This window comes from Polyodon spathula, chromosome 5 (genome assembly GCF_017654505.1).
Source record: "Polyodon spathula isolate WHYD16114869_AA chromosome 5, ASM1765450v1, whole genome shotgun sequence".
NCBI lineage: Eukaryota > Metazoa > Chordata > Actinopteri > Acipenseriformes > Polyodontidae > Polyodon > Polyodon spathula.
This window is the reverse complement of record NC_054538.1, coordinates 20,439,023-20,511,111: the sequence shown is the minus strand read 5'-3', so window position 1 is coordinate 20,511,111 and position 72,089 is coordinate 20,439,023. Positions and strand designations below refer to the sequence as shown.

At 38.4% G+C, this 72,089-nt stretch overlaps 1 protein-coding gene and 1 long non-coding RNA gene across 8 annotated transcripts; both read right to left on the bottom strand.

Annotated features, from left to right (window-relative positions):
* Positions 1 to 21,747: 21,747 nt before the first annotated feature.
* LOC121315256 (transmembrane protein 121-like) lies at positions 21,748 to 23,841 on the bottom strand. Its single transcript, XM_041249301.1, has one exon. It carries the CDS (start codon positions 22,987 to 22,989, stop codon positions 22,039 to 22,041), a length of 951 nt encoding a protein of 316 aa, XP_041105235.1. The 5' UTR covers positions 22,990 to 23,841; the 3' UTR covers positions 21,748 to 22,038.
* A 24,945-nt stretch (positions 23,842 to 48,786) lies between these two features.
* On the bottom strand, positions 48,787 to 71,824 carry LOC121315701. Of its 7 annotated transcripts, none has more exons than XR_005950307.1 (6): positions 71,460 to 71,824; positions 70,540 to 71,305; positions 70,274 to 70,372; positions 50,424 to 51,588; positions 50,285 to 50,332; positions 48,787 to 50,130 (listed from the first exon to the last, which is right to left on the bottom strand). It is a non-coding gene; the product is annotated as an uncharacterized LOC121315701 (long non-coding RNA). The 7 variants fall into 7 exon arrangements; XR_005950309.1 differs by having other exon boundaries at positions 50,285 to 51,034; positions 51,152 to 51,588; XR_005950306.1 differs by having other exon boundaries at positions 50,285 to 51,020; positions 51,152 to 51,588.
* Between the last annotated feature and the right edge of the window lie 265 nt (positions 71,825 to 72,089).

The window sequence follows — 72,089 nt, the reverse complement described above, 5'->3', positions numbered from 1 at the left end:
TAATAGATTCCTTTGGCGGTATATTGCTGCACCTCATGCATAAAGGATCTTTACCATTGCTGGTGTGTTTCTATGGGAACCCTGGAAGGGTGGCTGCTTAGCTGAGTAGGTACAGTAGAGGTGGGAGGGGTCAGAGAATGTGAAAAGTGGCAGCTAGGAGAGGGAAGGCTTGTCTTAAACCATTGCTCCTCAGTAAGAGGAGAAAACAAAATTAAATAGGATTAGCTAGTTTGTTTATCCTCAGGTGAGTTATTACATTAAAGTGTTTTTTGGAGAAAATACATCGTCAATCTTCTCATACTTAATATTTTCAACTGATATTATAAGCTACATTGAACCACAAAATTATTTTTTATTGACATTTAAAAAACAGGGGGGGGGAGAAATCTCTGCCTCTAGCCATAGGTATAGTAGCCCCACTGAAATTGCAAGGCTGACAGACAGGGATTGTTACTGTTGTAGTGTGTTTTATGAACAGCCAATCATATTTAAGTTCCTTGTGTTTCATTCATGTTTATCCATGCTATTTACATGGTACTCAATGGCACTGTTCCTTATTTATGCTGGCTAGGGTCTCAGCTACAGGGCAGCTGTACACTGCTTTCCCACTGGCGTACTCAGCTTACATTAAGTGTCTCCAAATAATAATTGGAGACACTTAATGTAAAGTGTTACCATTTTTCAGACATATGGAGTGGATTAGTATTAATATTGCACTGTACACTGAAGCCCACACTAAAGAACTCCACACATCGGTCGCAGTGCGATTTGTCCTGGGATAAAATGGTACTTTCGCTGCGACACTACCTTTTACACCAATATCTCTCATCAGATTGTATCATCAGCTGGAAAAAAATCACATGTATGATAATCCTGTTATACAGCTAATTCCCAGAACAGGAGCAAGGGCTGCGAGGAATAAGCCATGAAAATAGGAATTAAGTGCTTGTGACTTTAGGGAGATGATATGCTTTTCCCTTGGCTCGTGGAGAGCTATCCTTATGGAGGTGAGACCAAACCGATTTGCCTCCAAGGTTGAGGATCAAGTGTTACATCCCTCAAGGGGAAAATGAAGAGAAGGATAGAGGATACATTTGAGAAGAACTAGAGACACACAGGGCGACAGGAATTCTAAAAGAGGAAATGAAATGAACACTGGCATAGGTGAAAGCAAGTTGTTACTAAAGAATACAGGGTCTCCACCTGGCTCAAAGAGAGCAAGGCCAGGGAGCATATATGCTGCCCCCAGTGGGAACCTGGAATGATAAAGAGATTGATAAGACAGATTTGTCCGGGGGTCCCCTTTGGCTCTCGGAGAACCTTCCTCTCAGAGGTGGAGGCCAGCTTGACTGGGCCTAAGGTTGGGAAGTGATCATCACTTGCTCCCAAAAGAAGACCCCTGGCTCCTTGCATCTGCGCAACCAATGCAAATATAAATACAATACGGGTTAGTAAAGAAACAGTCAGTTTCTTTTTTTTTGTGTTTTTTTTCTTTTTAATAAAGGACTATTCTCTCCCTCTCAGCGGGCAGGAAACCCCCCCCAGCTTTCATTGGGAGGAAACTTCTGGTGGTCCCGGCGGAGATGGTCCCCACTCCGGGCATACTAACAATAATCTGTTTAGCCAAATAAATATCAGGAAGTGAAGAATGAATGTAAGATTCAACAGCAGAGGAAGCTTATTTCATAAGGAACTGGTTAACTTAACTGAGGTTGCCGCACCTATACAAAAGGAATAGGGGAATAGAATTGAGGGGGCAGATCAGCTTTAGAAATGAGAGAGGAAAGATGAGTAGAGAACCAGTTTTTTGTTATGATACCACGGTTAGCATTGAAGGACGGAGGATTAAAAGGTTTGGAGGGGTTGCAGCAGAAAAGATAGCGGGATAGGGAGGAATAAGAACAAAAAGGATAGTTGAGTTTACAGAGGAACACAAATTGACCCTGGTGGAGCTTGTCTGTTTTGGAGATACAAAGAGGAGATAGTGTGAATTGAGGACTAGAGAGAGGTCAAAGGAATGGAGACCCAGGGATAGAAAACTGAAAGGGGAGGGGACAGCGAATTCAGACCAGTGGTGAAAACCAGAGGCAGAAAAATATTCCATGGCTATATCATCGAAAGGAGAAAAACAGCCTCGACGGAGGATTGAGATTAGATGCAAGAGAATATCAGTAGTGACGGGGAGACAGAAAGGAAGAGGAGGGGTACTCTTCACCATCCCCTTAAGAAGAAGGCAAACAGCAGGGATAGATGAGAGAGGAGGGGACAAGATATATGAGAGATGATAGTGACATTGAATGACAGCTAGATAAGCTTTGAGAGTTCCCAGGCAGAATTGCAGCTTGTCTTTTGTGTGAACAAGAAAAGATAGAATGACATCCTGGTTGAAGGGTGAAGTGGCTATTCGATTTTGCTTGCAGAAGGTCATGAAGGTGGACCAACCAGTTGCCTAGATAGATCGGCTGGAAGGGGTGTGGGCGGCGGCCATATAGTTTTGTGCAGAAGCAAGGAGATTACAAAGAGAAGACTTTAATTCAGTATAATATTGCTGAACGGAGGAACAGTCAGAGGGAAAGGATGAGCCGAGGGAACCAGATGTCTGAACTGGGGAATCTTCAATAATATTTTGTGTCATTTGTGGAGAAAGTGTGTGTAGATGGACGACAGAAGCAGATGTAGAGGCAGTCTCAAGCATGAAGATTGGCAGCTAACAATAGTGGCGAGGTGCTGCTAACATAGCAGACATTGCAGTGGCTGAAGCAAGGGAGGGACGGGCTGCAGGCTCCAGACTTGTAATCCTACTCTCGAGCATTTCCAGGCAGTCAGAGGCTGAGGAAACAGAAGCATTGAGAGGTTGAATTAAATATTTAATGTCATTAAATATTTGTAAACTTAAGTCGGAGAAAGAATCTGACTTGGCGGGGTCATAAAGTACAGCTGGCTGTAGGAATGAATGCAAGGCAGCAGAACAAAAAGCTGGCACTGAGAGGGAGGGGGAGTCCACTGACAAGCCTGGTTCACTGTACTGAAGCCAGTGCAGGATAGACAGGCTTGGCTGAGACAGATTTATGGTATAAAGAAAATAAAGAAATTCGTGTTGGAATTGGGATTCCTTGTTTAAAAAATAACTTTCAAAAGCTTGTTGGTGGACCAGTCTTTATTATTATTCGGGAGAACCCCAGGCGAGCAGTGGAGGCAAGGACAGAGGGGGAGAGAGCAGAGGTTACGGTGGGAGGTGACACTGTGGGTAGGTGGAGTAAGGAGAGAGGGGAGAGACAGAGAAAAAGAGATGAAATAGTGATCGGAGAGGTCCAGAGGGGTGATAGAGAGGGTTTAAGGGCAGCAGGTCCTGGAGAAGGTGAGGTCCAGTTGTCGGCCAGCTTTGTGGGTAGGAGGGGATGGGGAGAGGGAGCAGTCGAAGGAGCGAAGGAGAGGAAGAAATCTGGCAGAGTGGGTGGGGTTGGACAGATGGATATTGAAATCACCCAACAGGAGAGTTGGGGTAGACAGAGAGGGGAGGGAGGAGAAGAGATAGTCAAGTTCATCGAGAAAGTGAGTGAGAGGTCCAGGGAGACGGTACATTACAATTAGAAGGAGTTGATAGGGACAGGTTAATTGGACAGTGTGAAATTAAAAGGTGTTAACAGACAGGGGGGACAGAAAAGAGTAAGGAGGGAGAGAGGAAAGACCAGTCCCACCTTCCCTTCCAGTGAGACACGGAGTATGGAACAGAGAGAAAAGAGCAGCAGGAGTTACAGTGTTATCAGGAGAGAGCCAGGTTTCAGTGAGAGCAAGAAAGGTAGAGGGCACCAGAGAGAGTGCAGGAGGGGAGAGGGGGGGGGGCAGAGGTATAAGGTTAGGGGAGCAGCGGTGAAGGGAGGACAAAGTTCAGGAGCTATAGTACAGAATAAAAGTAATGTAAGAGACAGTCATAGCAGGACAGGTGAGACAGATAGGTACAGTAGTAGTGGGAGCAGGAGCGGTGGGTGGAGGGTACAGATCAGTTTAGTAGTTGGCATCTTCCAGAGTGCTGCTAGGTTTGGATTTTCTCCAAAAGCCTCTCCTCGCACCTTCACTTTGCAAGGGAACTGGTTAACAGCTGCTTAACTGCACTAAATAAAATACTTAAGCAATACAATAGTTGCAGTGAACTTCAGTGGGATCACACAACTACAAAAAGCTGTGTGGAAACCAATTAAATTGCAAATCAACCTCTATTGATTTTAACCACACTCACAACAGTAGAGCACCTAATTAAAACACCACCTTAATAAATGTTACTTAAATATAGCTAATGTCAACAGTTGGAACGAGGCCTCTAGTAGTCAATGGGAAAGAGTTGGAAAAGAAAAAGGTCCTCACACTACCTATCCTCGCTCTGACTGCCATAGCTCAGACTGCCCTTTGTCGTGTGGCCCTTAGACTGCTGGCACTTAGAACGGCTGGCATTTTAAGACACTGTTTGTTAAAAATAATTGGAAAAAGCTTGCAAACTATTATTACAGCAGCCAGCGTACAATTTATAATCCATCATTTTAACATTGCTGAACGCAATGTAGATTCACATCCTGCTAGCTTTAACTTCCTTTGAATACAGTTATTTATTAATAGTTGATAATGAAATCTGAGGTAAAAAAATCAATTTAAAAAATATTACTTGTGTGAGGAGTTTCTGTACAAAACTCTGATATACAAGAATACCATTTATTTATAGTTCTTGCTTGCTTAACTCTTTCAAGATTACGTTACAATTGCAGTACTATAACAAATTCAGGACAGGTAGTTTGTCTTATATACAGTATATGTAGTATTAGCATGTATTCTGCTGTAAATGGGCATACCTGAAATCTGCTGATTTCAGTGGCGTTATCATTCCTGAATGTAGATCAAAGTTGTAAAATATAAAGTAATTCATTCATAATGTCAAGTAAAAAAAAAAAAAAAAAAAAAAATGGCCAATGGAAAGTTGATTTGTATCGAGTTTGTTGAAAGAGGAAAAACTGCTTAAGGCACAAGTAATAATACTAGACACTAGAGCTCAAGCAGACAACTTTTATTTTTGGGTAATTTAAAATAATATGCTAACATATTATCACCCATGCCCTAAAAATAATGAAAAAGGTGTGTGGATTCAAATCAAAACTCTGACAGCAAGCACTGCCATTTTTTTCATAATCCAATGCAAAAACCTTATTGCAGTTATCTCCTTTGTTTTACCCAATCTGAGTCTCCCTCTGCATCTCTAGGCTAGAAAGCTGGCACAAAGGCTGCTATCTTTAAATGTGCAAACTAATAAACATTTGGAAAATCCACAAACTATACACTAAGCCACTGAAAAGGTTGTATAATTTGGAATTGCATACTGTCTCAATGACATTCCGGGTTCTGTATTAAACTATGTATTTAAGCAACAGAATTGTGTATACTTGGAACAAGAAACAGACTCAACTTCCAGCCAAATGAATACTCCAAGGCTTGCCTTGTGTGTTTGTAATTATGATGCAGATGCAGTGTCAACATTATTGGAACAGGGGACAGTATAACATTTACAATTCAGTACCAATCATTGGCAACTTTAAATATAATTGATTAATTTTAATACTTAAATAGTTCTTAAAGACAATTATGGTCAATAGTCAGCACACCTCAAATAAGAGCTGTTGCTTCAAAAGATGATACATAATCAACCTCCATGATACGATCACTAAAAATATATATGTAAAAAAAACAAAACAAAAAAAATTGGTTCCCTTGGTTTTGGATTCTTCCCTAAAAAGCTTGCTAATAAATAGTGCAATGTCACAGGCTAAGCGTTAGAACATGTCACTTGAGTTTTGTTGTTACATCGAGCATCCATATTCTTTATCCTGATTGTGGCATCAGGTTCTTCTCAAAATGGGGCAATTTCTCTTTTATCAGCTGGTACTTAGCCCTGCTCCACTGTCCCTAAGGTAGTTGATCAAGTTTTTAAATCCAGAACAAAGCCCCCAGTTCTCTCTCTGACTTCCACTATCTGTCTCTGACTTCAGCCGCTCTCTTATTCCTCCCCAGTGCATTTGTCTGCTGGAGGCCAACAGCACAGTACAGTGTATCACCCACTATACAATGCAGTAATAAACCATTGTCCATTTCATGTCATATTAATACAGTGCTGCAACCTGTACTGTAATCTCAGAGTTATTTGCAGGGGGTCATGGAATTTAACACAGTAATCCCATCATGTTAACCCCTGTGTGACAAAGTACCCGCCCCTGTGTGTGTTTTCTGTTATATGTTACGTGTGGTGTGTTAAATGTTGGTGTATAGGCATTGGTACACAGGATATAAATGGGTCTGTCTTTCACGTGTGTTTAAAAATGTATATTTATATTTAGGCATGAGGATTGCACAGCACTTCACGTGCAGGTAAAATGTAGTAATATGTGAGCACGGGGAATTGCACTATTAATTCACGTGCAGTTGTACCGAGACTGCAGTTGAATGATTGATTAGAAATTGAGTCTCGGTACAGCTGCATAAAAGCAGCATGTTTTCACTCACTCGGGGTTGTGTGTTCGGTGAGTGGAGAACGGGTGTGGACAGGAGAGAATTAAGAACAAGAAAACTTAACAAAGTAATTTATATGACCGTTGTTTTCACTCACCTTGTTTGTCTGTTAGTCCACTGTTTGTGAAAGTGTTAGTCCGTTTTGTTTGTCTGTTTATTTTGGCTTCACGTGCCGTGTGCTGTTTTTGTTACAACCTTTTTATTTACTGTTCTGTTTATTTATTAAATGCTGAGCGAAAAGCATTCGCTCAGCTCCACCAAACTCCACCTCTCTGTCGATTATTTCCTGCTTCTGGTTGGACGTCCCCCACTCCGGCCTGGTGTAGTCTTCTTTTGATAAAAGTTGCAAAGGGTGGTTATGGTGATTAGTGTGTCAGTACCGTCGATGCTTGTTGAGAAGATGATAAGTGTTGAGTAACTGTATACTTCAACGATTTCAGCTGTTGTAGGAGAAAAAACAAAATGTTTACCAAAGCAACTCTAACCAAATCTTATTGTTAAATAATGTATAATGTAGCAATAAAAGCATTGCAGGCATGAAAATGAGATTCCCATTGCACAGCAGTTCGATCCATTCCTGGTTTTACTATGGGTTCACCTGAGCTTGTAACCTATACACTGTGACTAATCAAGCATGTATTAAAACCTGGAATGGGTGAAACTGCTATGCAATGGTAGACTTACTTTCATCCCTGCATTGAACATGCCTCAGTGAACAATATTGACATTGAGCAACGTGATGTTGTTAAAATGTTGACTCTGGGAAGCTATACGAAGATATATATTATGGTATCAAGAATAAATATATAATGCAAGGACAGTAGTACCTGTTCTCTCAGAAGGGCACAGTAAATTGAGAGTTGAAAGGAGGCATAGGCGGAAGATTCCCATTTTGGTCATATCAATAAGTTGTCAAGGGCCAGTTAATATATCAAATCAACAAGGAGGTTTGTCATGAAGATAAAATATGTGAGGGTGATGAAATCCAAACCAGAACATGGCTCTTTTGGCACAGACAGAAACCAAGTTTGTTCTCAAAATAAGAGCTTATATGATTGAGAGGTTATGTGTTCAACTTGTTTTTGTTGAGAAACACTCTACTTCATCACCTTGTTGAAAAAGCAAAACATATTCATGTTTGATAAAGCGATTATGACATACAGAACCATACAAATCATACTTATGGCACTTCAAGAAACTGTAGCTTACAAAATAGCTCTCCATTGTGTAGTTTTGAAAAAATCACATGTTACAACAAACATGTATTTTTATTTCAAAACATGCATGTTTAGGTTACAGAAGTTCTCCGTTTGCTTGCCTTGCCTTGCAGGAAGTCTGTTAATGCTGTACTTCCTTAGCCATTTTACCCCAGCAGTGTCTTTAGGGGGTCAAAGCATGTTACTGGCAGAAAGCATGTCAGTCCCCATAGAGCAAGCAACCATTTGTTTTTGACAGGATAGATGCCACTGAGTGGGTGGGGACAGTTAACCTATCGTATTACTAGATTTTATGTTTTCAAAAGAAAATATATGTTTGCTCAAACATGTTTCTTTCAAAACTGAAAATTTGGGACCTATATAATGAATAGATGCTATCATGTTAGCTGCAATTACTTAACAGTGCCTTACTGTGGAAATGGAAAAGAAATGGTTATGAAGAGATTAATTATCCTGTGATGTCGACATGACAGTCTGAAACATCAAGATACTGAATTAATCAAGAATTAGTCCTGTAATTTTGTTTTCCACCTTAATCGGACAGCCGTATAAATATGCAAATTAGAATTTTCAAAGCAATTAAGAAAACATGCCTCAGGACTTAACAAAATTTCAACCATTACTGAAAATAATCTGTAACCGAACTTGCAAGAATTTGGTAAAGGGCATTTCACAACAGAAATGTGTCCCAAGGCCTGAAAGAGAAACTGGGTCAGTCGAGCAGATTCTTCTTTCGGTGGTCCCTTATCAGCCTCAAGTGCACAACAAGATTGCCATCAATATGCAATACACTCTAGACCCCTTAACAGGACAAAGAAAGATTAAGGTAATGACATGAAAACCAATACAATATTTGAGGTTGCAGCAACAGAGCTGTTCCCTCAACACAATTGCTTCTGAAAGTTATTGATGTTTTTAGAACGGCAACTTACTTTGGCAGGTTTGATTTATGATACAGCAAAACAGACTTACAGTGGGCTTACAGTATTAGAGTGCCTGACACTACGACTGCTAACTACACAAGTCAGTGATGTCATTTTATATTTGGTTTGCAATCATTCTGAGGGGTTCTCCAATATTGAGTTTGTATATTTTTTCTCTACATCTGCCTTTACTTGGCTTTCAGTTGCTTTGAGCTTGAATAAAGAATCCTAAGTATCTGGACTGGACAATCTTCTTTATTCCATTCAAATCATGTGACCATATGGCTCCACCCATTAGCACACGCAGCTGTACATATGTTACACACTGTGCGTGCTTTGATTTGCAACAGTCCAGATGACCTGCATACCGGCTGTTTTTATACACTAAAAGATCCCAAATACGCAATCAATTTTTATAAATGTGTAAAAATGTGTATAGAAATTTTGCTGGACAGCTTGTCTGCCTCCCATAAAACCTCAACTAACTACATATCCCAGAATACAATGTTTTCAGTTACTAGGAAACTGTGCACAATAAAAACCTGCCCGACAAAACATTATCCAATCTCTGGCTAACCCTGTTGTCTTTGCAGCCAATCATAGTAAGAATAAGAAAAATTTGAAGCTAATCAGTTTGAAGAGTGAACATCTACAAATCCAGCTGGAACCATTGTCAGAGGCAACCACTACAAAAGGTGCCTATAATATTAAACAAACTGTTTTATAACTTATTAATGCATTTCCTTATTTTATATGTTAACTTAAAAAGTGTGGTTCGGGGAGGTGGAACTAGACCCCCTGTGCCCTATCATCTTCTTCCACCAATTAAATCTACTGTATTTAACCCTTAGTCACCTACACCTAGCTGTCTTGTGTTTTTTCTTTTGGTGTAAATCAAAGCAGATTGCAAGACCCATTGATTTCTCTTAAAACCAGCAAAAAGGAATTAAAATGGAATACCTACAGCAACGCTTTTCGGACTCAGAGGATTCCCAGGATTTGGTATCTGTAGCAGAGCATTCTCCTGCAGCTTCAAACCAGGGTCAAATCAGCCCTCCATTTCCTTTTCCGTTCAGTGGCTCTGTAAGCTCCAAACAACTGCCTCCCAACCAGGATTCTCTTGGTACACTTGCCACCCAAGGAGCTAATCTTCGCCGTTCTAAACAATGCTGCACTCAGAAAGCACCTCCAGAGCGACTATACTAGAAGGGCTGGACTTTCAGTAAACTTATAAAGACACTTCTAAAAAACACAAACACGATTCCAGCAGGTAGCAATCGAGAATCACTATTTATTCTCTATTGCATCTCCATCTCGGCAGAACCAGTCTTTCCTCCTAAAAAAAGCTACCCAGTTACGGCTGTTCAGCAGCCCCAACCAGACAGAAGGCAGTCTGGATCAGAACAATTCATCCCAAGAGCCAGCACTTCAAAACAGCCAGATCAATGCAACAAGAGCATGCCTTGATTTTTCAATAGTGTAACAGGGACAGATCTATGTTGACTCTGCTGGTGTCTTCACAGTACTGCAGGAAGAGGGCGGCAGTCGTCCAACAACCGTCTGTGAGTCATGGCAGTGACACGGGGAGGTGGGAAAGTGGGTGTGTGGACTTTCCCCCTCTCTGAATGGCTGAGAGGAGCGTCTTGGGAGATATTCAAATCCTGACTGAGCCACTGACTCATTGTGTGACCCACAGCAAGTCACTTAACCTCCTTGTGCTCTGTCTTTTGGGTGAGACGTTGTTATAAGTGACGCTGCAACTGATGCATAGTTCACACACCCTAGTCTCGTATCTTGTAAAGTGCTTTGTGATGGTGGTCCACTATGAAAGGTGCTATATAAAAGTAAAGATTATTATTATTACTATCAGTTCAGCTCTAACTTTAAACCACTTCAGCATTTGGTTCCTCCTCCTCAACCACAGCTAGGCATCATTCAATATCCCCCCAAATTAGGCGCAATATAATTGAAGGTAAAGACATTAATCTCGTTTCATTATTATTGGCGACATCAGAATTCCTGGATCACAGAGTGGTGGATTGTGGAGATCTGTCAGTTACATTAAAATCCAGAGAACCCAGATTACTCAAAATCTAACTTTGGAGGAATTCGTCCTTGCTTTCTCCATATCTAGAGATGTGCTATGCTCAGTATATCCTAACCACAGAGCTGAATTAGACTCCTATGAATATTACATAGCGGAATTGTCTGTCAGATATGGAGGGACCATGTTATTCGAGTACCATAAAGCCTTCTTGGCAAAAGCAGCAGCTATATTTGCATCTGATAATCACATCATCAATTGGATACAACCCAATCCAGATTTGTTTAACAGGATTTTCGGCAGTCTCAGAGCTAACGCATGTGGGGTTTGCACTTCCACAGGTCACTCAACATCCTGCTGCCCTAAGGCTGTTATAGCATCAACCTCTAAAGCAGCACCTGGCACCAATGCTAATTATTCAAACAGATCCTCCTTTCCCAATCCAATACATTCCTCAGCTCGACCTGATCAATCCACAAGACAAGACAAATACCGGCGAAGAATCAATAACTTCAACACCGGTTTTTGTTGAAACAGACAATGTGCAGTACTTGTGGAGATGCTCACGCCAACACAAACTATCCTTTAACTTGCAAGTGACTTTCTCCAGTGCTCACAGTCTCCACTCCCACAAACATTCCGGCATTATGGAAAAATTACAGAATCATCCTGACATTAATTTCACCAATTACTTAACTGGTGGATTAAAAAATGCTTTTGTCTCAGTCAAATTCCTTCTTCCTCCTTTCAAACTAAAAATCTTCATTCTGCTAATCAAGAACCGGAGTCAGTTCAATCTCTAATCGAAAATGACATTAAAAAGGATTTATAATTGGCCCATTTTTAGCTCCTCCTGTTCCAGTCTATAGAATTAATTCCATTGGCATTGTAATTCAGAAAATGTCAAGACAAAAGCGTCTTATTCATTTATCAGCACCACAGAGTTCATGCATCAGCAGCATCAACTCACTTATTCCTCAGCATCCCACTGTCAGAGGTAAAAACAATCTGGAATTTCTCAGAATCATACTGCACACAGAAAAATTCGAAGCCAGCCTCCCCGAATCCAAACTCAGTCACATTGCTTTCATTGCTGGGTCAATTCAACTTTGCAATTCATATTATCCCCCAAGGGAGGATGTTTATATCTCGACTACTTGTTTTTGCATCAACAGCAAAAAACAAGGACTCCTACATAAATATTTCAACAGAAGCTAGAAAAGACATACAACATGTGGTCTGCTCTTATTGAGCACTAGACTAGCTTGTCCATGTTTTATGACGATTTCATCTCAGCACCGCACGACATGGCTTTGTTTACAGACTCATCATCTCTCGGATTCGGAGGTCTCTTAAACAATCAATGGTTTTCCAGTATATAGCCCCAGGAAAATGAAAATCTATCTCCACATCTAAAATTCACAGCTCTTCTCAAAATGTACCCAAAAATTGCAGCAGCCCAGTTATGGGGTCATCTCTGGTCTAAGAAATCGATATTATTCTACTGCGATACTATAGCTACAGTGCATATCGTAAATACTGCGGCAGCTAGTATGGATTTCAGTATCCAACAATTGTCTAATACAAGCTCGCCATCTACCGGGCATATTTAATAATGCAGCTGATGCTTTCCCTCTTGTTTACAGATAGCCAAATTCCACAGATTGATTCCTACAGCTCTGCCATCCCCAGCAGCAACTGTTCAGTTCAACCAGCTTATTTTCAACTGAATCCAACCATCAATAAGCTACTTAATTCAGCTCAAGATCACATGGCTTCAGCTCTTGCCCCTTCTACCAGATCCTCATACTCTTCAACTTGGGCTTGTTACGTAACCACCTGCTCCCAAAACAGGATCAATCCTACTCCTTTTAAGCAGAATTGGATCATGGCTTCTATAGTTCATGCAAAGGATTCTCTACATCTGGCACCAGTTATAATTAAATCCTGTTTGTCAGGAATTCAACACCAGTTTCGCTTGATGTCTATTTCTTCTCCAACCATACTATCAATCCCAGTCATTCGTCTCCTCCTGCAAGCAATTTCCAAGAGCTCACCAGCTGCTTCTACCACTCGCCTGCCTGTCTTTGTAGACTTTCTTGGCATTATGATTTTAATTCTCCGACAAGGCCGTTTTTTCTCCAACTGATGACCTAACAATGGAAGAATTATGTCTCTCTGTATTTTTTGGTTTTTGAGATGCTCTGAATATACAGTCCCTTCCATTTCCAGTTTTCCCACTCTGGGTATTTGCTGCAGTGACCTTACTCATATTTTAGATTCCATTTTATTCTATTTCTATGCATTTCAAAACAGATTAGCTTCGGCAAGGACAATGTATTCAACTTTCAAAAATTGACTCTCCTCTATGCCCATATACTTCTATGCTGAAATACATTACAGAACGTAAACCCAAATCTCCTTCCGATTCCCTGTTCATCAATGCAAGCGGGTCTGTTGTTTCAAGGCATTGGTTTTCTTGTCAGCTCTCCGCTTTGGTTTCCAGAGCAGGTCTTCCCCCGCAATTCTACACTCCACATTCATTCCGAATCGGGGCAGCCACTTCAGCAGAAAGAGCAAAAAGTAACCAGCATTTAATATAAAATATGGGGCGCTGGACCTCATCAGCAGTCAAAGCTTACATTCGTTCTTCACCAGCCGAAATAACGTCTGCCCATCAGTCCATTGCTAGTACGTCCGGAGTGGGGATGGCCTATCCGCCTGGGCTACCAAAGGTCCCCCCCCCCCCCCCCCCCAAAAAAAAAAGAAAAGGGTTATTTTCCTTTCCACTGTGTAGAGGGTCTTCACATAGACAGTGTGGTACAATTACTTTCTTTTTGTGTTAAATATTTTCTCTTTTTTTCTTCTTTTCTATATGCATTGGTGGTCCTCTTTTTCTTCCTATAAAAGTCTTCAGTGGGGAGCCGGGGGTCCATCCTTTGTGAGTTAGTGATTCCACTTTCTGTCGGCCCCATCTGCCCCACCACCCCCCCCCCACACCACCCCCCCCTCCCCCCCCAACGCCCGCCTCCCGCCCCTAAAATGTGAAACACTACAATCACTAAGGGTAAGATTTGCTTTAAATGGTGTATCTCCTCCATAGAGCACAGCCAATCCCCACCCCCCCCCCCCCCCCCCCCCCCACCCCCCTCACCCCCCCCCCCCCCCCCCCACCCCCCACCCCCCCCCCCCCCCCCACCCCCCCCCCCCCCCCCCCCCCCCCCCCCCCCCCCCCCCCCCATGCATGATTCCTTGTCTTCTTCTCTTTCAGGTTCTGATGCCTCTTTTTTATATGAGGGCCCCAAGCTTGCTTGTCGGGTCTCCTCAAAGATGATGTCCCCTCTTCTGTTTGTTAGGTCTCCTCAGCGATGGAACCCCCCTTTTATAATGTTGGGCTTTTGAAGAGGCAAAACACCCAGCTCAATATTTTCTAACAACTACTAACTTTTTGTTTTCTTTCCGGTTCACAAGCCTCTTCGTATATCGGGTAACCTCAAAGACGGTGGCCCCACTCCTGTACGTCAGGTATCCTCAGTGAAGGAACCCCCCCACTGGATATGTTGGGCCATTGAAGAGTCGAAACCTATTTTATGTGTTAATATTTCTAATCAATGTTTTTCTCTCTGGTTCACAAGCTTCTTCATATGTTGGGTAATCTCAGAGACGTCCCTCCTGTTTGTCAAATCCTCATTGATGGAACCTCCCTTTATATGCACAGGGCCTTCGAAGGACAGAGCCTCTCTCTTTACATGTTTTATAAGTTACTAACTTTATGTCCTAAACATCACAGCAGGTGGCCTTGCTCAGCCCCGTGAATTATTTGTATAGCTTTATATTGAAGTTTTAACATGTTCTCTGTTTCTGTGCTTATCTTCATATACATGATCTGTTTCTGTGATTATCCAAAGTTGTATTGGCTGTGGTCAATAAAATGAATAAAAATAGGTGTTGTGTCTGATTTTATTTTAATACTAAGTTTTTGTGCAGTAGTTCAAAGTAACATTGCAGTTAAAATGGAAGGTTCTTTTCTTAATGCCTACCCCATTACCATTAAAGATTGTACAATATTTATTGAGATTACTCATGACTTCAAGGTAATGTTGCATTTTAGCCTCTGAAAATACATTTTACTCTCTCATTGTTAAAATTAGAGGGTAAGTTACTCCCAGACCCAAACTAACTTTACCACTGCACACAAACTGTCAGTTAATGAAAATGAAGAACAGATTTCAAAATGTTACTGATGAAAACAAACGTGTTCGTTGAAAATCAGGAAAATGCTGCCACAAAAAAAAAGATGTTGAGTGATATACATTTACTAAAACTTTTAGTAAAAGCGTAACTCAAAGAAAATGGAGAAAACAGGAAAATTCATCAAATACCAGAACAGCAATTCAACAATGTTACGGTATACTAGGAATCAAAGACATGTTTAACACGACACAAACATGAGAGTTCAATTTACTACGGTAACCCAACAGACTTCACAAAAACAAAACAAAGCTCAGTGGCAAAACTAAAGTGTTACAAAAAACAAGCTTTTCAAGCTATTGTAAATGACTATAACTAATTATAAAAAAAAATGAAGTACACCAACGTGTGCAATAAAAAGCCTGTAATTGTATCTCAGGCTTCTGGTGACGTGGATAGTCCACCTTCGGTCTCATCATTTATCTTGCCACCAGAGTTTATTCCTTATTATTATTGTTATTGATGGTTTTTTTTTTTTTTTTTTTTACTGCTTACTTTGTCACGTGTAACAAAAAAAAATGTTGTTGTGAACTATTTGGGTGTCACTGTAGTTGCTGTTCTGTCTCGATGGCAGCACGCCGTGTTCATTAATCTTTAGAAAGGGAAACTGGAATGAACAGAAATGCAGCATTCTGATTGGCTGAAACAGTTTACAGCATGTTGATGCAGAGTCGTTATTGGCATGTTGGTGTAGCTAAGTTGTGCGTACCGTGTGAAAGATTTCTGGGGGCCCATTCAGAATGATAGCAGAGGGATATAAAATAGTAAGGGGGATATAAAAAAGCAACTGATACAATATTTGAAGCTATCCTTAAAGCCAATACATTTTAATACTTCAGGTAACACCTGTTCGCTCGGAGGGGCTACAAACAGAGGTGTTATATTTGATATGTAGTCCAACTACCCCAGTTCAGTGCGATAAGCACAGAACAATATTAGATAATAATTCATCAAGTTCTTTTTATTCGGATACAGAGCTAAGATATGGGGAACAGTGTCACCAAGAGAAAAACAGACAATAGACACATCAAATGAAATCAAATAGAATGTTTTATTTGACAGCACGGTTAAAAGAAGCAGCAACACATTGTTCACTATCTTTAGGTACTATTCAATTCACCAGAAAGTGATCAATTACAAATTTTCCATTAATAGGTCATCACAATTAATATTTGTTGAAAGTAATTTTAAATCAGTGCAAACTGCAATATTTCTCTTTAGAAAGTGCTTTTTTGCATATAGTACAAGATAATAATAATAATAAACACGAACACTGACCATTGTAAAAACAAAACATAACATGTTGTCCCTGCGGGGGAGGGAACATCACAGTGAAAGAAAATTCTGTATCTCAATCTCTTACTTTACTTTCCATAGCATATTCACACACGCTGATCATACTGGCATACTGTACATCAGCTGAACACTTAGCGTCAGGAAGTCCATACAGGCCTGTTTCACTCCTACACAAACAAACCCACAAAGAACAGACAGACACTACAAGGATCCAAGAGATGTGGCTATTTATATTAAGGTGAGTAAAACTATTAATAATTCAATTAGTCGGTACCCCATAAGGCATAACAAGTAAGTTGAGTGGAGAAGCTAATAGAAAGTGATAAATCAATTAGAAAGTGTCAATAATATATAACACGTTCACTAATCAAATCAAAGGTTAAAATTATAAAACTAAAACATACAGGTGACAAATAATTATGTGAAAGATAACAGGCATTATGAACCCTGTTACATCTACATTTCCCCCCATGTGGAAAGCACAGGTCAATTGCCCCCTCTAAAATGCATTATTTGGGCAATTAGCCAACAGGGAAAAATCTGGTCCAAAGAATTTCATTTTCCACTAGGGCAAATTGCCCATGTAATATATTTACTATATAAGGGGCAATTGGCCTGTAATACCTGTAGTGTTTTCGTCTTCGCTCTAGACCATAGCTATTAAGCAAATCGTCTTTGCTACCTCTGGTCAACATGCACACCAGGGGAAATGCCAGAGAAGTTGTTATCTTGTCTATTTTATTATTCTTGTCAGATACACAGGAGCTCAAGTCTATTGGTTTTATACTGTCACAGAGCCCTGAGTCAATTCACGCTGACACAGTGAAAATTTGCCTATTAAATAGGCTGCACAGGTTTTGACACGTTTTCTGTAAAACCTCCAATTAAAAAGCATTTAGAATTGCTTGAGGTGCTCTTTTTATAATGCAGTAGTTTAAAGTGCCATTCATTTATGACACTCTTACAGATCTCAATGCAGAAAAGCCTTTTGTTTTTAGCTTTAAATTAGATCTATGGCGCCCTTGTGCTCTATTGCTTATCTAATGGCAGAAACTCATCTCGCCAAGGTGACTGCAAAATGAACTGGAGGTCTGGGTACTGAAAATGTCCTGCATGGTTAGATCATCTCTGTAGATAGGGGGCTTGCAAACCAGTAAAACATAGCCCTTAGTTTTCCAGCAAATTACAGACACTGAAACCCTCAAGCAAATCTAATCACCCAGTGGCATGCACTTTTAAGCAGTATGGTCTGATTAGAGCCCACCCTCTGCAGTGTTTCAATTACGGCTGTCACAAGGTTGTCAATTTCCTAGCTCTTGATATACAAGTTTGGTTATATCTCATTTAGCACTGCTGTTGAAAGCTCTTCTTTTTATTAATGTTACAAATTAAAAGACCAGTGTGATCACAGTTTTAAACATAAGGCAGTAAAATAACTGCAACTCTAAGCATCATGTACAAAGTAGAGATTTTCCTAAATTATATGAATATCTGTAAGATTACATTTTCAAAAGAATAGAATAGATTAACATAGTAATAAATACAAAACTACTTATGGTTCATGCTCCAACATGGTAACTACTGGTTGAATAAGTGTGTAAATGGCCTGTGCCATGATGTTACCACGTAATTACATCAGGTAACAAGGTGTTGTTCACATTTCCATATAATTATACAGCACTTACCAGGTAAGAGCAGGCACCATTAGTAATTACTGTCTTATTACAATGTAATTACATTGCTATGCATGCCCTGTATTCTACATTTCCAAACAAAAAGGCTAATTAGGTGGACTATTTTACTGTTATTATTGTACATTGCTGATAATAGATAATAATTATATAAGTAAGATTTTAAATGAGATAATATTATATTTATATTTTCTTCATCGTAAAATACCACCTCTAATTTGAGACCCAAAATTGACCATTCATTATTATTATTATTATTATTATTATTATTATTATTATTATTATTATTATTATTATTATTATTTTATTTTATTGATTTTTTTCCTAACGTGGTCGATACTGATAGAAAATGCCACAAGGTCAGAATGCCAAACAAGCAAACAAAGAAAATCAATGGGAATTAAACAATTAGCACAGCACTTAGCAATAGCGATGTGTTAGCTGACTGTCTCTGTGCCAAGTCTCAGATGATCTATAGACTTATTTCCTCTCCCCTGCTTAATTTTGTAAGTCAGCAGGATTTGTTTCATTACAGCAGGGAGTGGAGTTCACAGCAGGATTTGTTTCATTGTAACGTGAGGGGAAAAGGTGCTGTGACAACGGTAGGCGCTACTCTCTAATGCATGGAGGTCCTGCTTTATACACCTCGCTCACTATACACTGGTGGGATCTACAATCCTTGAACTAATCTTCTCGCGATCACAGGATCATAGCAAGGTTTAAAGCTCTCTTTGTCGCGGTAGCGTGGACGGTGTTCAGCACATTCTCTTTGGCTTTGCAGCAGCCCTGAGGTGAAGAAACATGACCTCTTTATACCTGACGTCCGCTGGAACACACCTATTTGCTGATTATCACACACAGCAGGCAGGCTCCCCTAGGAGTGTCAGGTACTTCACTAATCATTTACAATAATTACAATAAACACACACTATTAACAATGCAGTCACACCAAAACCCCTCTTCATGTTCATGGCCTGACACACTGCCAACCATGCATTCTCACAGAGGTATTTTGGCAGAGGTGAGAAAGAAACATTGTCCCTGCCAAACTACATTTAACTATAAAAATAATACAAATACATTAAACAATAACAATAATACTAATAATACACAAATAATACCGGGTACCTTGTGACACACACACACACCCCCCTCCCCATCACCACCCTTGTGTGTAGCACACAAGGTCTTAACGGACACCTCCCCCCCTTAAAATCCCAAAAGTCAGAGCTCGCGAGTGGTGCATCCAGTAAAAGCGCTCCGCAGGGAGTGCAGGATGTGCCCTATAGCCTGGAGATTGCAAGTTTGAATACAGCCGACCATGACCCGGAGTTCCTAGGGGGTGGTGCAAAATTGGCCGAGCACTGCCCGAGTAGGGAGGGCTTAGATAGGCAGAGGAATCCATGGCTCACCGGGCATCAGCAACCCTTGTGGCTGATAGGGTGCCTGTGGTTCTGTAGTGGAGCCACCAGATCTGTGTTGTCCTCTGCCACTATAGGTCTGTTGGCATCGCTGTGGATCCGCAGTGCAAAAAATGATGGATTGGCAGGAGCACGTTTCGGAGGACGCCTGCTCCAGCCGCCGTTTCCAGAGTCGGCAGGGGGGTGGCGAACAAACAAGCATCTCCGGATGGTAACGAACAAGCGTTCCCAGGCGGTACAAAAAGCAAAAAACAAAAAGCAAACTAAACACTGTACAAAAACTTCTAATGCATGGAGGTCCCGCTTTATACACCTCGCTCACTACACATTAGTGGGATCTACATTCCCTGAACAGTCTTTTTCACTGCTACACAAACCCCAACTCTGGCTACTCGCCCAGCAGTCAGCGGTTTTGGTTTCTTTACATTCTGATCCTTGATCATTGAACATTCAGTTTCTATATATTATATATCATATATATATCATATATATTCTATATATATAAGTATAATATATAATATATATAATAATTAATATGAATTATTATACTTTTTAACATTTTTTAAAAAATGTTGTCTTTCCTTGTGAATTGAAGCAAAACATCATGCTGTCATAATATTTCAGTTTCTGATTTCTTAGCACCAAACACAAAAGGTTAAAAAAAAAAAAAAGATTAAAAACTCAACATTTTGAGTCTAAAGTTCAGCTTTTAAGACGATCAAGGTTTTAGTAACGAAGTCTTAATGATAGTAAAAACATAACTGGAAGTAGAACTTAGGATTTGACTTCAGGCACCCAGAATAATTATGCAAATGTACCTTCGTCTAATTACGTTTAATTCAATGAACTTATAACACATTTATCATGAAAAATTTACTTTTTTTAGTCAGAAGACACTTTTTATACCACACATATACACACACAAATGTATAGAAGATATATATATAATATATATAATATCTCTATAATCTCTATATATAGAGAGAGAGAGAGAGAGAGAGAGAGAGAGAGAGAGAGAGAGAGAGAGAGCGAGAATGTTTTTGTTTTCTAAAATAAAGCTTATTACAAAATGCCTTGAAAATACAGGGTGGATCACAGGATCAATTAATAAAACACAGTAGGTACTAAAAGGTATGAATCAAGGGAACTGCAGAGTATTTCAACATCAATGAAGGTAACATTATTTCATATGTTCTTATTATTTTGTTTGTGTTGCACAATTCTCATTTGGTTCAGGGTAGATTGTTTTTAATTCTATGATTATTCATGGGATTTTCCACTAACAGAAAGCATATTATGTAATGTAGCTAAAAGTCTGAAATAGTGTCATCAAAGAGAAAATGTAAGCCAGGTCCACTCATTTTTGTTGTTATAAAATAACTGTATAACATTAGGTATCTGATGTCTGTTTTTTAACAACAAAGGCTTGACCCATGGGTGTTTCTTTAGATTAATAAAAACATAACAATTACAATTTCCCCACAGCAAAAGCATAGGTAAGTATTGTACAGCTGAGAGTGGTATGGTAAGACATATTAAAAGACATGGCAAACCATGGTAAACTATAGTAAATGCTCAGTATAACAATGGGAAAAGCAGGGGAAAACTGTAAAATTACTGTGCAGAATTACCATGTTTAACTGTTATAAGGGGTGTCACAACTCTTTTTAAAATTACAACCAGCTTTATCACTCCTGCTAATTCATTCTCCACTTATTATGACAACATTAAAATCTCCCGGGCAAAATTTTATGGGAGTCAGTGAGAAGAAGCAGCTCATTAATCATATAATTACTCCATTTAATATGACTTGAGAATTACAATGTACAATTAGAAAGTTTACATGTACTAAGCAAGTAAGTAGTTAGTTTATGTACAGTGTTGAAATATTCTAGCCTCAAGAACCCTGTATTGTATATGTTATAGTCTCCTGTAGGTTTCCATGTTTTGAATTATGACAATGTGCAGTACATGTACAATATAGCAGACTGATTATTACAGATGCATTTCTTCCCCAACTGGCGTTTTTGTTCAGTCATTTTTGTGATATATTGAAAAGGTTGTCTGTAAATAAATGCTTGGAGAAGCTCTGTGAAAAATGTTTGCCTTCAATGGTGAAATTAGTTTTAGGTCATACAATATGGCACTGCACTACATTATACAATAGTTTATTTCAGTATTAATGCAAATTCTATAATTGTGTGTTTTACAGACATGAATTGACTCTTTCTTTATTAATATATGAAAGTGCAAGGACTCTCATCACATTAATACACAATAAGTTATGAATGAATGACATAAAAAAAAATCATTTTACACCATAAAACCTTTTATAGTTCAAAGAACGTAATTTCAAGGCATACAACACATCAGAGCCTACTTTTGCAACATCAATAATGATTTTTGACCTTCCGTTCACACATAACAGAAAATGCCATGAAAGAAACATTTTACACAACAACACCACCATTGTCACTTTGCTTGATGCCATAATGTACCACGTACCACATAAAAAATGTACTCTGCACTGCATGTTTGAAAAATACCTTGTGTCACCTACTCCCCCCCCCAATCAACGGTGTCTGTTTATTCCCAGAATCCAACAATGCATTCTCTGTATTTATTAACCTTATTTTTTTAAACCATGTGTCATGTGTTCTCACATCCAGTCACCTCTGGCAAGGCCCTCTGATTTTGTACAACCACCCTAGGCCGGGACGGTATTGCTTGGTTGTGGGGTACAGAGTTCTTCTGAAGTTCGATTGCCAGCCCAGGAGGGGCCCTTTGCAACTGTTTTCTATACTGTACAAAACTACAGGTCTTTAGTATGATAGCCAAGAAGTTCTTTCCCATGAGGATTCCTGACACTCTTGCATCCCGGAAAAAGATCAAGTTCCCCCCTCGGATGAAGATGGTGATGATGTTTATGGTGACCAGGCTCAGTATGGGGTACAACATCATCCTGTGCGGCACTATGTTGATCCCCTGCATGCTTATCTCACTCAGAGACAAGCAGGGAAGGATCAGTAACAAAATATAACAGTAAAAGAACATCAGTCCTTCGGCCCATAGGGGGAGTCCTTTTTTCTGTGGCTCCCACAAATTGGCTTGAATATCCAAAACATCCAACAAGTCCACCACCACCCAAAAGAGTCGGTTCCTCAGCTCCTCCTTCTTCTTGAAGGCTCTTACGTACTCCATGTGGTCAACTGCCGCCAGGAGTACATACAGGGCAGGGATGCAGATAGACAGCAGTAGCGTCAAGGCTTTCCGTGCAATAGTGTCAAGGCTCTTCCTGTCTGCCTTGTAGTTCTGGTAGATGAAGTAGACTTTGATCTCCAACACAAAGATGTAGAGGAACCACAAGATCATGGCGTAACCTCTTTTTGCTGTCCTGACCTCTGCTCCCACCCACACTGCCATGTAACGAAGGATAATTAGGAAGCAGAGATCCCCCACCATTACCATGATGCAGATGCCTATCTTCCGTGGCCCTTGGTTCTGCTCTACAAGATAAGCATCCACTAGCGCCATGCTGCTCATAATGAGGATAGTGGAGAGGCACACATGGGGCTTATTAGCTGGTGGGGGTGGTACCATTCTGAAAGGAAACGCCACTGAGAGGTGAACAGAAAGAATGGTCAACGGGCCACTGTGTTCAGTGGTTAAATTTTAGTTTTTGTGATTGTTGCAGTCATGTTTGGTTCCCACCTCCTGCTTGACTATACAGCACACAGTGCCTGTAGAAATGTGTAACAACAACAACAACAACAACAACAACAACAACAACAACAACAACAACAATAAAAGATTTGCTGGATGTTAGATTATGCACTTTTGGCTGGTTACATTTGTACAGTAGACACTCCAGCATAAACCATTGAAGACTACTATTTATCTATCAAGGTTAGTCTTCCGAATACATTTATTTTAAACATCAGAGCAAGGATTTTTTTTCTCTATTTTCAGAAATGTTGTTGATATTTTGCCATTAACATTATGGAATGTATAACAAGTGAGCCAAAATAGAAGCAGTAAAAATAAAAATCACCCCATTCAGTACTCACAATTTTCTAATTTAATAAGTGTTACCATAATAACTTTTTAGAAAAGGTTGAGCTGAGACAGCAAGCAGTTGTAATCCATTAACAGGCTACAAAATTGCAGGAAGAGAAATTCATTTAGGTTGGCTTTTTAATCCATCGGAATACAGCACATAAGCAGTAGTAACTAGAAAACTACAGTCGAAAAAAAAAAAAAACAGCTTCACTCAGATGTAATCCACTTTAAATGCAGGCTGCAGCTCCGGGAAAATCTTTTGAAGAAGCCTTTAAATTATAATTTAGAAGTTTTTCGTATCGCACTGTCGAATAACAACCAAACTCACTCAACTGCTCTGGTACATTGCAGAACAGTGTAAATAAAATTTTAAAAAAGTTGTTAGATGTCAAATCTTACATAAAGAATCAATCTGCACTTTTCTTATTTCAAAGTCTACACAGCTATGACAGCATGGGGCAGCTACCCATGGCAGTAGAGGGATTTGATCCTTTCAATGCTGATAACGCTGCAGGCATAGTTTTCCTTGGTACAGCTTTGTGGTTATTTTGTAAATGCAAATCTCTCAGCAGCTCGCAGAGGAGAAGCCCCTCTTGGCAATCATCACCAAAGTAATTTCTATTCACCTACAGCTGTTACCAGCATGACCATGCAATTTAAATAAAAGCTAGAATTTCTGAGCCCTGCACAGCATTTCAGAAGGAAAAAGAGCAGTGAATTGAAACTGGAAGTCCGACGCTGCACTTTCTTGCTTAGCTGTTCTGTCCCCCTTTCAGTCCTGTGGCTGGAGTGTCTGTAGCTTCTTCAGCTGCTTCCTCCCCATGTGAAGATATCCTCAGTCTACTTACCCAGCTGCTGAGAGTTATAATCTAGCTACAGCATTTTAAACTTTTTCCTTCTCTCTCATTCTTGTTATCCAATTTTATAGCTGCTGTTTGTGTTGTTCTTCTTCTTTCTTCTTCTTTGGAATAATTTGATTTTTTTTCACCTCCTTTGGAGAAAACAGTCAGTTTTTTAATCTAGCTAAGCAGCAAAAAAAAAAAAAAAAAGAAAAAAGAAAAGAAAAAGAAACCCCACTGTGAGCACTGAGGCTGGTAAAGCTGGGTTCAGTATTGCACAGCAGTCCAGCTGTAAGGCAGTCAGGGTGAGGCACTTTGAATCTGTTGGAGCTTTAGCATTGATTGTGTGACAGAAAGCAGTGAATCAGATGAGTGAGTGGGCCACGGAGAGAGGGAGAGAGAGAGAAAGAGGGGAGGATAGAGGCGGGGGAGACACACAATCTGCTCTGACTGGCTAGCACTGTGAAAAGAAATCTAATTAGCACATATTTGTTCAAGAAATCAGAAAAAAAAACATTGCACACAAAAATGTCCCAGTTTAGATTCTAATCCCACTCTTTGGTGACTACATTCTTATGATAAATCTAGCAGCACCTGTGAACTTAAAATAATATTTTTACTTTTTATTTACTGTTATTTAGCACCACATACAGTTAAATCAACATTTAATTATGAGATTCTTAAAAATGTTACACTATGAAGAAAATCACAATTACATTGTAAAGAATTTGTAGTATGCCGTAGCGACCCTCTGTCATTTGGAATAAAATATGACTTAATGTATCATTCCCCAGAATTCCCATATTCTAAATATTATTTATTGAGCCTATATTGTGGCAGACATAAGTGATCGAAAGATTACTGGCTCTGGCACTGCAGTCATGGTATGCTTTCTATTTTCTGTTTATTAAAATGGTATTCATGGATACAGCTCTCAAAGAGATACATAGATATTTAATCAACATTAGTCATTTTTATTTTATATATTTATGTTTAAAAAATTAACATTAAAAACACAATTCTGCAAATACTTAATCATATCAATAGGAGGATTTCAATTTGTCTCATCTCATCCTGCCCTCTAGTGTATGTAAAGAAAGCCAATTAACACATTTGGAACTTCTGATTGGGTTACTTTGGTAAGGAGATAAATCAACCCAGGAAGAAGAAAGCTTTAGCCTCAATTCTCTTTTCTTTCTTTCCAGAGGGGCTGGATGAAACTCTGACCAGCTTAAGGACAGGAAAGTGAAACCGTTACAGCTTTCCCCCTGAGAACTACTGTGGGTAAATTAATTAGATGACAAGGAGCTTAAATAATCAATGAGTGAGGGAGGACAAACAAAGTGGGACAATAGTCCTTATTGTTTCTGTCTTTACTCACAAATTGATTATTTGAGTTGCCCGCGAAGACCCATGTTTTCTGTTAACACCACACAGAAGTAACTATTTTACCAGTTAATTAATTTAACTATTTACTTACGGAATTATGTAATTTATTTTTGTTTTAGAGATTAAACATTGCCGTTGCCTTGTAATAGCAGTTGATTCAAGCTTGCAGGTGAAATATTAACAACAAATGTATGTACAGCTTATCAATTTTTATTTAATGACTCAGCTTGTTTTATGACCCACCGTTCCCAAGCGGACAGAGATCAGTTGTTAATCTACTCCAACCTCGGAGAAAGCCACTCACCTCGGAGCTCTCCTGCCACAGGTAAGTGGGGATCACAGAACAAATGGCACTGCTAGATGAGTGTAAATCGCAGACGGAGATACAATCACACTTCTCTCTGGGCTGCCAGCTCACCAGCTGCAGTCTTAGCTAGGAGCGTTCAAGGCAATTCCTTTTCAAGCTAGGATTTGGATCAAGTACATCAGGTCCCAGTTGGGACTTGAAGTTGCTTTGATCCAAAACCATGCCCAGCACTGTTCTTTTCTGTTCCAGTAGCAGGCTTTGGGGACTGGCTACAACAAAAAAGTCTATAGTCCCTCTTCCTTTTGCTTCTTGGAAGATAATTATGTCATTCTACATACTGTACTTATCGGAAAAGAATAGACACTAAAAACGATGAGTTATACCAGGTATGGAAAGAGTGGTGGTTGTTGTGGGTTCAGGAGCCAAGAAGAATGTTTATGACCAGCCAAGAAAGTTGCATGTTGATTCAAGGTCTTCCTTTGGTATGGAAGGGCTGGAGGGCTTGGTCAATTCCTACCACCTCCCTCAGGAAAGCAATGTTCTCAGTAATTTCATTGCTTTTGTATCTTCTAAAATGGATTATTGTAATGCCCCATTCTGTGGTACTCATAGTCATGTTATATCTCAACTGCAAGCATTAACCTGTCGGTTGCAGGTGTGCCCCTAGCAGATGTAAGAAATACAGCAGAAATACTGTTTTTGTCTACATTCACCAGGGACTTGGTGAATGTAGGTTAATTGATGTACTCAGGTGTACCAGCTGTACTTGTTTGAGAGCTGTGTTGACACCACAGGGGCACTTCAAACATCTGTGTTTTAAAAACACCAGTACAAATCTAAACAACAAGAAGAATACATTCGTTTAGATAACTGGAATATTTCAAGATGCTCTTTAAGAACTGGCACTGTTTGATCATTAACGCAGGCCTCATTATAATTTGTTAATTGATTTTAATCTACTTGCACAGAAAAAAAAAAACACAAGCAGAAGAGAACACTGTAGAATACTCATTAAGATACTTTAATCCTGTCTGTTTTCATTGAATTGTATAAGACAGATATTTAATGCAACAATATGCAATGATAGTCATACCAAACTCTTTCATCCAGCCTTAACATTTATTACATTTGCCACATCCAATCCCAATACTTAATTACATTTTCCCAATCCAGTATTATAAGGAAACAGTACAGGGCAAGAATAAGAGGTTTCATATTTGATTATCACTATGTCAGCCATCCAGAGTGGTTCAGGTCTGAACAATTCAAGAATGGGTTCTCAATACATACATACAAACAAATATTAGTGAGGTATTAGTGTCTAGACTGTTGCTTTTGAAAATAAAGCATTAGGTTCGTACTGTGAAAAGAAAGTTGCAAGTTGTGGTTGAGACAAGGATAATTTAGGTCAGATGGACCCTCGTGTATAAAGCAGATTCCTCTCCGTCTTAAGCAATTTGCAGAAGCACAAGACTTTTATTACAGCTGGCTCTCATTGTTCCACCTCCTCCATGTAAATGGATGTAATTAAAACTGGAAGTAATGAAACATTCTGAGGGCTGTCCAGGCAGCCTTGTCTGGAAAAATAAAAAAAAATTGATGTGTTGGCGTTCCAAATGTGTGATCTACGGACCCATGGAACGAAAAAGTCCCTGGATGTAAATGTAAATAGATTACATCAGTTTTGTATACAGCATACAAGTCAGCAATGTGCGAAAAGATGGGTGAATTTACATCACCAAAGACAATTTGTATATGAAGCATAACAGTGGAAATAGGATTCATAAATCACATTAGCTGTAACCCTGAGCCTTCATCGATTACCCACAGGAAAATGAATGGGAACATTAAAGCTACCTGTCTTTGCAAATCTACATGGGGAGCCAAACAGCTAGCGGGATGCATGAAGGGACGAGGCAGCGCTAACCCTCCAGGGAGCTGCTGTATCACAAAGAAATTGGGTTAGACAATGGCCTTTTACAAAGTGACACAAAGCACAGCAAACTGTGAAAGTGCTATCTTCAGGGGGAAAAAAATGAAAGATGTACTTATGGCTTTGTCTTCAAAGGAATGTCGTTTTTGACATTTGTTTTTAACTTTTTTAAAAAAAATTTCTTAAATTTTTTTTTTTATACTGTTCAAAAATATCACCCTGCCCAGTTTGAATATTGTTTTTCAAGGGTAATGATTTATTTGAATTATGCACTATGTAGCCTGTAGGAACATAACACAGGTTAATAAAATCCAGCATCTGTCTAGAGGCCAGCTGGCCTAGTCTCTATGACAACCAGAGAGATAAGCCCCTTTGTGTTTTAAACATATTTATAATTGTACTGATTTAGAAAAATTGTTATAAGAAAATGAGACAGGAGTTGAGACTGGCTCGGTAACCATAGCTACACTGATAAAGTTGAAGCCAGAGGTTGACTACCTTACATTCTCAGGTGCAGTGGAGCTGTTAATTCAATATCGTTATTATTGTAACGAGATATATTGTAGGTCTGAAGAAAAAAAACATGAATGGTAGGAGAGAGGCTGTCTTTATTTTCAGTGAGTTTTGTTTTAGTCAGTCAGACAAAAGAGAAGAGCTGGCTGTAATATCTTGAACTGGCTGCTGCTAAAATCAGCCAACAAATGTTCATATAAATGAATGTCAGGAACAGAAAGGGAGCTTGGAGTAACATCTTCAGCAAACAGCTTTAATAACATCCAGGACACACACAATAATTAATAACCTTAACAGTCAGAGAGAGAGAATGAGCTGCATTAACAACTGAACTATCAGCTTCAGGTACCATCGAGGCGGTGATTACATTACAATTGGAAAAACAACCTCAAAGATTCTTTAGAGGTCTTAAAATAAAAAGAACTTCACTACCTGGGATCATCACTGAAGAAGAAGACAAGTAATGATTAAAGACTTAATTAATGGACTGAATTGACCTACCGGGATTCGATCAAGTTTACTGGAAGAATTTCTGTTTTTTTTTTTTTTAAACAAAGCCTGACTCATATTTAGTCAAATATTGAGTCTGCTGGCGTATTCATATTATTATATTTATTCACCTTAGAAAATAATTAGTGCTAACAGAAAAGATCAATTCTAGACAACTAATGTATTGCTTTCATATGTAGTTAATATTTATGTCACAAAATGACTAACACAAGTATGTGGGGTAAATGGCATTTCGGTTGAATTTTATGTACTTAAATTGATCGTGTACTATGTAATTAATTTGTTATCACGGTTTAGTATTGCCGTTCAAATGCTTGGGAAACAGTCATTGGAATTAGCCCTATTTCATCAGAGCCAAAATCCCCAGTAGTGGATTGACTGTTTCCATTGACACTAATTGACCAGAATATAAAGATTCTTGGAACCAGAAGTAACAGAGTACGGAGATCGTGAGGAAGATCAGGAGCCAGGTACCAGGCACCAGGCACCAGGCACAAGACACAAGCTGCAACCTGGATAATACAGCACAAGAGCGAAAGAAAAAAACATGGTAGTACAAGGAAAGTAAAACTATTGTTTTAGTAGTTAACTACTTTTATAAAATATTGGTTCACCTATAGACTATGGAAGTGACAATAAGGATTTATATTAATGCTGGCATTGATTTTGTTGTTTTGGTTGGTGAGAGGCAGCATGAGCCCCATTTGCCCCCTCCTTCTGTTGACAACACAGTGCCTGGGGAAAGCAGATACCAGCTGGAGAGAGAGAGGGGGAACCCAGACAGAGGAGACCAGCGTCACACAGGCTGACCCTCATTAACCCCACTCCCACCCCGCAGGTAAATACAGTGTTGCTGGGCCTGGTCTAAGTAAGGCGATTACAGAGAAACCGCCCCACACCCTTGACCATCTAACATTGTATGCGAGCTGGGGGAAATTGGGTGTTGAGTGGGAAGTTGTTGAAGAGCTAGAGCCAAAGGATGGGGTGGAAGAGACTGGGTGACCAAGGGCTGTCCCTCTTCTATTTTTGTCCCTCCACTAGGTGGTATCGCTGCAACGTTGTTAATGGAGGGGAGTCGGCCTGCTGATGTTACATGAACTGGACTAAGTCTGAATCAGGGAGGAGGAAGGCAGAAGACAAAGTCTTGCGAAGAGGACGTTCGGCATGAGACTTTTTATAGTGGTGATTGCCACTTATGTGATTATAATAACTTTGTGTTTGTCCGTCACAACAAATACTACCCCTGCACCATTTTTCCATTCAAGAAATCGCACAATTTATCACCTAACACTACAACCGCCATGGTTATACTCATCCCTATTAACAAAATAAATGCCAAAAACAAAAGGGTTTACAAAAACAAATGCAGAATAGCACAACACAGAATGGAACACAAACGTGAACCTCCACCTCTATCACCAACATTCTTTCTACTAATCCTCTAACACCCGTGAACACCTATACCTGTGGCATTCAAATCACATTCTCACGTGTTTTGACAAGGAGAAATGTAACCCCCTCTCAGTCAACCCAATATTCCCCCTCCCCACATACCAACACACACCCGTACTTTCAGCCTGCCACACATGCACACTCAATAAAGGAGCTCCTTCCGCTTTGCAAAAATAATGCGGGACTAAAAGGGTTAAACCAACGTTTATAAAATATGTTGTTACCGATACAATTCTTTTTGACCTGATTAAATTTCATATTGCATTCAAATGGAACAGAAAGCAATAAACAATCCAATTGGCAATGAAACCAATAAAAAAATTCATTAATCACTGTCCACTCAAGCCTAAAATGTTCTCTGTCCCACTCTCTTATCTATGCCAGTCACCTTCTGTATGTGTACTTTCATTTAGACGAGTGACCAGAATAAGGAAACCACTGATTCCAAAGAATTATAACAGAGGTGGGTTTTTGTGTATGTTTTGGCTGGGAATTAGCGATAGTGGCAATAAAGCAGCACCTACTGTAACACCCATTAATATATATATATATATATATATATATATATATATATATATATATATATATATATATATATATATATATATATATTCAGTACACCAAGTTCCTATTTAGATTTAGTTTAGATGTCATAAATGATTCCACAGGATGTGCAGAAAGTTATCCAGAAATCAACAGGTGTGGATGCAGGCAGGCAGAGATAGGAGTGTAATCAGGTACCCTAAATACTGTCTAGAGACAGACAGAAATAAACAGACCAATGGACATGAGAGAGAGAGAGAGAGAGAGAGAGAGAGAAATATTCCCAAACAAAAAAATATTTTAGTGAGACCCTTTCAAACATTCTAATTTGCTCCTACACATTTGTTTGGCTTTTTTTCTTTCTTTTTAAAGCACTGTTTTAGTTTGAGTGGTGACATCAATGCACGTTCCTTTTAATTCACAACACTTAAAAAGTAACCGTCCCTGTGGCAGGCTGGTGAGTGGATAGAGGCACAGAGACAGACTGCAGTTCAAAAAAAATATACTTTTATTATAAATAAACACAAAATAAAAAGACACAAGGGCAAAATGGTGATGTTTAAACAAATAACCAAACAAAAAAAGCAAAACTTACAAAAATAAAGATTTCCAGGCTGGGCAATGCCTTCACTGGAGTTAGAAAAATTTAGACAGCCAGCCAGCCAGCCAGCCAGCCAGCCAGACAACCAACAACCAAACAAACAAACAAAAACAAACAAACAAAAACAAACAAACAAACAAACAAACAAACAAACAAACAAACAAACAAAGCCAACCTGCCTCCTCAGCTCCCTCCTCCCAGATGAGAAGCAGAGGCCTCCTTTTATGTCAGGTGGCTGGGCGTTGATTGACCGTTAATTAACCTAATCAACTAATCAACCCCAGCCACCTGAACATAATAAACCCAGGCAGGTAGGAGAAATTAACCCCATCCCTGCCAATTTAAAAAGGGCAGAGCTTTGCTCTGCCACAGTCCCCTAACCATACTCATAAGTGAAGGCATGCTTACTGTTGTGCTGGATTATCATTCACATCATGGAAATCCTCTTTTAAAAACAGTTGTGAAGATTGTAACGCAGCATTAGGAAATAGGACAATTTCCCAGAGTGAAAAAAGAAAAAAGAGAGGTAGAACTGGAGCTTGTATGTTTCATGGCAATGACAGACGCTCATGTCATTAGAGGATATTGATTGAATTTGGTAAAAGCAGCTGAACTTTGCGATGTAATGTTTGATGAACTGAAGATCCACTCTGTTCAACCCCAAACTAAAACTGACAGCTGCTTTCAGCTCTTTTCAATTATTTCCAGCAATTTCATTTCTAAAGCCCTTGCTGGCTCAAGTGGCGGTATAGGTCAGTTGCCAGTGTTTGTCACACATTGTCCAATATCATGATTTTATTTAAAGATAAGCAACCCTTATTTATTTATTTATTTTTTATTCCTTTTGAAATTCCTCATAGTTTCCAAATGTTCAATGTGTAAATAAAAAAAAAAAACAACTGGTTTCTTTTCCCCTGAACCATCTTCCTTTCAAAGCAATAAGAGGCTGGGTAACACTTTACAATAAGTGTCTTTAATTTAAATGTGGATTTACATAGTAGTTACTAAGTAAATACATGCATACTTATGAATAATTATAGTGTTACTATGCATAGTTACAATGTACTTAATAACCCTAACCCTTTTCTGATACAATAATGCGCTTACATATGTGGTGAAAAAGGATTTACACATTAAGTACATTGTAACTATGCCTAATAACATTGTAATTATGTGCAAGAACACATGCATATTCTTAGTAATTACTATGTAAATAAACAATAATAAGGTAAAGAGGTTTTGTTGGGTACAGTAGCAGATGACAAAGCCACCTGCATTGGGGATATTGTGATCAGGATAGGGAACAACTAGCGAAGGTTGCAATGGCCATACCAGTGATTCACTGATGAGTGACGGTCCCCATAATATCCTTCAGGTAGTTGCTACAGCCTGCCATTGCACAAAATAGTGCTGTGAGACCTGCTTATCTTCTTTCTAGTTCCACTGATGTGACAACAATTTGGTGCAAAGTTTCATTCTGACTGCTTTAAATTGTATGATGATAGATAGTGATGTTATAACTCAGGGGTTTTGCGATATTGTTATGGGAGGAGGGGGCATAGCACATACAAAACTTGTTTCTCCCAGATGACACTGACAAAGTAATTTTCTACATCCCAGGAGATCAATTAATTTACATGGATGCTTGGAGTTACTTTAAATGTAACATTGCTGTCAGCTCGTGCCACTATACATCAAAAGGGGGGGTGACTGAAACGAGAACAAAATAGGCAATTATATTAATGCACTTTATAACTATAACATACTTTTAATATTAAAACAATATAAAATAAAATAAAATGAATAAATGCAGGATTTCTGCCTATGTATAATTACGGTAGAAGTTCTTGATATATTTTCTAACCCCCTACAAATGAATTTCTTGGTCAAATCTCTCATTCAAGCCAGACAATGCATTATCAAAAACTTCAAAATATTGGCACCTGTAGAAATCTTCACAGTGTTAAATGTGTGTTGCTCACAATGACCTGATTCTTACCCTTTTGGTAGTCCGCACTCCCGGGGCAGGACTGCTCCTACAATGCTCAAATTATTTGCCAGTTCTTTTATGTTTGACCAGAATGTATCGAAACTGCTCCTCAGACACTGAATGGTGGTTTTCAAATGTTTAATAACTAAATATTCTTGCTGGAGGCTCAGAGTACTGGCTGTATTTGCAGCATCAACATGAAAGAATAACTTCAAAAGCAGATGCAGCATGAAATACGCAGGAAAACGTCTCCAGTCTTGAACAAAATCCATTTTAAGCTTGCTGCATGCAGTGTCCATCTAGTGGATGCAAATGGTTGCAGGTTGTGTGTATCAGATTGTTTCAGATTTTTAAATATTGCTAATCATTTTGGAGATGCGCTTACAAAATTAATCAGGTCATTGATTTTATTGATCACATCCTTACAGTTTGGTACATTTGCAGCACAGTCCTGAACCACCAAACTTAGGAAGGGAGCCAAACAATGAACAAAGATCACGCAAGGTTCAATTTCACGCACTTTAGCCTGCACTCCATTTCTTATGCCCGAGACATTACTAGCCCCATCAAAGCACTGTCCCCTACACCTTTTTAAATCTAAGCCACACCTTTTTAATACATCTTTGACAATGTTGAACAGTTCTTCTGATGTTGTTTTAGGTCTCTCGTAGAACCCAAGAAAGCCTTTGTGAATATCCAAGCTCTCACTGACCCAACGAATACAAACAGAAACTTCTTCATGGGTGCTTGTGTCTGCAGTTTCATCAATCATAATAGAAAAAAAAATCTTAAACACCTTTTTCAACACATCCTGATACATTATCATAAGCCTTTTGTTTGTTGCTTCATGTGACAGTCATTTGAAGTTAGTTCACTGCAGCCATTAATTTCAGGAACTCCTTCACCCCTTAACTAACTTAAATTTGATCTGTCGTTGGTATGATCACGTCTGTCTTGGCCCTGCTGAACAAGATACAATAGTGATGGGAATGCTTTTTTTTTTTTTTAACACCAGGCGTGCAACGTGGATTTTGTTTTTTTTCTTGGCTTCACTTATTGCACACACATTTTGCGTGCTTGTTATTTTTCTAGAAGCCTCACAGTGGCAGTTAGATTTTTAATGCTTTCAAAACCTTTCTAATGCATGATGCCATCCATAAAATCCATCCTCAATGAATGCAGATTCAGCTCTTGTAGAGAACTGTATTAAACTCCTACCTTTTGCATCTTGACAAATTTGGCAAAACACCTTTCCATCATCAAACTTGAGCCACATGAAATTTGATCTCCACTTTTGTTGAAATGTTCAGCCTTTCTTCGGTTTTGCTCCAGTGCTTGTGCTGGCTTTCTCATCATCGTTCACCTCATTAGCAGATTGCTTTGTTTTGCTCTTTGTAGTCAAATTAACTACAGATACTGGGGTTTCTTTTTTTCTGTTGAGTTTGTTTTCTAAATTACAAATATATCCATTTCAAAAACATTAGTGACACTCCAAAGTTAAATTTGTTCATTGACGATGCGTACTGAGCAGACACGTTTTTGGCAGACAAATCAATTGTGAACAACAAATGAAAGGGTTAATCTTTTCCATTTAGTAAATTAAGCTTCATCCTGTCTGACTATCCAGGTGAAGAGAAAGCCAATTGGTTGGAATAGCCTCTGTCAACCTAATAATGTGGCTGAGGTTAATCTAAGTTAATTGGCCAACTCCCCTGCAGTCAGGGGGATAGAAGGGAGCTGAGACTGGCAGTCAGTCTGAGGGTGAGTGTTAGAGTAGCAATTGGCACCCTTCCAAAAAGCACTGTAGTTTCAATTTGTTTACTGTAGTAAGTACTGTAGTATATTTTTGTTTTTGGACGTTACTATGACATTTAAATAGGCACACTTTTCCACGAATGGATTTTTTTGTTTTAAAGGTGTGCCTATTAACATTTATTGGTTTAAAAGTGTTTTGTGATTTACCTGAGAAATACACATACTGTAAGAATGTTTATTCCAGTGCTATGATATCGGAGGATATCACTTAACCAACAGGAGAAATGGTTAAATATCAGGGTCAATGTCAATTAAAGCTTCTGTAAAGTGTAAGTATTTGTTTTTTTTATTGAGGTCATACTAGCCTATGATATTCATATTTTAAAATGTTTAATCCTAAAATTGCCTTCAAGCTCTGTTGATCTTTCTGCTGCCCGATGCTATACAGAGAGTACTACTGTGTGATGCTTTAAAAAAAATAATTTAAAAAGCAGTGAAGTATAATTCAAGAAGACTTAGATCTGAATTTTAAACTGAAATTAAACCAGAAAAAGCACTCTCTATATAAAGTTCATGGAAAGACTTTACATAAAGGGATAGATGTACTGAAGTGTTGCAGCAGTCGCAATAGTCACAAACCAACTACAAACTAGTCGAAAGTCTTGGGTGAAATGTACTAAACAAAAGCAATGCTATTAGCAGCTTTTTAGGGAATGCTTTGCAGCAGCAGTTTTTCTTTGCGGTTCAGCCTTAGTTGTAAAATGTAATTATGGGCATTCCTACATAAATTTGAAAAAATGGGGTGTAGATAGTCCAAATGAGGGTTCATAAATATTGTAATGAGATGTACTAAAGCTGCCGGCAACTGCGACACATGCAATTGCATCAATTTGTTAAGAACTTTTGAAAGCACGTTTTAAAAACAGTCACCATTGTTCCCAGTCCACTTTTTCTCGACCGTTGCCAGTTCAATGCATTTTTGAGGCGAACACCCAAGTACTTATTTTTCCTTAAAAGCAGGGTATGCTTACAAGCCTTGAAAACACATTTCTATATTTCTGGTTTCCCCAGCATGAGCAATGGGCTTCTCATTCCGAACATCTGTATAGGACCATGAACTATTTAATGTTAATTGTCTAAGCTACTAAGTAGGCCAAGTTAAAAATAATAATAATTAAAAAAGAATAATAATTTTGTTTCAATTTTAAATAATCTTTTATTTGCATTATACACCAATGTGTACAATGCAGCAGCGTGATATTTTTTGTGTTACCAGTAGCCTATAATCTAAAGTAAAAAGTGTGCAAGATATTCATTTGATTTTACTACTGTATTACATAGTGCATAGGCCTATGTGACGAAGTATGCCCATCCCTGCATGATTTGCATGTTATGATGATTTAAATGTATTGTTTTGTGTTTATTTAAAGTAAATGCTTTGTTGTTGTTTCATAGCATGGATGGGGTTAAAATTCCCCATCCAGCTAAACGTGTGCTTAATGTGGCCATCTCCTAATGAATGAAGTGATTACCGATTTGGAGATGGCCATGTAAATATAAAGAGTGGATCAGCTGCTCATAGAGAGAGGGTTGAAGGGAGAAAGAATGAGAGAGAGGGTGAAGGAGAATACATTAACCCTTTCTTGTCCATTTATTCAGCGCTTGTCAGACGCGTAGGGTCCAATTTATTTTCACACTCGTTGTTTATTTTACACACTCTGTTTAAATTGTTTTTTTCAGAGTAAAACAGGTTTAAAAGGCACTGAATCGCAAAAGGACTCTCAGTACTGTATCTCCAGCCAGCCCCCCCCCCCCCCCCCCCCCCATTCGCTATATTTTTCACATCCCTTTTTATGGATGTGCATACTGATAAATCCTCTCCAGATCACTCGTTTTATCACCAAACTCCTCAATAATGCGATCCAAGTCATTTTTGTATTACTATAACATCTCAAAAAGCTCTGAAATGTGATATTCTTTGAGTGCTGGATGCAGAAGCAGGTGTCTGCTTTGTTTATGTCCGTGTTATCTCTGTGGTGCAGGGGTGGAGGCTTTCAGATACGCTTTCTTTTTTTTTTTTTTTTTGGCTCCTATTGGTCTCATTCGGCCATTGAAAGGTTTTCTCTGCTTTTTGTGTAGAAAAAACGACTAGAGACCTGTGCTTTACGTCTTTTTGAAATCGGATTGGAAAGGGAAAATTGAAATGTCGGACATAGGACCGCAAAGGGTTAAAGGTAAACAATTGCTTGTTTATATATATATATATATATATATATATATATAATATATATATATAATATAGTATATATATATATATATATATATATACATACACACACATTTTTGCTCAAAAGAGCCAACTTCCCAACGTTTTGATATGTTTATATACCTGTGTCAAGGGAAGGTGTGTTTGAAAACAAACACTGCAAGTACTTATAGGCTTTGGATGTCATGGCAACTATACTAATTTACAAGCTGCTTGATGAGATTCTGGGATCAATAAGCTACTAACAACCAAACGAGCAAGATGGGCCGACTGGCCTCCTCTCGTTTGTTAACTTTGTAAACTTTACACAATTTAATCTGAAAAAGGTTAGGGTTTGGGTTATATCATGCAAAAAGATTTACACTTCAATGACATTCTAACTATGAATAATAATATTGTAATTATGTGTATGTACACCTGTATTTACTAATTAACTACTATGTAAATATAGAGTAATTAGAGACACTTAATATAAGGTGTTACACCATTTTTCCTTACTTATTTTTTATTTTGTTTTGTTACTCGTTGGATCATTAAGGTTTTTCCAGTAACACACTAATTCAAAAGAGTGTTTATACTTCCTACTTCCTGATACCAATCACTACCTGTGGCAAAGGTCAATTTCCAGCAGTCCAACCTTGACAAAGCTGTAGAGTGATTCCTGATACTCATTACAAAAATGATGTACCCAATGCTAATATTGCTAAATAGTGTTTAGCCTTGGATTGAACTCCTTAAAAAATTACTTCTGGCAAAAGGAATTCAGCATTCAGTCTAGCTCGTTAGGCAAGTCATGAGGCCCATTTGATCTTATCACATCATCACAGCAGACTGAATTTCATAATGTGGGATCCTAATCAATTTCTCAAAGAGCTATTTGTTATTTACTCAGCCGGACACTTGTCAGTCATGTTTTGGCTGTAGGATTTCATCAGAGTGAGTGGTATTTGAATGTCAGTGATGATGTACTGTGTGCCTTTAAACGCTCATATGATTGATATTTACGTAAGAGAATAAAAGGGATAAGTATGAGTTTGGGAAGGCAAATGAAGGCAAAAAGTCTCTTGTATATAAAAAAATGGCAACATCAAGTTTACCTAATAACTTTAACACTAGAATGACCAAGGTGGTCATTTTGACCGTTTTTGGAATTTAAATTGCGGTCAAATTAACCAATACATATAAAACATACAATAACAAATAAATGTTGCTGTATTATTTGTATTTATCAGTTGGGACTTGCCGCCATGTATTAAGGTTTGATTATATCAGTCTGCGTTCCTCATGTGAGCGGCCTTCTGACATTGTTATTGTTTCAATGAGCCTCTGACAGCCTATCAATCAGCCTTGACAGCTTATGGCACCAGGCTGTCTGTCTGTACTGGACTATAAGTCACTCGTTTTTCAAAGAAATTCATTGTTACCCCAATACACTTTGCAAATGGATCACTGGACAGCAAAGCAGTGTTTGGAATTACTACAAATTTTACCAAACAAGATTCTGATGCAGCAAAGACTGACAATGTGATTAGTGCACTGCAGATTTTGAAAAGTGCATGATCTGTGTGATTTGTTCCAGCACTTAGACTTTGTAAATGATTGTAAATGAAGCCCATTCTGTTCAAATATGTATTTATTTATGTCATGCGCATTGTTATGTAGGCAATATAAATCAATTTATTTCTGGTTATTTACAATGTTTTGGGTGTAAAAGCTTTATATGACTGTGAGGCGAGAGTGTATTAAATGGAATGTCCAGACAGTAATTTATGTGTACAGAAATAAAATAATTTATTTTTATTTTCTATACACAACAAAAAAGGATTAAATAACAAACGAAAAAACAAAATGGTGTGAGGGAAGGAGTGCAGGGGTGAAATCCAAAACAAACTGATGACTCGTCTTTAATTTGTCTTCGTGGTGATCATAAACAAAAAAAAGACAAAAGAAATGTTAGTATTTCAAAAAACCCGCTGCACAAAACCAGTATCTCCCTTCACCCGTGACTCCTCCTACTTTTACTTTCGGACCAACCCCGAACACAGTAGTACGTTCCCTTTAGTATGTAATGTCCCGCCTCTGTAGTCAGTGGAACACCAATCCCCAACCGACACGTGTCCTTATCCTTCACTTGACTCCAGTGGCTGGAAGTTACATACTCGTACTTCCGCCCCTCACCAAGGTGCCGCCCCTCAAAAGATGACTTTTGCCATGGTCACAAGATCTTGGTAAGGGAAGTCCCGAGTTGGTTTGATGCCACCTACTGTCGGGAGGCTGAATCACAGACCGAAACCCCTTTGACTCATCACAATGACATTCATGAATAAAACTACAACATATATTCAATTTGGTTGTCCTTTCATTATAATATTTATGTTGTTTTTAATATGGCGGTCAAATTGACCGGTCATGGTTGTACTAGGTATGCCTATAAACACTGTTGTTCTAGTTTGCATCACTGTTACTAGACAGACCCTGTAAAAGAGCCTCATTAAAATACAACACGCAATTTTATCCTGATATAAATTGAAACACAATATTGCACAGATTGAACATATCTTAATTGAACTCCTGTTTGTTATGACTGATAATCAGATACAAGGCTGGACAAGGAAAACATTTTCCCAGTGCAAGAAAAAAAGAGAACAGAACCTGCAATTACAACAGATAATTTATATAGCAAACCAAGGCATTGTAAGGCATGTGGTAAATGACTGACATGTTTTTCATTGACTTTTGTCAGAGTACAATATCTGCTGTAATATGTGTATAATTAGTTTTAACACAGATCAATAATGATACCCTGAGTGCTATAAAAGCGAAACTACTTTCTTGAGCATTTAGATAAAAAAAAAAAAAATAACTAGAACTGCCAGGCAGTTTTATGGCTCCCAAGCCCCAGTATCAGTACCTGTCTAAACATGTTTAGTTCTCAATGTACCAAGTTTAAAATCAGCAACTTCAACAGTTCCACAGAAGAAGATTTTGAAAGTTTTTTTTTTCAAAAATGTGTCAGGCAGCCATCTTGTTTAACACAAGTGTCTTAAAAATCAGTTGTATTGCTATAGTGTCAAGGATGACGCTTGTGAAGTTTGGAGTTAGTCAAGTAAACCGTTTGTCAACTGAGGCAGTTTTAAATTTCAGACGTAAACATACACCTGGCACCAATCTTGTTCTATAAAACATAACCATTTTTACATATTTGTATTCCATTGTTACTGGGACAATAATTACCAAGTTTGGAGCTTGTTGGTTAAACAGTGTTCAAATACAGCAGTTTGCTGTTAAGGGCGTGTTTCGTTAAAGTTTGTGGCAGCCATTTTGACATTAAAATTTAACACAGCATCTTCTGCTTTGCAAACTTGATGCGGGTTTGGATGCTGATGATATATGCCAAGTTTCAGATCGGTTCCCAGGAAGAAGATTTCGAAGGTTTTATCAAAAAATGCATCACGGTGCCAATTGCAATGACTCAGCAGCAAAAAAATTTGAGCATCAGACAGCCAATGTATCAAGCTTGTTACCTGCCAAGTCAGAACTTGATCAGTCATACAGCTTCAAAGCAGCAGCAGTTTAAAGTTTTGGGAAGAAATTTTTTTTTAAAAAAATAAATAAATAAATAAATAAACTTTAACAATAACAATAGGCTTCCCAGCATTTGGTCTTGGAAGCCTAACTAGAACTGCCAGGCAGTTTTACAGCTTCCAAGACCCAGTACCGGTACCAAACACTTAAGCAATTACTGGAAGAAGCGGATTTAGTTAAAAAAAAAATGCGTCAAACAGCCATTTTGGTTTCAGGTCAACACCATTTTTTTAAAAGTCAGTACTACAGTGTCATGGATGATGCTTGTGAAGTTTGGAGTTAGTCAAGTAAATTGTTTGTCAATTGACATATTTGTATTCCATTGTGATTGAGACAATAACTACCAAGTTTGGAGTTTGTTGGTCAAATGGTGTTTAAATACCAGAAGTTTGCTGTTAAGGGCGAGTTTCGATAACATTTGAGGCAGCCATTTCAACATTAAAATTTATCGCAGAAACTCATGCTTCGCAAACTTGATGCGGGTTTGGATGCTGATGACATCTGCCAAGTGTCAAATCAATGGCTTCACCAGTTCCCAGGAAGAAGATTTTGAAAGGTTTCTAAAAAAAAATGCATCAAACGGCCATTTTCCTTTCCAGTAAACACAATTTTTTAAAAGTCAGTTGTACTGATACAGTTTCAGGGAAGATGCTTGTGGGGTTTGGAGTTAGTCCAGTAAATCGTTTGTCAACTGACGCAGGTTTAAATTTCAAATGTAAACGTATAAGTGACGGCCATCTTGTGTTATAAAACATCACCATTTTCACATATTTGTATCCGATTGTTACTGGGACAATAATTACCAAGTTTGGAGTTTGTTGGACAAACGGTTTTCAAACAGCAACAGTTTGTTGTTAGGGGTGCGTTTTGATAAGATTTGTGGCAGCCATTTTGACATTAAAATTTAACACAGCAACTTCTGCTTTGCAAGCTTGATGCAGGTTTGGATGCTGATGATATATGCCAAGTTTCAGATCAATCGTTTCACCGGTTCCCAAGAAGATTTCAAAAGGTTTTATTGAAAAATGCCTCACAGCGCCAATTGCAATGACGCAGCAGCAAAATTTTTTTGAGCATTATACTTCTACCTGACCAATGCACTGGCAGCTGCTAAATGTTGGGCTATAGTAACAATGTAAACTCACCCCCATGAACCACATTGCAAAATTTACATTGTATCACATTTCAAACATAAAAATAATTAATTGTATTCACTGTTTATTGTGCATTACTACAGCTATGGCCAAAGGTTGTGCATCACCTAGAATGTTAGGATTGAGACAAATATATATATAATATATATATATATATATATATATATATATATATATATATATATATATATATAGGTTCTCAAAAGTATTCACCCCCCTTGGACTTTTCCACATTTTATTGTGTTACAACATGGAATCAAAATGGATTTAATTAGGAGTTTTTGCCACTGATCAACACAAAAAAAAGTCCATAACGTCAAAGTGAAAAATAAAATCTACAAATTGTTCTAAATTAATTACAAATACAAAACAGAAAATAATTGATTGCATAAGTATTCACCCCCTTGAATCAATATTTGGTAGAGGCACCTTTGGCAGCAATTACAGCCATGAGTCTATTTGGATAAGTATCTACTAGCTTTGCACATCTGGACACTACAATTTTTGCCCATTCTTCTTTGCAAAATTGCTCAAGCTCTGTCAAGTTGGATGGGGACCTTTGGTGAACAATTTTCAACTCTTTCCACATGTTCTCAGTTGAATTGAGGTCCGGGCTTTGACTGGGCCATTCCAGGACATTGACCTTTTTGTTTTTTTATATATATATATATATATATACATATTAAGTATATGGAAATACGGTATGTAGTTCAAAATGTTAATGTAAAATTATGCAGCAGGTTTTATTCGACTTTATGAACCAAAACTAGTCAGTTCTATAGGGTAATGCAAAACGTTTGGCCATAGCTGTACATACCTTACACTACATATTTTACTACATGTTGAAGGAATTCATTGTTCATATTGTCTCTCTAGCAAATACAAGAGCAATTAGATAGGAATTTAGGCAAAGGAGCTTCTTCTGGATAGGAATGTGGGTTTCTAGACAGTGGGGCCCTTTTGTCATATAAATAGGGTTGCTATGAAGAGTTTCTAAGGAGAGGGGACTTCAAGGAATGCATGGGCTGAGGTGGGTGTTCAGGTTACGTGGGTTACATGTATTGTTACACTCAGCACCGTTGGAAAAGGAAAGAGAGGAGCTGATATTGCTTACTGTCCAGCGCTAACAGTAAATGGGAAGTATTGACTATTATCAGCTCCTCAAACTCCTGTTGCTCTGTCATTTCCTGCAGCTCCATTTCTAGCTTGCTTACTCATTGAAGCAAATCCTGGATCTTGCAGCACTTTACACAACTTGGGTTAGCTCTGCAGGGTTTTCTCACATTTTCCACATCATGCAGGTGTCACAGATTACTGGCTTGAAAGGCCAGGTTAATTTTTATTTGTTTAGTTTTGTAAGTTTAAGTTTAGCTGTCAACCTGCTTTCAAACTGCTTTTAAACTGCTCTGCACTTTTCCACGAAGCACTTCTCCCCACACTGCCATGCATCACGCTGCCTCTGTGGTCTGCCTTGGCTTTGTGTGAGCCTGTGTGAGCCTGATCGTGCTTTGATAGCTCCGTCCCCTTGTCTCCGAATGGTGCCAAGTTTAAATGTGAGTTTCAGCTTGTTATCAGATAGACATGCAGCTGCTACAATTTAAGCTGCAGTAATTTCCCAATTTCTTTTATTTTCTGATTAAAACTGTTAAAGATGTCATCTCTCCATACTGCTTCTAAACTGCTCTGCACTTTTCCACTTTTCCCACACTGCCACTCACCAGGCTGCCACTGTGTGGAGTTGATTCCTTAATTACAGCTGTAATGTCCCATATTGATCTTGAAAGAAGTTGCATGTCAGACTCATATTTGTCAGTCATCCCATGGCTCCCGCTATATATTTTTTTGTATGACGTATGTCGGTATAACATTAGGTTTCATCTTTGAGCACCTCCTATTATATTATATTATCATAAAATGCTACACATATTATATTGTATTGAATTATTATACTGTATCTGCAAGTATTTTCAAAATACAAAAAAAAAAGCAAACGATTGTCCCTAATTATAGATTCTGCAGATATTGGCTGGAACTTTTATTTGGCTCATATAGCAAGCGTAAGGTGAGATTATGTCTTTACAGCACGCTATCAATTCTGCTTTTTGAAGTAGTTTGCAATTCTAAACTAGGGATCCATGAAGACCAAAACACAGAGTAAGTTTGTTTAAACCTTTAATGTCTGAGGAATATATTCAGCCAGCTTAAGCATTGCTAATGACTTGTCAAAATACTAGTACATCTAATCTTGTGTACAGCTGTGCATCAAACATATAAAACATTCCTGCAGATGAACAATAAGAGACACCCCTCACACAACATGCTAACCTCTATCCTCGAGCATTCACTTCTATTCAAACCATTGACACGGGAGTGAACCTCTCAACTGAAGCAGTCAGACGGAAAACCAAAATCAATATTTTGCTCCCTCAAAATAAGAGACATCTGGGACATGTAATGCTGGTCATCCTTGAATGAGCAGCGGAAGCAATTAGATAAAGTCAAAATAGGATGTGACAGGAGAGCAAACTTGGGGTGAACCTGCAGTGTTCTGCCCTTGATAGGAAATATTGCCTGGAAAAAGGGCACAAAACATTCTTATATCCTTTGGGATGAGATTGCTAAGTACTGTACCTGAGAACCGTGACACAGGTTTTTTTTTTTTGTTTACTTATGATTATAGATTTAATTGATGATTACGTTTAATAAATGATGTATCATTATCTAAAGGTGACTTAAAGGTAACTCAGAGGGGAGTTACACACTGCTGCTAGAGCTCAGAACACAGGGCAAGGAGAATCCAGCATTGACCCAGTCTCTTTGGGCCCAATTCAACTACCTGAAGAAAATGTCAAGGGGATTTATAGCTTAATTTTATTGACAGCCACGACTATGGGGAAGTATTTATCTTGATTAAATTAACACATCACCCGCTGAAAATCGATCCTACTTGACAGTAATCTTAGGTAAAAAAAAATAAATAAGGAAACTGCTGTAAGGTTTGAGAAATAACTGTAGATTTAAAGAACACTGTAGCTGGAAAGAGTGCTGAAAGAATTGCATATTGTAAGGTCTGTCTATTATTTGTCGACATACAATAAGTGGGTTCAAAAGTCTTTATTTGGAGAGTGCATCGTATTAGGAGATGTACAGATCAAAACAGGATAGTGCAGCTGTTTAGTTTTTCTTGCAAGTCTCACTCATGTTACTTTCTCATTCTCACTACCTGTATCCCCTACAACCCCAATCAATATACGGGAACCCTAACAATTCAAATTACTAGAGCTCTATTACTAGAACTCTATCATCTAAAGGTGTACACACATGTTTCAAACATACTGTAACTAATGCAAATTACCTTTCTTTCCTACAATATGTTACAATTAAATATATACATTTAAAACAATTATAAATCAACCTCTAACCCTAACCCCTTTCTTTGTGTTCTCATTAGAATGGATAGATGCCCACAGCCTCTTCTGCATTTCACCCCATTGCAGAAATAAAATAGTATCATTCATGCTCCACCAAACACATTATTGAGGTATCAGGGGCATGTCAAAATGTACTAGCCTTTCCTTGTCAGATGACAGTGTTGAATTCTTCACCTCACAGAGTAGTGTCTGTCTTAAATTCTTAAAATCTTAGCCCAGCAGCTGCATTTTATGTAAGAAGTAATCACTGTCTGTGGTACCTTTGTAACAGCATCTCATATAATAGTGTACAGCTGCTTGTAAGCTTCCTTTCTCCTGTTGTTCAGAACCAGTACTTTTTCACTGTCATCGAAGATCATTTTTAAGGGCGAGTTTATGTATTTTTAAAACAAAACTTCAAAATGAATTGCTGTGCATATTGGTATATAAGCACAGGAAATGCAGCTGAATTATACAGCCAACAGTACCAATAATTTTCAATTTGATTTGGTAATTAAAAGAACTACATATGGCTAAAGAAACAGAACAAACTTGATAAAACTTATTTTCACACAAATTGCATTTTTGTAATGACAGATGTTTGAAGTGCAATGCGAATGTATCTTCTATCATTCTTGCTAAAGTATTTCCTTTATCTTTAGGTGACTACTTATTAGCTCCGGAAACAATAAAACTGTAATTATCAACAAAGCATGCCCATCTCAATGATCCAACTGCATTTTAAACAGAATGCCCCATCATCAGTGGGATATGCATTGCATCCTCAGCTAAGCTAATTAACTAGTGCAGTCCCCAAAGGGAACTATTGTCTGCAGAAGCTGTCCTTTTTGAACTTGAGTTTCTTCTAATCACATTTTTTTTCCTATTTTTATTTCTTTAAGAACCCATTGTTCATAAAACGCACAAGCCTTCCAGCAAATACATAGTCGTCTGCTTGGATTAATTGAACTAGCTGTTTTAATCTGGCTGTGAGGCAGCTTTATTGGCTTAATGGGCATATTGGTTACATTGGCTGTGAGAGGCACTGAAATGAAACCAGTAGAAAACAATATCCAGAGGACCTAATGTTTTATTATGTGTACTTTTGTATCAAATTCAGAAGATATTGCCAGATGTGCATTAAATAGTATTTACTCTCTCAATGAGGTTGTTCCAATGAATCTAAATAGTGGTGGATATAAATAACGTTCTTCTATCAATAATGAAAACATTCCTGGTGTTTTATTAATTTTTGCAGAGAGAAATACACAAAAGAGACTCACATGCACTGTTGGATATTTGATTTTCATAACCTTGGCCATATTTTGAAACATCTAAATACTGGTGTTTATTTAGAACTACGACTGTTTAGTTCAATTGAAGACCCCAGTTTTCAAAATTGCCATCAGCGCTCTGCTGATCCAGTGGAAAGGGACCCGGAAAACTGATCCTGTTGGATACAATCCATTAGCAATACTAAACCACAAACTTTTTTGTCAGGTTTAACCAATTAATCTGATAGTATAATAATAAATTAGCCTTTAGGGTTGGAAGAAAAATACAATTAATAAGTAAATAAATACAGGCGAGACTGTAAATCGTCTAAATGGCTGTTATCCTTTTTTACCTGGCACATTCATCAACTTGTTCTGTTCTCCTATGTCTCCAGCAGAGTCAAATGCATGCTGTACACAAGAGGTTTTTACAAATGCAGGAACACATTACATTACAGTAAATCACAATGAAATGCTGCAGATTTTTTTAAATACAAGGCCAGTATCTGTGTATTTTAAAATCTAAATGTATGTGAAAAAAGTTCAGCAAGCCCCACTTCTGATATGATTTAAAATTGCTTTAAAAAAGTTTATAGTGTTTGACAATGCATGAGGGAATATCATACTTTTACATTTTTAAAGCATCTGCGGTTCGCCACTAAGCAGTTAGGGAAGAGGTGAATAGAGGCTTGATTCATTTGAAAGGGCTTTTTCAACTATGTGTGTTTTGTTTTCTCTTCGGTGTGATCTTTATATGGTGTGATCTGTATCAAAACCATTTTCTATAGTTTAATAGCCTTTAATTTCTAGTGCGTTGTTGCCTAGTTTTTGAAAATGAACCTTACGCATTAGGGAAGCTCCTTCCAGGTATACAGGTCCCTCTGGACAGGGGGATTTGTGAACTTCAAGCAGGGTTTCTGTTTTCAGTTTCAAATTTTCAATTTTTCAAAGTTTCCAAAATAACAGTGTTTTGCAGTTTGGAGTCTTAATTCATGCAGAGACTTTGGACCAAATTCTCAGAGCTATTAACTTTTTTTTTACTAACACACCCTAAAATCCGAACCAGAAATAAACAACTCTAGTTGTGAGTAGTCTGAAGCTTTCTATTTTTTTAGAAATGTAAAAATTTTTCAGCCAAAAAAATGCGCTGATAACAATTTGGAATAAATAGCTTTGAGAATCCAACCCTTTGTGATAGCTACTTTGCCCATTGTTGAATATATTGGGGAAAATGTTTTTTTTTCCACTGTGTAAATAATAAACACACCAGATGGCTTATAAAATACTACTTTTAAGTCATTACAAAGTACAGCAGTGACATTGCCACACTAGCCTTAATAAACTCTGCTTTGTCAGAATTCAGCTTGCTGAGTAAAAAAACACCTACAGCTGAAACTGGCAAAAAAAAAACTTAACTGGCAGAAATCCATCACAGAGGAGCAGAAGACACTTATAGTAAGCTGTAAGCTCTTTAGACATCAATCCTTGTGACAAACAGCTCACAGTAAAACAAACCCACACCTATCCAAGAGCTTGAGGCTGGTTTACAAATACAATGTTCCACACAGATCACTAAGTACATGCATTGCGTTAAAAAAAGAAAAGACTGATGAGCAGACCCTCTGGATAAGAAGTTAAATAAATGAATGAGTGGGAGGCATTACTGCAAAAGGGATAGCAACATGACAAATAGCTAAAGAGGACATGGATACATGGATTATTATTATTAATTTATTTTATTTATTTATTTATTTATTTTTATTTGCAGGCACCCTTACCCAGGGCAACTTACAGTTGTATACAAAAAAATATATGTATCAAGAATTACAGTACAATTAAGAGTAAGATACAAAATACAATCACTTCAGTCCTAAAAAGAGCCAATACAAAACACAGTGCAATTTGTTATCGGGGCAGTTCAAGAGCAGATAACAGTGTTGATAATTACACCAGGTTTAGATATGACTGCAATATAACAAAATAAAATTATAGGTAATGTTTTCAAACCTTTCAAGCTTTTAACTGTGGCATGCTGACATGTTTTTCACGTCGTAGAGAGGTAAACATGTTTGAATCACAGTAAATCATTGCTAATGATCCCTTCAGGGAGCTCTGCAGGTAAAACAGCATTCTCAACGGCTGAAAAGGTTTACTACCGCTCTGCAAGGAGAATAAAAAATGATGGTATTAATGTGGTTGGCTTGTACTTGTCAAAAGTGTATTGTTGCATTTTATTTTACTAGTCTTCCCACACTTTGAAAAACGTGCATCTGACATTCTCACTGAGAGCATCTAGAAACCATTGGCAGTCAAAAAACATGGCCACTGACGAGGGGGAACAATGGATTTCAAGGGACATGTAAATTAAGCAGAGCTGTTCCTGAGGGAAATGGTTGGCCCATTTCAGTTTCTAAGGAGTGATTTACTGATCTGTATATCAGCACCAGTGATGTCAGGATCGGTTTCCACTCTCATAACAATGAGCAATCTTTCAGCAGCCCTGTCATTAATTAAGAGGTTTCTCAATATTTAGTGGCAGGTCAGTTCGTTCGACCTATACATACACACATTGATCAACTCCCATTGAGAACATCTAGAAACCATTATTTGTTAGTTTCTTCAACAAATGCAGACGTGTAGAGAGAAAATAGATTTTTTTAAATTGAACTCAAATTTTATCATTGAACACGAGCAGGGACAATGTAAAATGCTATGTGTGTCTTCTGCGGTACTGAATCTAGCCAGAATAAGCACATTGTTTTGAAGTGAATATTTCCAAAAGCTAATTTGTTGAAAGTAGAAAGGGGATATTTATATGAGGCAGTCGAAAATGACTTTTAGTAAAATGCTTATGTGGCGCCCCCTCTCACCAGGGCTATTGATTTTGACTACGCCACCCCTTAATTATACCAGGAGTAAGGAGAGCTCTGAATTGAAATATCTTCCATATAGTGTGACCCCCGCTTGAGTTCCTTTCAACCAAACGTTCATGTGGTTTAAACCTTACCAAACAATACAATAACAATTAATTCAGACAAAGGAATGGAAAAGGAATGTTTGCTTTTTAATACAGGTATCTTCTTTGCTAACTAAAAACATTTATTATATGTTTCAGTAGGTTCAATGAAGTCAGGACAGCCTCTCCCATATGCCACCAGCACCTGGAGAAGAAAAAGAAAATAAACAAATATGTGTGACAAAAAAAAAGCACAATTCAGACAGTTTACTTAAAAAAAAAACCCAATTCCGTTCATTTTATTATTTATTAAAACCAAGTAAACTGTCTAAAATAATTAAAAACAAAACACACGTTACCTCAGGTGAACCGGACTGATCAAATTGTCTCTCATTTCACTGTTCACCCTACCAAATACCAATAAAACAGAATAAAAGCATTTAAAAACATGGGAGATTGGCACACAACAAACAAAGATTAACTAATTTTAAATCTTACCGTCAATAGTAGCAGGGAGACCCAAATAAAGCAGTCACAGCAACCAGTCTTGATTCACCAAGTGACACTACAGCTCTTTATATAAAGGTGTGCAAATTATTGGGAATGGTGCAGTGTTAATTCAATCATTACTTAATTAAAAGTAATTAGTAAAAAGGTCTCATCTGCTACATTCTAACCCCCTTTTTAATTCAACATCGACTGAACGATTAAATCAAAAATTCATCCATCTGGCTAAAACAATTACCTGTAGCTGTCATCGAGAGATGCCCCATCCCCAAACTCCTCGCCCAAACTGTCACACTAGGTCCAGGCAAGATAGTGCATGGCATTCGATGGGGATTCAAGTACTGCCCAAGGGTATTCCTAATGGTCCTGCTAGGGGTTTCTACTGGCTCTGGATTTTCAATATCAGGTTGTTCTGGGGTCCTATGTGTTGCCTGTGGTTCATCCAACACAAACAGTAAGGAATAGTCATCTGTAGAGTCCATTTCTTCATGGGCAGCGGAAACATTTAGACCATGGTCACCATTCTCCACCATGGACTGGTGGTTTTCAGGCAACTGTATGCTGATCGTTTTGTTGGGCCTGTCCCATCTGCAAGACAAACACTGTAAACTGCCAATTATTCACTGGGTCCCCGCACAACACCACACATGGCTGAATTACACACATCCTGGATCTTATTCCTGCCATGCACATTGTGATCTTTCAAATTCACCAGTTACCTTAACTGCAAGGTAGAATCCCTCACATTCTGTTTGTACACTCTCTCTCCTGCTGTGCTGCAGCATCCTCCAAGCACCATTTAGTTCCTTTATAGATGGTCCGTATTCCTTCATGGTGCTCTCGACATCTCCAATTGGCTCTTCCTTCTCTGCTCCCAGCATATAGTCTATAGGAAGTTTGGGTTACCTTCCAAACTTCAGGTAATATGGGGACTGGCCTGTTGTCTGATGATCTGTGGTGTCATATGCAAACAGCAGGGAGAAAATCGAACCAGCAGCATTTCTTCTCCAGAGGGAGAGTGCACAACAAGTCATTCAAGTGAACCATTCACACTGACCATTTCCTTGTGGGTGATACAGGGTTGTACGACTCTTCTGGACACCATGCAACTGGTAAAGTTGCTGGATAAGCGCACTATCAAAATCCCTCCCCTGGTCTGAATGGCTCGGGGCACGAGAGAAAATAAATGCAAAACAATTACTGCAACAGCAGTTAAGATAAACACATTCGATAACTAATAAACACTAATAACAGAAACATGAACAGTTCACAGTCCCACTAAGCATCCTGGGATACTCCTGTATAATCTCTGTCTCAGTCCTGAAGACGGCAGCATCAGGCACTCTATAGTATATTGGTAATGGTAAACAGAGGGTGAAACAATTTCTTTTGCACCAGAACTCTAGAGAGCTAAGTCATAAATGTTAAAATAGCATAGACTCCATGTTAAAGTACAGTCTACTTAAAATGTATGGTGCTATGTGCTCTGTGTCTCCAGTAGCCAGCCTAGAAAACAAACTCCAGTGTAGCTTATTTGGCTGGGAGCACATGGAAGGAGCTGCACTGCTGCATTACACATTTTGGTTTGCAGTTGATTCTCCTTATATAAAATGTTTTAGTAGTTTTGGTGGGGTAGAGAGGTTCTAGTTGCTTATAAAAATCACTCAACACATATTGTATTATATGGTAAAATATTAAAGGGCTGGTTTTCAAGTGTTATCAACTGACTGTAGGGAAACCATGGGCAGGGGGTCGGGATAGCTGCCCTCCCCATTATACGAAGCTAAAAAACAGGTGGAGTCTGGGGAGGAGGAGGCTAACTCTGACACACAACATGATGAATGGATTGAGGTAAGATATATATCCCTTTCTAGCTGATCATTGGACGTGTTGTTAATCAAATGACGAATTAGATACTAACCATTTAACTGATGAATGTCTGATAATGGAGGCACCTAATATGTTTGAAGTTTACAATTTTACTCTAGCTTAAAAGTGATTACCCTGCCTGAACCACTGCTTTGCTGAATTTATTATTGAAGTCTTGTTTTATTGATTTATCCAGGAGGAACAACAAGAGACGTTCCAATATTTCTTTTCAGATTTAATTGCATATGAGTATTTATTTATGTATGTTTTATTGCTTGGTTCACATAAAAATACCAGTTATTACTCACCTAGACAACCTAGTGTAATTTTCAAGAATGCCCTGGGATGAGTATCGGTAAGGAGCAGATCATATAAAAATAGCACTCCATCATGTTAGTAACAGAGAAATACCAAGACAGCCTTAAGTAGGAAACTATAAATCATTAAAGACCATTAATTATAACCAAAAATCTGTTTTACAAGGTAATTTGATGCTTACTGATTTCATTAGAAAGCGGTGAGAAATGTGCTACCTTATTTATAGATCAGATTAATCTGAAAAAACTCATAACAGGGTGAAAAAAGCCACAGATAGATAATTGATTTAGTGTAATTTCCAACCGCACAGAAGTATAGTAAGGTTCGGCAGAACCGTTGCAAAAACCACCTTAAAGAGCTAAAAAGGATTTTCTCCTGCTAGCTGTTTACATATCTAAAAAAAAAAAGATTCCCTAAAGAAACAAACTACAAAGCAAACCAGCACATTCTCTCATGACCAGAACAGCTCCAGCTACTGACATGTACAAAGGAAATATAGGAATAGGAATTTATAATCCATGAATCTTTTTTTTTTTTTTTGTAAATAACACCAAGACATTAATGAATGTATTTTTCATGCCACTGTGCAGCATTTAAGCAGAAGGTATAGTAGAAATGCTGCATGCTGCATTCTGCTCATTTAATAGTGCGAGGAGGACAAAGCATTGGTCTGTGACTAGTACTTGTCAGAAATACATCAATCGCATATTATTTTGTCTATAATTAATTATATGCTGTTTTTATATTAAAAAGATATGACTTTCCCTGGTAACAGAGGGATGGGGAAGTCTGCTGAAACCAATTTTTTTTTAAACTCCCGCTTTGCAAATTGTCTCTGAAAGATTCATAATGAACGTAGCTTTGCCTGTTTTACACAGACTAATTTTCCATTAGGTTAATTCAACTCCTATTGAAGGTACTTTTTAAAAATACATGTAAGGGTTTGAATTATACCAAATTGCACAGTGGCCCCTGCTTGCCCATGCCTAGTTGACCACTGGTGCATGGATCCCAATGTGATTCGATTGGCAGGGAAATCAGAATACCACACACACGTCAAGTTTACAATGCTTTATTTAGCACACAGAACCAATACCATGAACATCCATAACCTATGTACTGTTCCCTGGGCTGTACAACAATGCCCCCACCTTCTCTATTCACACAGTGTCACATACTAAAAATCCCTCCCATCAATAAATACCTAAAACCACAATTATCCCCTCTAACGCCATGCAATAAATACTTTCCCAGTCCAGCACAATTCCACTTTCTTCCCCTCCTCACTGCCTATCACGGCTGGCTTTGTTGTGCCTCCTGTAGTATTCAATGGCTCCTCCTCTCATGTCTAGTTCCCCCTTCGTGGTGCAGCCTCTCTACATAAAAGGAGTTTTCTCTTCCAGCTGGCATTTACTGTTTGTTGCTTGGAAACCATAAGTCACTGCACATGCAGCCGTGACGTAACAACAGACCACCCACTGACTTTCCCCTGCCGCTCCCCTGCTGCTCCCCTGCTGCTCCCCTGCTGCGTTCGGTGTGAACAGTGGTCTACAGTGACTTCAGAGAGGCATGCAAGCAGGCAGCATGCGCTACGCGTCCGGTGTAAACAATCCTTAATTCTTACAACTTGTGGCAGGAAATGACGAATGAGGAAAGGCGGAACAAAAACACAGAGGTAGGTACTGCAGTTCAAAGATGCGAAGTGCACGCCGTTTATTAAATACAAAAATAAATAAAATATTTAAACAAACAAAAAGACACTTGATCACAGAGCACAAATAAAATATTTAAACGAAAACAAAATCACAAACACAAAAACAAAAACACAGGTCAGGTTGGGCAATCGGCTTCACTGATCCTACACTTAGTTTTGTTTTGTTTTGTTTTAATTTGATTTTCTTCTCCTCTCGCTCGCTCTCTCGCTCGCTCTCTTCCATACACCCACCCAGAGTGCAGAGGCAATCCTAGGTGATGCGGGACCTTCGGCAACCCCAGGCAAAGCGTGACCCTCGGCAGACATCCTTGGGTGGTGCGAGGCAGGGCAGCAGCGGTCCTTCGGAAGGCGATGGCGGCAGCGGACCCTAGGGAGGCAACAGCTGGAGGAGAGCCAAGCCTAGCTGTGGTGTCGGGGTTGGCCCTCTTAGCAGCTACTTCGGCTATACGTTTTTCCCCGGTGCTCCCCTCAGCAACCTATGAAGGTAGAGGCAGTTCCTGTTTCTCTCCGTCAGTGGGGGTGAAGACAGAGGCAGCTCCTGCTCCTCTTCTCCAGGTGGTGATGGTGGTGGATACCGAGGCAGCTCCTGCTGCTCTGCTCCTGGCGAAGGCGGCAGGGGCTCTTCCCCTTCTGGCGGCGAAGGCAGCAGGGGCTCCTCCCCTTCTGGCAGCCGCGGGGAAACCAGCAGGCCTGCTCCATCTGCTGGTGGAGGTGGGAGCGACAAGTAGTCCTCCCACGGAGGTGGAACCAGCAGGTATTCTCCCTCTTCTGGTGGAGGTGGGAGTGACGCACTGGAGTGGCTTAAAAACAAAAAGGTCAATGTCCTGGAGTGGCCCAGTCAAAGCCCAGACCTCAATCCAATTGAGAATATCTGGAAAGAGTTGAAAATTGCTGTTCACCAAAGGTTCCCAGCCAACTTGACAGAGCTTGAGCAATTTTGCAAAGAAGAATGGGCAAAAATTGTAGTGTCCAGATGTGCAAAGCTGGTAGAGCCTTATCCAAATAGACTCATGGCTGTAATTGCTGCCAAAGGTGCCTCTACCAAATATTGACTCAAGGGTGAATACTTATGCAATCAATTATTTTCTGTTTTGTATTTGTAATTAATTTAGAACAATTTGTAGATTTTATTTTTCACTTTGACATTATGGACTGGACTGGACTTTTTTTGTGCTGATCAGTGGGAAAAACTCCTAATTAAATCCATAATTGGGGGTGTTGGGACAGAGCTGGATTATAAACACTCTCCAGCAATGTGGTACAGACTGAGAGAGCCTGCATTCTGGTTTTAGTAAAGGAAGGAAAAACACTGAAGTCAGTAATTAGCACAAAACTTTTATTTTACCCGAGTAGGGTTGTGAACTGTTTTTTTTTTTTCATTGCAAACACAAAGTGGCCGCTGTTTCCACAGAGTTCCAGGAGGGCAGGACGGAGCCAGTGGTCGTGTAATACCGCAGAGATCCAGGAGTGGCAGCACTGGAGCTGTGTGTTGGCTGTTCAAGTTGATCGCTCAGACAGGTTTGATGTTTGCTGCTCATTAGATGACAGGGGTGGGGTTCAGTTTTGTATACGATGGACTGAGGTGGAGGGCTTCATATAAAGAATATAAAAATGTATATATAGAAAGTAAGAAAGAGTTTTCTTCGGCTGATGGAACAAAATAGTTTCTAGGGATGGACATGGTATTTTATTCTTGTTTGTATGTTTATGTACTTGTCAGGAAAGCGGATTACATTTTAAACTGACACCTTTGTATGAAATGCATAGTTAAAATAAATACAAAATAAAACAAAAAGCAGCCACAGAAAAAACAGATACAAAAAAATAGCAGCAAGTCTTTAAAATTTGTTATGCCAAAGAGATGTCTTGAAAATAATCCTGAAATCTCTACACCCTTTTTAAAACATTGTTTTTTTTCCTCTGCTTTGTTTAAAGTCACATCCACAGACACACAAACATAACTCCTTTAATTGAAAAGTCAAGCAGATTTGTTTTCAACTTGTTCACAGAATTCTGGCTTATATTCATACCACTGATATGTTAGATTTTTTGCACTTTCTCCTTTTATTGATATACATGCTCTGAGCACGCTTTTAAACTCAGGGGAGATGTTCAAGGAGGACAGAGATGTTTTAAACTCCTGTAGTGGTTTTGTTTGTGCACTGGGCTTGCAATGTATCCAGATGACTTTTTAATAATCAAGAAAAATCACACAGACTCATTTAATTTGAAGTTTTAATGAATCAGAGCAGTAATAGTGCTCTTTTCGGTTTATTAAATGTTTTAAATGAATCGAGTAGTTACAAGCTACTTTGGATCCCTGCTAATAGGCAGCCTGGGCATTTCCAGTGCATTTACAGCCATTAGTACTTCAATACAGTAATACAAATATGGTTATCATATATTTAGCTCTTAGGCTATAAAATGCAAAAAGCTAAAAACGCCATATATATTAAATTCAAATATATGCTTCCCTTCCAGTATATGGAAGTGGAGTGTAGGATATATTGAAAAATAAGAACCGTCTTCAAAAGGCAGAGACTTGTGAATACAACCAAACAGCAAACAGTTTTTCAGAGATCCTCAGAGCATGGATCATATCAGCTTGTAGTTAGCAAGTCGCACGATGTCGAATGGGGTCTTGCTCTCGGCTTATATAGGATTTTCCCTCCACTGAATACATCAGAAGTCCCAATTAAATCTAATAATCACTCGGCCTTGACATTTCTTATCTTTGAGTTAATTATACATTCTAGAAGGATCTGGTCAACTCATTTTTCAAAACTGATTGGATATAACTTCTTGCCAAAAAATATTAGAACATGATTTCATCGCTCTTTTTTCAAACTCTCCTTTTTCTAAAAAGTCAGGTGGACCAAAGTTACAAGTATATGTGTATATATGAGAGATGTTTTCAATATGTAACAATAGCTCTATTTGATTATATTGAGCTGGATCAAAAAATATATGTTCCTCTTAGCCGCATATTATGTTACCTTTTCAGTGTGTTGTCAATGGGCCAGTTTAACTTAATATACAAATGTGTGTTAACAAAGTATGGGACAAAGACTGCCTTTGAATAAGCATACAGTGGTCAGTTCAGTTAGTTTTAGTTAAATTCAGGCTATAATAAAACATGTTAAATATAACAGCCTTATATTAACTTGTACCATGCTTGGACTAAGCTTGACGTCTCTCTCGGTTTCTAAATATTTGCCTGCACAAGCAGGTTTCAGATACCCTGTTCACTTGCCGAGGCTATTGTTTTAATTAATATGAAACTCCACTGTAAGCATTTTTTCAAATTCACCACATTAAGTTATTTTTTTGGCCGATTCAAGAGATGCCTCGACCGGTATCTTTTCAGATAATACAAAAAAAGCGTACATCCTAATTTTTATAACTAAGCTCTCATTATTTTTTTATAATATAAAGAGATACAGACTCCTGTCTTTCTTAAAGCACCTTCCGTTGCTTATCATTCAAGGCTGGCAAATACCGCTTTCAAGAGCCAACACCGAATCCTGCTTTGATTTTAATTAAATTAACATTATTTCAAATGTATATTAACAACATATTTACAATACTGTCAACGCCATACTTCTGTTATAATAACTTTTACTACGTTCTTTCAACAGTTTAACTTTAAATGGCACTATAAGATGTATCTTTAATTAAGTTACTTCAGTATCCTAGAAATTGTAATATTATTTTACTCCATTAATAAATCTTTTAAGTTTAGAATGGAAGGTCCAGTCATGTATATCTAAATACAGGCTACTGTTAACATATTACATGGTATAGTGTTATAGTGATTGAAGTCTGACCTTCTTCACTGTTCATACAAAATCCAGTCAAAGCAGGTTTTAAGACAACCTTTGCCTTTGCAGTTTTAGGGTTGATTAATATGAAACACCATCATAAGCATTTTTCAATACTCATTATTTCAAACCAATATCTAACTTAAAGTATTAACACGTCCTATGCTTTCCATTCCCATCTCTTTCTGCCAGGTTCCAATTCATTTCTGTTATCTGTAGAAAATGATTATTGTAAGATACTTATCTTCTTTTATCGGAAAGGTATTTTCGTTCGTTAATATTAACGAGATCGCCCATTGTAGAGAGGATCTTGGCTTTTAAATCGCTGACCATCAAAAGTCCCTGCATCATCTGCCAAAACCAATGAGTCATTTCCAACACTGCCTGTACCACAAGCAGGTGAGAAGCAAGGTTACAACATTAGTTTGTATTCCTTTAGTAAGTTTACTGTTAGAGTTACAGTTTATACTATATTTTTTATTTTATTGTCTTGCTTCTTTTAAATACAACATTCTAATGCTCTTTTAACCGGTTACCCTGTACACTAATGTGGCAGGCTGGCATTGCAGTGACGTCAGGCCGGAATGCAGGAAGAACAACACCCAGGTAACTGCTGTGAAGAAGACGCTGTGCACGCCGTTAATTTGATTACAAAAAATAAATTAAATATTTAAACAAAAAATAAACACTTGCTTCCAGAGCCAAAAGAAAAGCTTTGAAAAAAAAATAATCACGAACACACGACACAAACAAAAAGGTACCGGTCAGGCTGGTCATAGACTTTACTGACACAGTAAATCATTTTGCTTTTCTTTTTTGCTCTCGCTCTCCAACAACACTCAAAGTACTCCTTGCAATCCCTTCCCAAACACTCTCTTGCTCGTCGTGTTTATAGCCTCAGCCGGGGGATTAACCAGCTATCAATTAGCTGATTAACCCCCTGCTGCATTCTGCACGTGTTTTCATTCACTGGCAGAGATGAGCTGTCAAACCGTGTCTCTGCAGAACACATGCAGCCACGCCGTCATTTTAAATAACTAAACAAATAAATATACAAAATAACACAAAAATGAAACAGTGCAAAGCAATAACACACAAGTGGAGGGGGAACCCCATTCTAAAAATAAACAATACAAAATACAATTAAAAAATAAACACATTTATGTGTTTATGTGCACATTTTTCTATGTGCAGTGCTCCTGGCCCTGTCACAACTAATTCTCCAAGTCTTTTTAGTTTTTCCATTGCAATATTTTTATTGTTTTTCTACTTTAAACATCTACACTAACAGAACATGTATATATTTATTTCAAAGTATGTTTTTCCTTTTGTTCTCAGCTCAGCAGCTTTCTCCAGAAAGTTAGCTACCAAGGTCTGGTACCTAAATCAAAGACTTGCTTACTTCTGATAAAGGCCTGCCAGAAGCTGGTCAGCCCGACCTTCAATGTAACGAATTCCCTTCTCACAGGCCTTACACAGATCTGCTAATAATATTTTCTACTGGTTTTAAATTCTTTAAAACACACTACAGTCATTACAGTATTTTTTGCAGTTCCACAAATGTTGAATTTTTTTCCCAAAGATCAGCCTGCTTCCAGTAGCCGTGACAGTCTTGAGTCAGTTTCTGCTCTCAGTCAGTCAGTTTCTGCTCACAGGTGTGGGTGACAGTCTTTAAAAGCCTGATACCTGCAAAAACTTCAGTCTTGTTAGCTCTGCTCCCATTTCTACATTCTCATTCCCATCGTCAGTGGGCAAACACATTTTAACTGAATCTGGGTCCATCAAAGAACCACACACCCTTGCAACCATGGCCTTCCATGCAAAAGGATCTAATGACTTATAGCACAAAAGGGACGTGCCAGAACCATCTGTGACAACTAAATGTATTAGTTACTTGCTGTCTTAGCATAAATAGCGGGGTTCCGAAAAATATAACGTTGCCCGCCCCCACATGTTGCTACAACTATTTTAAATAATGTACCTGTCATTTTTCTTTTCATTCTTGACATCCTAACAACTTTTTACACTTATAATTTTAAAGTCGGCTTAAAGCTTATTTCAAAATGGCTGCTCTAGTGCACTGGGGTTTAAAGCTATGAGTGTAAAAAGTTATCAGTTAACAATGAAAAGAAAAATTGCAGGTACATTTTTTAAACAGTTGTAGCAACACGTGGGGACGTCTAATTGTATATTTTTCGGAACCCCGCTGCTTACTCTTCAAACATATACAAAAGAGATTCTGTATAATAAGCTCTGCACTACTGCAGCATCTTTGTTACTTTTATTTTAAGCATACAAGGTCAATCAGGTTACTGTTAGAATAATACTGAATTCCTTCACCCATAAAAAAAGGTTCTCACTTCCAGAGCTCATCTCTTACACTACACCACATTACACTACACACTCGTCAGTACCACGAATTCTGCAAACAAAAGTGATCCTACACTGCGGTACATATTCAAACAATATTTGAAATTCACACAATTAAAGTTTAAAGTTTGTCACGGTACGTTATTGCAGGCTTTCACCCATTGTAATTCCTCTAAATCCCTTGTATTAGGAAATTGATGTTCTGCCATCCACAGCGAGTGCTAGTGCATGACGCTGAAGGATTAGCAGAGCGCTCCCAGCACAGCCATCACCTGTCATCACCCCTTTCAGGGTCAGCGGTAAAATCAGCATGCTCTGTTGTTTTCTCTCCCCCCTGCACGGTAACAGCTGACCTCACCCTTCAAATGAGCTGACTCCTGAACTAATGACATTTACATATGGAAATGCACATAGTGCCGGGGCAGGTGGAGATCAAACCAGACTGACTGACTCACAAACAACCAATGCACACTGATTAACATTTCTGTGTCTAATTCCAGTGTCTAATTTATATATATATATATATATATATATATATATATATATATATATATATATATATATATATATATATATATATAATACCAGTCAAAAGTTTGAGTACACCTGCTTGAAACCAGGTTTTTCATGATTATCTATGCTTTTAACTGTATAAACTTGTCTATAAATATTTAATATTTCATTATGTGATACGTGTACTTATATAAGCTGATAATCATAAGTGAATTGCATTCAAAAATGTAATTTTTAAATGAAAATGTAAATCTTGTCAATGTCAATGAAATGGTCACCCAAAGCAAGGGGATTTCAGTCTGAAGTCCAAGTCAGTTAAAAGTCTGAAATGTGTATCACGGTTTTAGAACACTGGCCTAAGTATAAAAGTGTCTTTGTTAGATGTTCTCTGAGTTAACTAGCATGTTACCTAATTAACCTTTTGTCACCAATTATTGTTAACAGGCGAGGGTCCATGATTACTATAAATGTAGGTAGCCTGGGCACAAGTTTGTCATTCCTGAATGTAAAGGAGCAGAAAATGTCAAAATACGCTCAGTTAAGCAAAGAAAAAAGACAGTCTGTAATTACTTTAAGAAATGAAGGTCAATCTTTAAGACAAATCGCAAGAACTTTGCAGGTGTCTGTAACTGCTGTAGCCAAAACCATCAAACGATTTGAAGAAACTTGCACTCATGAGGACCGAACAAGGTCAGACAGGCCAAGGGTGACCTCAGAATCAGAGAACAAGTCCATTCGAGTCACAAGTATGTGAAACCAACAATTAACTGCCCCTGAAATACAAGCTCAGCTAAATGCTACTAGAAGTACAGATGTTTCAACATCTCCTGTTCAGAGGAGATTGCGTGAAGCTGGCCTAACTAGAAGAATTGCTGCAAAGAAACCAATGTTAGAGTGCAGAGTAAGAGGAAGAGAAGTGCCTGGGAAGAAAAGTGAAGGACAACTCAATCTAATGACCCCAGACCTCAATCCCATAGAACTTGTATAGGATGAACAGGACAGAAGAGTCAAAGCAAAGCTACCCACAAGTGCCCTACATCTCTGGGAATTGCTGCAGAAGAGCTGGGAAGACATGTCGAGTGATTTCCTGTTGAAACTTGTTAACCAAATGTCTCGTATTTGTGAGGCTGTTATTTAAGCAAAGGGTGGCTATTTTGAGGAATCCAAGATTTAGAGACAATTTTAAATTTTCTTGAACATCGCTTTGATACTCCTTATGTTTTGTATATTGTAACATGTGTTTTCATTTTCAAGTATTTACAGAAACGTTTACGACGTAAAACATTGTCAATTATGAAAAACCTAGTTTCCAGCAAGTGTACTCAAACTTTTGACAGGGTCCGACATCGGACTGGAAAGGAAAAATTGTAATGTCGGACCTGGTCCGACATTGGACCACAAAGGGTTAACCCTTTGTGGCCCTATGTCGGACCTTATCTGACATCATCAAAAAGATGTAACGCATAAGTCTCTAGTCATTGTTTCTCTGGAAAAAGCAGAAAAAACCTTTCAATGGCTGAGTGAGAACGATTGGAGCCGAATGAAGCCGAAAAAAGGGTGTATCTGATAGCCCCATGCACTACATGTATAACACAAACATAAACAAAGGAGATAGCTACTTCTGCATCCAGCGCTCAAAGAGTATCTCAGACATTTGCAGAGCCTTCTGAGATGTTATAGTAGTAAAATAATGACTTGGATCACATTATTGAGGAGATTAATGATAAAGGGAGTGATCAGGAGAGGATATATCAGTATGCATATCTATAAAGAGGTATGTGAAAAATACAGCGAACAAGGGGTGGGGCTTGGCTGGAGATGCAGTACTGAGTGTGCTTTTGTAATTCAATGCCTTTTAAACCTGTTTTACTCTGAAAAAATATATATTTTAAACAGCATGTGTAAAAATAAATTGGACCTGACGCATCTGACAAATGCTGAATAAATGGACTGCAAAGGGTTAATGATATTTTTGTGTCCAGTGTCTGACGGCAAAACAAACAGTAAACAATAATGATGTTAAGTAATACAGTCTGTTAGTGCGTGAATTGGTGCTTGTGGTGCAAATACAGTTATTTATGATACAAGTGCAGTGCTGTTCCGGGTTTGTGCTGGCTTCTGGCGACAGCTCTGGAATTCCCTCCTCCCAAACTTTAGTTTCCAAACTACATTGAAAGTGTTAAATCTACATTTTGGGACAGGTGAGTGTAATATATATATCCAGCAGGATTGCAGTTCACCAATCCAAAGAGAGGTTTGGGTTGAATGCTGTTTTAACTGTGGTAATGTTCCAATATATCCTGGTTATCAAGGACCTTCCTAAAGTAGCCAATGCTTTTAGCGGGCATGTTAATAAAGACAGCCACTGACCAATTAATATAACCACTACATGGGGCATATGCTTAATTTCCTATCATGCACTGAAGGTGAACCTTAGTTATAGTACACCTTTAAGACCAGAGAGTTAGCAGTGGAGCGAGCACAGCTATAATACTATTTTCTTTAGGCAGCAGTGGTGTAGTCAAGTCAAAACTTGTATAATAGGCAATCTAAGTCAGATGACTCACATCTTGCACAACTGTTTGATTCACTCAGTAGTCCTACTGATGCAATGAAAAGAGCATTAGGAATGTCTTCTATTATGGACTACTTCTTTAAGAAGGCTAAAAATGCTGATAAAGACAACAGCAACAGTGCACTGACTATGATTATGTGTAGAAATTAGATAAATGCATTACCAATTATATGGTGTACAAATCTGAATTCTTATAATAATTCTTGGTAAATAAAATCAGTATTTTAGTGGTCTTCCGGTACCTTCAGATTTAGGGCTACACCACTGGAAGCAGGCAGATCTGCTACTGCTTTGACAGCGAGGAGTTAACATATTGTGATGCGTTTTGGAAACTTCATCAACATTCTAGCTTAGAATGTAGTTGTGAAAGAAAAGTGCGTTATGCTAAAAGTTTTATAATTTAGCAGGCTTTATCATGTAGAAAACACCTTGAGAACACTTGCATGAATAAGCATACATTATGACACTGAAAACGTAAAACAATTCAGCCTCTGTCAGACAGGAATGGCAGAAAAAAATAAAGCCAACAAAAGACATTGTTGCCAGCCACTGAAGATGGGCAGCCTAGAGGCTTAGTCATGGATTAAAGAGATTCACAGGAGGAAGATTTTGGGAAGGGTGATCGGGTAATTAAGCAATAAATGGCAGCCAGTACAAGTGGTTAATGAAAATATCAGCCATGCATTAATAATGTGCAGAATAGTAAAGAAACATGTTCAATATATGAAACAAAATGTCTGAAGCAGTGAGCTCTTAATTAAGTAAAATATTATGGAGAAACGTTGGGTATGCACATAAACATTTTTTTTATAATGTGCTTTGACCTACAGGCCTTTGTTAAGTGAATGTGCTAGATGTTTTTCACTGGCTTTCACCAAAGGGATTACAATATGAACTAGCCTTCCCCTCAGGAAACCAGCATCCAAGTACATTTTGAGTCAAAAAAAATGTTTCAACCAACTTTTAAAACCCTATTATAAAACGTTAAATTAATTTAAAAAAAAAAAGTCTTCACATTTTTTATAAGTGCCTGTAACAGGGGAGACCTGTGCTGACTCTCTGGGCTCTTTCATAGTGCTGTGGGAAGAGGGCAGCAGTCCTGCAATATCCGCCTGTCAGTCACGGCATTGACACAGACAGGTGGGAAAGAGGGTGTGTGGGTTTTCCCCCTCTCTGAGTGGCTGAGGGGCAGGCTTTGGGGTGTTGCTGCACCGATAAAATGACACTCTGGGATTCCCTCGGGTCTGCTCCCTCTCAGACGAAATGAGCCAGCCAGCTGGCAGAAGCTCCGCTGCCGGGCGAAGCACGGACGGAGGAGAAAGAACAAAATAATTAATTAAAGAAGAAAGAACAAAAAGATTATTGTTGTAGCGGGGAAAACTTGGGCAGACCCCCGAAGTATTGTGTATAATAGGCTGAGGGAGCTGTCAGTGTAGGTCCGTGACCCTGGTCGTGCGGGTAGCGACGACCAGGGTAACGCTGCCAAGTGCAGCACCTTTTATTTTTGTTTTATTACTGTGATTTATTTTCCCTTTTTCTTTCGCCTTTTGTCCTTTGTGATTATTATTTCCAGAGCTCCTGCGAGTGCACCTGCTGTGGACTGCGTACCTAGATTAGTATAACCATGGTCTTGTTTACCATTGCAGGTACTCAAACCACGGACAACAGCGCCCACTGCGGTCCGCCTGAGCGGAGTTACAAATAAAGTTCTGTCTCTATGTCAGTGAATTGCCCACCACCAGAGTATCTCTATGCAGAATATCTCTAATATCTAAACAATGATGAATGCCCCTAAGAATAAAAGGAATGCACTCCAATTAGTATTAGTGGAAATTTTAGTTGTGAAGGCTGCAGGGCAGAAGGATGTTAAAATCCACTGCCGATCTATTGCCCTTACTGTAACTTTTTTCACCATATAAATTATACTGAAAAGTTTATGGCCAACAAAATGTGTGTATTTACTATGCTAATTTAATAAATACAAATGAACCTAATTTGCACAAGAAAAATTGGATGGCAATGTCCTGTCAGCTACACAATTGCTATTGTTTCCAGAAAATATAACTTCCACTTCTTCAATTTGAAGCTGTCGGGGGGGACATATTCTAATTAAGACATTTGCATACATGAAAATGCAACTTAATTAGCTGCAGCTGTTCAAATGTTTTATATTTTATTTTTAATAGAAAATGAATAATGTACACTCCAAATGTTATGTTTAAAAATGCAAAAAAAATAAATAAATCCTTCCATGAGAGAAATAAAACAGCAAAAGATTTTATAGTTACTTTCCAATATAATACACATCTTCAGACTGCTGAAACCAATGGAATTAAAGTGTGGGATACGTCGAGAGTCAACTATTCTTATAATTAACCCCTGACCTGGTGTTTAAGATATCAGCACCGGATCAAATGTATTAATTTGTTTCAGGAGACTTTTGCTATCAATCAATCAATCAATACTTTAATTAAATAGTGCCTTTCATAAAAAAAAAGTATAAGAAAATCAAAATAAAATTAATGTGTATAGAAATTAAACACTGTGGCAGTGAGGGCTGTACTGGTAACATCAGACCAGGAAAGGAAACCAAAAACAAAGGTTGGTACTGGCAAATGTAACAGGACCCTTGGGTTCTGGACCCGTATGCTTCCCTTTCTTGGGTTGTGGATGGTTGGCCTCCCCCCTCTTGGGCTGTGGACGCACTGGCTCCACCTTTTGGGTGCTGGACGCACTGGCTCCCTGAGCACTGATTCTTTGGCTACCTCCAACACATACATGCAGTATTTGCAGCCTCAACTCAAAGATGGAAGATTCTCTGTACCCACGTCCACAATACAGTCAAGACACTTTCTGACACCAGATGGGAGGCAAGAATTACTAGTGTTAAAGCTGTCCGATACCTGACTCAGGGGCTGTATGCTGCTTTGAGAGAAGTTGCAGCTACAGTTAAAGATGCAATCACCTGTTCAGAAGCAGAATCCCTTGCAAAGTAACTGGAGTAGTTGTAAGTAGTTAGTAGTTGTGTGTGCTAATGAATTACTGACATTACCTGAACAGGAATATCAGATACTACTGAATTAGCAGACAACCTCAAAGTAAGTAGGAGCTTCCCCAGCTACAAGCCAAGAGAGCAAAGCATCACTTTGAGTCAATCTCAGATCCCTAAAAAAAACTCAAGTTTTTTAATCTGTTATTTGATGTCGCACCATCCTAACTATGGTGAACGATTCTGTCAGCTGAAAAACCACAGCAATACATTTGGGTTTCTGTACAACCTAATACAACTGTCCAACAAAGATGAAACAGACACCCAGAAGAGTTGCATGGACTTGCAGCTGGCCTTAAGACAGAGACACCAACAGTAAATCAGATGTGGATGGAACTGACTTGGCAAACAAGCTACACAACCTTCCTTACCGCTTGTCAAAGAAATGCACTGCTCTAGCACTGGAGTTCATTGTCAAGCATGGATTGTCAGAAGTATTTACAAATACCTACATCATGTTACCTGTCTTATTGACTCTGCCTGTAAGTGTAGCCACTGCTGAGCGCAGCTTCTCAAAACTGAAGCTCATAAAGAGCTATCTCTGTTCTACCATGACCTCAGAATGCCCAAACAGTCTGGCTGAAAGATCAATTGAGTGTGAGATTTGCCAATCCCTGGACTATTCAGTGGTAATTGATTCATTTGTATCCCGTAAAGCAAGAAAAACCCTGTTTTAAAAAAAAGTTTGTCTTAACAATGTATGTATAAAAGGGGCCCCCATTTTTTTTTTTTTCACACAGGGGCCCTAAAATTGCTTCAGCCGGCCCTGGTCATGTGCAAAATCAATCGTAATTCTCGCATTAATCTGAATCAGTAATCTCCCACTCAACAGGAACTGCGTGCCTCGTACTGAATGGTTGGACAGTAAAATGTTTTCAGAAACTTGCGTTAAAAATAAATAAATAAAAACTATTTGTCCAACGGGCAAAGTATAAAGGCAAAACTTGTTGTCCCTCACACAAGTCTTGTTGTCCCGGGCAACGGGCGATATGAATTGCACACCCCTGATGCATAATGGCTATGTGACCTTTTAAGGGTTAATTTGATGCTCGAAGCCCAGTAGTCTGTCTAAGAGACAGCCCTTGGAAAGCAAACAAAGTGTTCTTATAGCCCAAGTGTTCTCTAAGACGGAGTTAGCCACCAGACACAATAAATAAATAAATAAACATTACTTGTCATGATGCACGTGTATCAACATATGAAATTAACTGAATAAGTAAAAGCAAAAGAATAGGCAAGTGTATGTTAATAAACTATAATAATAAAGTAACAAACTAACATTAATAAAACTAAAGCAAAACAACATGGTCATAAATCTTAAATCGATGAAATTAGCTGGCCGATGTGTTTCGGGTTATTATAGCAGAGGCAAAAATAATGAGCGTTACATGGGGTTAATGTAATGTTAATAAACAAACTGTCAAACTAAATTAACACAGCACCTCTACATACATTACAAAATGCAGCAGCAATATACAAGACATGCACACTATTTAACAGAATGGTGAAGCAACTCACCAGAACGGAAAACACCAAATTGCTCGGCGACTTGTTTCTGATTCAGGTTTTTTTTTTCAAGAGCTCGAACAATTTCCAACTTTGTGTAGCAAGAGGAACAACGACACATGTTGCCGTTTGTTTCTATGCCATTTTCTAGTGATGAGGTGCACTCGTAGAAAGTTGCTTTTTTACAAAACAGTACTGTATCCACTGTGAACGAACAGTGGTGCCAAGAAGGTGTTCTTTTTTTTTTTTTTTAATTTAGAGTAACCAATTATTATTTTTATTTACTTTTCACCCAATTTGGAATGTCCAGTTATGTTGTTTCTCCACACAGCACAGACATTCAGAGAGCACGAGTGCGTCCTCCAATCTCACAAGCCTAAAAGCTTTTACACCCAGCAATCCAGAGTAGAGATGGGCGGGCTACCAATCCCAGAGAACACAGATCAGTGCTGCTTTTCATTCACTCTGAATGTGCTCTGTGTCTGGCCAGTAGAGCTTGCTGTTGCGTGATGAGGAGAAGGAATCCCTGCCGGATTCCCATACCCCACTCCGGGAGCGTCAGATTCAATGTGACGCCCCCTTTGGATTCCCCAGCAAAGTTCAGCCTCTTTGCACAGCCCAGACACGAACTGGCGCGTCCAAGCTGTATGACTCATCCTGCGCTCCCTGCAGCAGTGCTTTAACTGGAAGTTCATGTTCTTTTAGCTGGAGCATTTACAATGCGATAAATCAGTTTCACCACAAGGGTGTTCCCTTAGGTGAAGTGTTCTCTTAGCAGGTGTTCCTATACACGGAGACTACTGTATCGACACCTGCATCAGGAATTAGATCATCTGATGTTAGTTTACTGTCTCTTTCCTCTTCAAGAGTGTTCTTTAAATTGAAAGGAAGCTATTCCATTCTAGAATGAAAAACATGTCTTCCTGCCTGTGATAGGGTAGCTGTGTGGTGACGTCAGGCCAGAATGCAGGGACAAAAACAAACTAACTGCAGTTGCAAAAAGATGTGGAGTGAGCCGTTTATTTAAAATAACAAAAATAAATAAAATATTTTAAGAAAAAAACACTTGCTCACAGAGCCAAATAAAAAAGATAAACAAAAACAAGTCAAACACAAAAACACCAAACACAGGTCAGGCTGGGCAGTTCGCTTTCACTGTTCCTAGGTTTGTTTTTCTTTTTTTTTTGTTTCCTTTCTCCTCTCACTCACTCGTACTTCTCAGGTTTATATGCAGGTAATTTTAACAAAATAATTTCAAAGACTTAAACAATAATTCAATAAACGGCAGCAGCCACATTCTCAAGAGATGTCTGGCAGCTACCATTGCATCTGCCAGATCACATCCAAACCAAACAATAACAAAGAAAGCATTGTATTTTTAAATAACACAACATCCATTCAAATAACAACATACTCGGCTATTTGCCGTCCTTTATATACATAATAAATCATACAACAAAACAAATACAAAACAATAAATTGCACAGGTGTGGTGGGGTACCCCGTTCTAAAATAAATAAACAAATTCATGTACAGGGCTCCTCGCCCAGTTACACTGCCTTTCTAATGATAATGGATTTTTATTTAATTCCCTTCTAGTGTCACACTGTTTTAGCTTCAAAAGGGGTTGTATGGCAGTCAACACTGTGAAGACTGCGTCTAACAGAAGCTCCAGGTCACCTGGCATCAGCGAGTTCTCAAAATCATTACAACCCAAACAGCATCTCAGAGAGTTGTTCATTCCATGTATTACCATGTAAGCCAACATTTATTTTCAGGGAGCAATGAATTTGTAATTTACTTGCTGATGGATAGGGAGCCCAGGGCTTCTGAGTTCCGACACCACGCTTTTTTTTTTTCGAGACATTTGTTTTGTCAAATTGATATTACCTACTCCAGAGCCATTTACACTAGTCTCCATCATTTCTAAATAAATTGCATTAGTCTATGCTGTATTTGTGATCCACTGTTATTATGCCTTGTATAGGGATAACCAAAAACAAATTAAAAAGTAATAAACACAAAACTGTCTAACAGCCAACATATACATATCCTATTGAATTTGAAGTAAACCTTCAAGTGTGGAATTAAACATTCAAGTGTTACCTCGTGTCCTTAACGCAATTCAGAAGTCTCCTGGTTCACAGAAACGTCAGGGGAAATGCCCAAAGACTGTTACTCCACAGTGTCATTAGCACTGTTATTCTGAAAACAGAACAAATGTTAATGTTACAAAATAGAAATAAACAATTTAAAATACCTAATTATATTCATTAGTTGTTCGTTACAAGTTGGTTGTTCAGAAAATATGATGCAAATTACATTTACTGTGCTAAAAAAGACGTCTGATTTTACGAAGAAGACAATCATACCTTTTGATATTAACTCAAGTGTCCAATGTGATGTGCTATCCTGTCAAGATCCCCATTACTTAACTTAAACTTCTTGATTCTCAGATGGCCGTTTTTGTAAAAAAAAATAATTATTTTGTTGAATCTTGGCAGTTTAATTTAGTGAACATCAAATTTTATAGTGGTTCTACAAACTAGCTAAAACTAATCTATTTAAATATTCATAGAAATCTTTAAGTTATTAGCTTAACTTAGGTATGCATAGGTTTGTAATGTAATTTCATTTTATTTTACTCAGTGCATGTTAATATTAATGAGACAAATAAATAATGTTATTGCTGTAGGTTTAAAAGTTTTTAAGTCAAACCAAACTTCCGGGCTGACAGATCAACAGAGCATTAGATAAAATGTTTATGATAAATACTCTGTGGGGAAAATTCATAGTTATAATTTAATGTATTTGGTAAAATTACAATTCCATTCTTAAATCTATAGGTGCGTTTACACTAGCATTCCGGAATCTTTCCCATAAGATTCTGGGACAGTCTGTACAGGAACGGGGGGTACTTCCCACAGGAGCAGACTCTGAGCATGCATACTTTGAGGGGGAAAGAAGAAGAAAAGAAGAAGCCGACGCCCTGCTGTAGTGACGACTGTAGTGACAGATTTTTTTCCACTGCCCATTTAGTGCTCGTTGGATCCTGTCTTCACTCCAGATAGATATTAAAACCCTGCTTTCTTCATTAGTGAAGTTGCACAAGTGCCCTTCAAACATTATTTCCGAAATCTGTAATACAAAAGAGTTATGTTTAGCCAGCAGTCGCTACACATCGAAAAATGTAAACATCATAACAACAAACATGCAGCCAATACTGTTAATTGATATATCAAACATATTATCAATACTTAATATAACAAATATAGAAATGCGTTACACTTACTTTTTTAGACGCTACGAGTTGGAGTTGGAGTTGGAGTTCTGCAATCTTAACAGAATACGTCCTCAGTGCATTTACACTGAAAAAAAGTGACCGGAATCCGTCCTCTCTCCTCTCAGTCTGGAATACTAACTCAGCATCTGAGAGGATAAGAGGACGGATTCCAGAATGTGCTCAGTCGTGTTTACACCGGCAAAAAGTGACCGGAATCCGTCCTCTTGTCCTCTCGATCTGGAATATTTGTGCTAGTGTAAACGCACTTCTTGAGACTTAAGATGCTGTGATGTTAATTTAGTTGGTCTTTCCCTCAACCCAACCTTCCCTCCAAAACATTCCTGATTTATCTGCTTCAAAGGACTAGATACTGGTAACTGGATCTCACATACTAAAATTGTGAAATGGTTTAGAATACCTGCTGTGCTGACTTGCTAGTCTTGTAGAAACAAGCAAAGCTGATCATTATCTTTTAATTAAGACTGTGGTCTGAAAAAAAATAAACAACTTTCCTCCACATCTGTTGAATACAAGGTGTCACGACACTCTCCAATGAAATAAATAGCAGTTCAAATGTGGTGTGACAAATGTGTAACAATTTAAATGATTACATTGGTTTTAGAATAATTTTATAATAAT

Coding starts and splice junctions, on each gene's coding strand:
- LOC121315256 (XM_041249301.1), bottom strand. CDS start 22,989: ATGGTACCACCCCCACCAGCTAATAAGCCCCATGTGTGCCTCTCCACT.